This window comes from Tripterygium wilfordii, chromosome 15, assembly GCF_013401445.1.
Source record: "Tripterygium wilfordii isolate XIE 37 chromosome 15, ASM1340144v1, whole genome shotgun sequence".
Classification (NCBI taxonomy): Eukaryota; Viridiplantae; Streptophyta; class Magnoliopsida; order Celastrales; family Celastraceae; genus Tripterygium; species Tripterygium wilfordii.
This window is the reverse complement of record NC_052246.1, coordinates 6,537,369-6,592,981: the sequence shown is the minus strand read 5'-3', so window position 1 is coordinate 6,592,981 and position 55,613 is coordinate 6,537,369. Positions and strand designations below refer to the sequence as shown.

Here is a 55,613-nt window from a genome sequence, read left to right as displayed (position 1 = left end):
AATTCAAAGTGCGTAATATATATTTTTTTAAAGATTCAATAGCTTTTTTTTGAAATATTGTTGAAAAATATGTTTTTCATTGGAATCGAACTTTGGACACACATTTGTCTAACCCAACTGATTAACAACTGAGCCACCTCTCGTTGGTAAAGATTCAATAATTTTTTTTTAAGATTCAATAGTTAAATACATAATTTAATAGTCAAAATCTTACATATTTTCTTCTTCTTTTTTTTAAGTTTTTAAAAAATATTTTATACCTTAAAAATAAGGAAGGGGAGGGGCGGCCTACTCCAAACTAGCCACTACCATTATGGTGTCATTAAGAAAATTGAAAAAAATAATTCAGCTTTTGCTATCATGTGGGTGACCCTCAATAACTTCTTTTGTTCATAAAGAAAACAAATTCTTTTTTTTTATAAGCAAGAAACAAATTTTTTATTGGGTGAAAATAACGATATAGCACATTTCTAACATGTTTGATCATAAATAAATTAATATTTATATTTTTTTCGAAATGTAAAAAAGATATTTGGTCAACTACCCCAAACTTTCGAATCTAGGGAGACTAGTGCACTGAAAAAATAGATTTTAATAATTAGATTTTAATTTCATCTTAAAAATAAATAAAAATTATTGGGTTTCTCAAACCTGAACGAGTCAAATAATTAAGATAGTTGTCCAATAAAATTGTCAACCCTAATTTCGAGTTCCGATCACCCATATCTTTCAAAATGGGTGGCAATGTGATCAAGGTTTTGAAAACCGGATTGGACCGGCCGGTTGGACCGGTTCAACCGGTGACCAGCCACTTGTCCGATCCGGTTGAGGTGCCAAAACCGATAATCTATGAACCGGGATATTTTTAGTTGAACCGGCCGGTTCTTCAGTTGAACCAGCCAAAACCGGGCCGGTTTTGACCGGTTCGGTTCATTTATTAAAGTTAATAAAATGTTTTTGAATTTTGTTATTTGTATGGTTTGAACTAATGACATTTTGTTCATTAGAAAAGGTTTTAACCACTAGGCTATGAGATTTTATTTATTTAAAATGATATTTTATTTGAATATATTGTATTTTTATGAAGTTTTCTTATATATTATATGCATATAATATAAATATATATAAATAATTCATTACATTAAAACCGGTTTGAACCCGGTTGAACCTTTGAACCATAAACCAAAGACTTTTCCTGTTTGATAACCGGTCCAGTTTTAAAAACCTTGAATGTGATGACATCATAAATAAGGCACCAATCCGAGAAAGACAGGTGTCATAATAAAAGTTAATAAAAACAAATAAGTCATTGATATACATAAAATTGCTCATTTTAAATAAATAACAAGATGGAGATAAGCTCATCTTGGTCTCCCAGATGAGTATTTCCTCGCTAAAACCAGTCTTAACCTATCTATAATACCACTCGAATTAGAGTTCCAAATTAAACCAGTAGTATGCAAAACATATGACTCTTAAGTATAAAGCAAATCTGACTCCTACTCCAAGAGGACTTATGATAACTCAAACACTATAAAAAGGGGCTCGAATCAACTTTAGGGACACACAACATCCCCTACTTCTAGACTAAAGAGCTATTACTTCTGAAGAGCTCTTAGTCTTTGCTTTCACCAGAAAACCCTTCAAACACCACCGCATTCAGCCTAGTTTGAATCACACCTGAGACGTAAATAAATCAAGCTAGATTTACTCGTCAACACAATGAATGACCTACTAGTACTAGATGATATATGACTAGTAATTCTCTCAAATATCACCAATGAAGATGACATATTACTTGTGAGAGTTCTCTCAAAAGATATTTACACCACATTGTTAGATTGGGATGATGTAACTTCTCATTACTGAAAGAGTCCACGAGTTTCAACTCAGTTATTAAATGTTCAAGCGTTCTAAATTGGTATCAATTTTTAACTTTAGATTATCACTTGGAATATTTGAACATTTGGTGGCTAAATTGGAAGTGATCAATTATTTCAGTGACCAAAAAGTACATTAACCCATGTTGAATTATTCTTAAAAAAATTATTTAACCCAATAGCTTTTTTTATTGGGTGAAAATAACATAGTATTACATTTTCTCACATCATTTTTTATCATTTCAACTATTTTCCCAAGGGTAGTATTATCTATATGCCATGTGTTCGGTGCAAGCGGAACCGTTGTACGATTTCACTACACCAAACAATCTACAGCCGAATTTGCTTAAAAAAAAACTCTAATTGGGAGTTTCTTTTGATATTGTTGGACGTGTTACTTATTTATTTTTAAAATGTGGGATCCACTCTAATAATTGTAAAATTTAATAATTTTTTAAAAAAATAAATGGGGCCCCATTTGTATAATATTTTATTATTAAATCATTTCTACAAAATAAAATATTTTTATTAATAAATCATTTATACAAAACATGGGTCCCACTTTTATGAATTAATATTTTTCATTAATATAAAATTCACAATAAAATAATAATAAAATATTTATAATAAATTAAGTAACATAAAAAATTATAAAATATATTATTATTAATGTTAAGATAATTATTTTAATTTTGATACAAAAATATTTATTAATTTATACTTAAAATTAATTTTGATAAAAATTATATTTATTAAATTAAATTAATATAAAAATCATAAAATCAAATATTTTAATTCAACAACTTCTTCCCTACCATTAATTTTTAGTTGACAAAAAACGTCATAACATATTAGCATTGACTTGTGTGATGGGGTTCCTGAATTTGAGAAGAGGGTTTTCGGTGTTATTCACAAACATGTTTCTCAGTTTAGCCCCACAATGTTCCTGAAGCCCATCAATTCCGTCGCAATCACGATAATGGTGTTGTTAGCATTCTTGATCCTCATTTTCTCTGGCTTCTTTGAATTTCCATCTGTGTCCAACTCAATTATCCCACCAGCCAATGATTCGAAATTGTCCATCGAATCCTGACCAAACCCTTTCACCGATTTGATCTTCGCCTCTAGGAGATGGGATTCCGAGGTGGGTTGTGCAAAGTTCAAAGAGAAGCACAAGAATTTGATCCCACGTGGGTCTAACGGGTCTGGTGCTCTGCAACGATATGGCGGCGATGCTGCTTGTGGAGAGTTAAAGATGGACCATGTCAGTGTATTGGTTAAAGGGTGGACTTGGATACCTGATAATTTGGACAATCTGTATTCGTGTCGATGTGGGTTGAGCTGCCTGTGGACTAAATCTGCGGTTCTTGCTGATAAACCGGATGCATTGTTTTTTGAGACAACTACACCACCGCTGCGGGTATTTTTGCTTTTTGTTCTTTTGTACTCTACTATCTTCAATTTGTTCATCTATATTGACATTGAATTATGCCACAATGATTAAACAATGGTAATGTTTGTTGGAAGCTGGTAGAGTTTTTTAAGGATCATTTTGTTTAGGCAGTATAAGGAATGTGGCATTGCTGAAATAGGAAGTTTGTAGTCTATTTTTAGCTTATGTAATTTGCTTTAACTGATATCAGTTTTTGAATAAGACGTAGGGGATATAGCATTTGCCGGTGTTGATTTATATCTGGATAGTTTTTCACATTTCTATGTTGTTTTGTTTTCTTAGTAAGTATAGATCTGGAGATCCAGGGGTTTTAGAGCTGGGTATGTGGTCATAGGATAGTAGTCTGAATTTACTTCGGTGTAACCGTAAACTCCTGTGTATATACTAGCTATCCTGTATGTATAAGTATATGGTGCTTGACACAGTTCCCAATGCCAAGGGTTATGGAATGAAGTTGGGTTTAGGCGGCAACTGCGGATTGCGGAACCACCACTGTATTAGAATGGGAGATTATAAATTCCATTTAGGCATTGGGTGGAAGCATTGAAGTCGTTGCTTGGACTCAGTGATACATGCTATAAATCGACTAAACCAACCAAAGCATGAGAACTTTTGAGGATAATTGGAATAGCCATTATATCCTAGGAGAAAAGAAGGAATAATAATTACAACTCTTCTTGGGCCTCATTAATAATCGAATAAACCCTATGGATGTCTTAGTTTTAACCAGTTTTGACGTGGTCTGGAAGCAAATTGCACTTTCAATCAGGAGTCCCTTGTTCTAGTAGCGCAAAAGAGAATTTGGGTCCATTGGTCCAAGAATTGGATAGGGGTCATGATGCCATACCTTGTTTGTCCTATGAAATCACAAACAGTTTGGAACAACCTTTCCCTGAATATCATGGAGTATATAGTGAAATTCTTTCCTTGGTTCGTCCAAAATAAGTGACTTTGCTGGACTTTGAAATTGGCATATAGGTTAGGTCCTTCATTTTAACTTGGCCAAGTTCTTTCGCTCGATTTGCACAGACAATTGTTTATCTGAAAATTTGGGCCTGAGCTACAAAAGCCGATTCGCATTACAGACATGCAAGAAGACTATTGGACTTGATTATTTGTTGAAGTCTATATTGCTCAGACTTGACAAGTATGGATAGAATAATCCTATTTGCTCAATAAGACGGGCATAATTTATGTGTTGCAAATCTCAAATTCACAACTCTTCCAAAGAAAAGCATGAAGGTAGAGTTTGATTTTGTAAAGGAGGAGAAATAGAGTTAGGGCAAGAAAATTGTTTTAGAATAGACGTACTCTTTTCATTTTAGCTACTGCCAATGATCAATCTTTGTGTTGACTTTGGTGAAAATGCTATGGGCTATGGCTTTTGATTAAGGCCAATAGTCTGGCCATTCATAATTGTTCTATGATCTTCCGATTTTCCTCTGTGATTTCGGTTTTCTCATGATAAGTTTAGATTTTGAGGTTAAATTATTCCGGATAGGCATGATTATCAATGTTAAGTATTAACTCCTCTTAGGATTGTCCATTTAGAACAATATATATTTACTTTCGCTTTCAGGTTAGGGTTGTCCGGGCTATGGCTGTAAGTATCCCTTTATGTACTGGTTTTCCATCGGTATATTTTTTCTAATTTACTTAATGGATATGAGAATACGTATTATTATGAAATTTTATTATTGGATTTATAGTTGTTCACACCCCATGTCTAACTATTCTTTGTTTAATGTTCACTATTCAAAAAGTTTAAATTCTCTGATTTTCTCCCTTTATTCCATCACCAATTTTTTTTGAACATTAAACCATTGTTTTCCTTAAAACGCCAAATCAAACCCTGAAACCACCATTTTTAAGAAAATAGATTGCTAATGCTTTTCTACGCCAGTTGGTATCGTTGCTAAAGTATCACTTTTTTTAACTAGACCAAAACGATGAAAGAATATAATGCTCACAAGGTTCAAATTGATGATAGAAGGATGCAAGTTAATGAAGGCTGATTTAGTATTGACACCAAATCAAATATCTCTTCTCAGCTGTATTCTCTCTTGTTAAATATATAATATATGTAAATAGTGTTATACCCAAATGTTTAACGCATCCCTATTATAAAAAATATTACCAAAACCCTTTCAAAAAGCTGTATATATGATGCTGTTTTGGCTTCCTCATTAGCATTCATTTCATTCGCATGCTGTTCTACTCTGTTTTTTCTTGGCTGTTTTTCGTTTTTGGCCTATTTTTAAGTAGAAATTTCTTCTATTTGCTAGAGACGCAATGGGGACCCTCTTCGTGTATACATGGATCTCGAGGCTGGGAGGAAGCGCTCAGGTGATGAAGACATATTTATTAGTTATCATGCCCAAGACGATGTTCAGTCAACTTATGCTGGTGGGTTCTTTCATAATGGTCGAAATTATCACTTGTCTTCTTATAAAAAAAAGTGTAAGTCATTGGTTTCGGGTGTTGTGTTTGTGTTCTTTGTTTTACAATGATATTTTACTGTCATGTATATTTGCAGTAAACAAAACTTGAGTATGATCATAATTTAATTTTTGCAGGAAACTCTAGTTTACTGGTCTTCATCGCGTTGTCTTCCAGAACAAGACCGGCTTGCCAAGAGTCTTCTCAACTTGCTACCTCACCATTCATTTGGCAAGTGCTTGAACAGTGTTGGTGGCTGGGACGTGGCACTGTCGATGTATCCCAAGTGTGCCACTGATGCCAATGTTGTCCCAAAATGGTGGGACCATCTCCATTGTGCAATGTCCCACTACAAGTTTGTCCTTGCAATTGAAAATACAAAAACCGAGAGCAACGTGACAGAGAAATTATTCTATGCCTTAGACTCTGGTGCAATTCCTATCTATTTTGGTGCCCCTAACGTTGGGGACTTTGTCCCTCCTCATTCAATAATAGATGGCACTAAATTTAGCTCCATGGAGGAGTTGGTGTCTTATGTGAAGGCCCTAGCAAATGACCCTGTAGCCTATGCAGAATATCATGCATGGAGAAGATGTGGTGTATTAGGCAACTATGTGAACACCCGTGCAGTGAGCCTCGACACATTGCCATGCCGGTTGTGCGAGGCTGTGAGTAGAAGAGGAGGAAGAGATGCAAGAGCTTCTTGAGTTTTTGCTGTTCATGGATTTCGTTTTGGTAATATCTGTTGGGTACGATATTGATATTGAAACAGGTGATGTATCGTTTGGCGACTGGTAGGTGCACATGGATGAATCAGATATTATATAAAGAAAAAGGTTACAAATTGATTACAGAATTGAGAAATGCTAAAATCATCAAAAACCTGATAACGTTGACAGCTTGAATGAGCTTTTTGTTGTTTGTTATTTTTCAGTTTTGATGGCATGTGTTCCATTGCCCGAAGTCGCTCTCAAGTACAATGTCTGCATAAGGTAATGTTGGGGAGATGCTGCCAAATTGCCTTTGAACTCTTCACTGGATTTAGATTTTTGACAGAACCTTTTGGTCGAGTTTCAAATGGAGACGGGAAGCATTGGAGACTTCAATTTTTTTCTCTCTCTTTTGGTTTCCTCCTTTGAAAGACCAGAACCAAGCTGTTACTGTTTTTGATTTTTCAGGAAAGTTGAAGATATGGTTACTAAATACCAAGTACCATGCTCGCCAAGGGCTTCGGGTTCTGGTAAAGAAGCCATCAACAAGGCAAAAAACTTCAAAGAACATCGTGGCTTCATGGTTTCAACTCCATTAATTTGATAGGAAGAGATTCATGGCAGAGAGAGAATGGATTGTTAATGACTTATGAATATACTAATTGTAATTGTATTTCATTGCATTGATTGGATGTTGATAAGTCGATATTATATATATATATATATATCCATATGTATGTATGTATATTTGTGTTTTTATATAAGCTTTTGCATGTTAATTTGGATGTTTCCTTATCAACTCCGTCTATTTTGTACTTATGTAGGTGTAATAACAAATAAACTCAATATGGGCTCAAAAACATGTTATGTGACGTGCTGCCATTTGAATGCCCAGAATTTTCACTATAGAGCTTCAATTCCGGTGGTTTCAACGACGTTGGAAAGTAGACTTCTCAAGCTTCACATTGATGTCAAGTTTGCTTGATTCGGATTACAGATGATGAAGTTATGGAATTGCAAAGTTGAGGCAGAAAGCTGAAATTGTCCAGATAGAAGTCACCTCAACTCCATTTCGTTTCATTTAAAGCCCCAACAAGGCGCAATCCGCCCAGCCCATTACAAGGGCACAATGGGCATTTACTTACCCAAGGAGACCTGACCTAAAAGCTGGGAGAGACAAATTAGAAGAGGGAGCCGAGAGAATTTGAAAGAGGAAAATGAAGAGGAGACAAAAACATGGGAGCCGAGTAAGACAAAAGTAGTTTTGGACTTTTGGTTGAGTTTAAGAAAGTGGGCCCAAGGGCTTTGAGAAAAGCCCATGAAGACAATACACGACGATGTAGGGTCTTTGTATATTGTCACGTGTACAGTTAAGATCGTATTGCAGATTGTAATATTGTATATGGAGCTACAATAATCTTTGTGATTAGGCAATTTACGAAATGTTACGAAATGAAGAAGCTTTCTTTAACCTATGTTCCCTTTGCTATTTCTGTAATCCCTTCTTCTTCTTCTTCTTCACTTGACCATTTCCATTACCTGTGTTTAGGTTAAGGTAGAAAGGAGTCTATCAATTGGTATTAGAGGTTTGATCATTACTGTTCCCTTCTTTTGTTAGGTTAACTTTTGAAAGAAGGTTTCCATTTGATATTGATTTCGTTTGATAAACCTATTGTTCCCTTCCTTTGCATCCACAATCTGACATGGAAAATCAATCCATCCTTGAAGCTAATCTTGATAATCGTATGTCTATTCTTGAAGCAAAAATTGAAAAACTTTATGTTACTATTGAGAAGTTTAGTGTTGATTTTAAAGCCAAGCTTCACAATCTTCTCATAAATCTCACTATTTCTCTGGAATCAAAGATCAAAGCGAAATTCACTACTGGAATTGCGAAGCTTCACCGTGATTTAGGTCTTTCCGATGTCATGGAAGAAGATGTAAATTCTGATAACTCAAAATCTCCTACAAAAACTTCAACTTCTGACATCAAAGTTTCAAGATTTGGCAACGATCGCTCAGTTAATCATGAAATTGCAACCATCATCTCTTTCGCAACATTTGGTCTCAAATGGTCAAAAGAAGACTCAACTCCAGAAGAGAATTTCAACTAGCAAATGGGCATAGACGTTGCAAAACAGTAAGTAGTTGAAGAAGATGTCTTTGAATTTCATAATCATATCGGTGGAATAAGATTGAATGGTAGCAAAGGGAGCCCCGTGTGTGCTAAACTGTTAGACGAATTGTGAAAAAGATTACAAAAAATTTGTGCACACAAGTGTTTGTTGAAATTTCTCAATTAGGTATGGCACCTTGCAATCTCCTTTATCAATTCTGTGCAAGAAAAGGAAAAAAGTGGATTTGTATTCCTCATTTTTTTTATCTTAGTGGTTACAAGTTTTTGGCAAGAATTTTAATTTTGTGCATAAAAAGAAATCTAGAAGGGATTGTACTACTTGCTTTGATTTGGTTGATAAGTATGAGATTAGAAGTCAAAATGTTTGTTGTTGATGATGTGTTTTCTTTGGGAAGTAGAAGAATTAGAATTGAATTTGTTGTTGGATTTAAAATTCACTGGTATGTCTTTGGAGATGGCTATGGTGATGTTCGAGCTGCTAGGTACAATAGATTATTTTCAAATTGTTTAAAGCAGAGGGTAAGATTGTTGGTCCTAACAAACTGGAGTTAACACACCTAGATGACACTAAATTGAGTTTCTCAATAAGCTTGGAAAATTTACCCAAGCGTGTTGTGGTGTTTGGTGGAGAATATATTGATGTTGATTACTAAATGAAATGGTTTAAGCCATCATTTGGGATTCTTGCTCATTTAAACTCTAAGAAGTTAAGTCTACTAGTGTGGTTCGTATTCGTTTGGCTTGCCGGAGGATTCATAATGAGTATGGTTTGGAGTTACATCATAGCTCAGAAGTTGATGGCCTCATTAGTTTCAGTTGGGTACATAGTTGAAATCAGCCTTCTATACCTGGCTAGTTGGCTTGAAAATCCTTGCTTGGGGAAACTCACCCGGAGACTTGGTGACTAATTCAACAATGGCTATGCATGATGACTATGTACTTACAAATGTTGTAACTATTAGTACAAAGAAATGAGAGATATCCTTCACGTTCAAGTTGGACAGTGCGGTAACCAAATTGGCTCTAAGTTTTGGGAGGTTGTTTGCGATGAGTATAGTATAGATCCAATTAAAAGGTACATCGGTACTTCAGACCTACAACTTGAGCATGGAATGTCTACTACGATGAAGCTCATGGTGGGAGGTTTGTTGCTCGTGTCATGTAGATAAACTTGGAGCTTGGCACCATGGACAATATCCACACCAATCCATATGGGCATATATTTACCTCACCAAAGGTTTTAGATACAGTGGTTGAGTCACATAATCCACCATTTATGTCCATCAATTGGTAGAGAATACAAATGAGTGCATGAGATTTCAATGAAGAGACTTTGGCAACTCTTGTATTGAACAAACTTAGAGGGGTTTTTATAGATTGTTGTTGAAGTGGAAAAGATTGAGAATGGAGAAGATGTGACTATGACTAAGAAGATAGGGATGATTGTTTCCTTAGTTCCTAACAAGATCGATGAGCTCATGCTTAGTATTGGAAAATAATTACAATATGCACTAGCAAAAAATTAGGCCTTGGTGGAACCATCTTTCTAAATTCAACAGTGATGGATTTCAATTTTATATCCTTGAGGACAAGGATGATCTTAAGGAGGGAGGATTGATATGATCTTAGTTAAATCATGTATAATTTGGTTTAATTGATTAGTTGTGCGAATAGTCTGTTAATTAGGTTTTGTTTAGTGATTAGTTAGTTTGTTATATCTCAATGGCTCATACGCTATCACGTGTATAACTATGATCATATTGCAGATTATATAAGTAGTTACAGTAGTCTTTGTGATTAAGCAGTTTATGAAATGTTACGAAATGAAGAAGTTTTCTTCAACTTGTGTTCCTTTGTTGTCTATGTAATTTCTTCTTCATCTTCACTTGATCATTTTCATTACCTATGCTTAGGTTAAGGTAGAAAGGAGTCTATCAATGGCCCTTACTTTCTCCTTATTTCTTTCCTTTTTTTACTTTGACTTTTGCGGCTCCCTCTTGTGTCCCATACTCTCATTCCTATATCTTCTTCTTTTGTATCTTTTATTCCCTTCAAATTTAGGTCAAAAATCACCTTTTTATTAAATGATAATTTTGTCTGTACAATAGGGCTGGACTAATTGGGCCTTAAATGGGTTCTAAGGGAATCAAAAAAGGGGCTAAGATATTTTTTGGCTTAACTTTACAACCCCGAAATTTCATCAGTTGTGAATCGAATCAAGCAAACTTGATGTTCATGCGAAACTTGAGAAGTCTAATTTCCAATGTTGTTAAAATTACTAGATTTTGATCTACGTAGAAAAAGTTCTTAGCATCCCAATAACAACACATCATATGACCTGTTTTAAGATTATTGAGTTTATTTGTACATGCATCTACAAAATCACAAAATAGACCAAATGATAGGAAAATATCCAAATAAATATGTAAAATCCCGTATAAAAACACACATACATATAGATAACATCGACCTATTAAATACTCTCACACCGACTTATTTGTCTTATATATAAGACAAATAAGCCATGAACCAAAAATTAAATTTTAACATCTAACTCACTTTCACAAGAATCGTGGTTGTATTTTGCATATGCAACAAACTTTTAAACTCTTTGGTGTTCTTAGTGGATGAGTTATAATCTCGTGAGGGTTTACCCAATGGTGGAGCTAGGAATTTACGAAAGGGGGGGGGGGGGGGGCGAAAATGTGGACGGGGGTTCGGGGGTAGCACCTTTGAAATTTTTCTTAAAGACAATTTATTGAAAAGTGACCGAAAACACTCAGATATCTATATAGTCATTAAATTAAAAGTCACAAATTAAAACATAAATATCCAAGGTAACAAAAACAATCATTTAAGTTGTGCTCGACGATCTTTCATTGAATAGAAATCATCTATAATCGAGTCTGAACTAAAAGTGTCAACAATCTCCCTTTCAATATGAAGAACCATGCAATCTGCAAGAAACTCATCCCCCATTTTGTTCTGAAGTCGCGTTTTGATAAGTTTCATAGCAGAAAATGCCCTTTTTGTAGTAGCAGTAAAAACTAGAAGATCTAACACAAGACGAATCAATCTATCAATCAAGTAGTAAACCTCATATTTTCCCGTCTTTGCTAATCTCCTGCGTAATGCAGAAATAGTGGACAATTGACAGAAGTCGGGATGTTTGGCTACATCAAGATGATAATGCTGCAACTGAAACTTTAAAAGAAGTATATCTTGTTCCGTAAAATCCTCAGGATAATATTTCTCAACAAGAGTGTAAATATTGCATTAAAAGATCTATAAGCATCCTTAGGATCCAAAGCAGAGCTAAGAGTCAAGAGTTCCATTGTTTGATCACTAAATCTGTTATTCAACTATACCATCTGAGTGTCTATTGTGTTCATGTAGAAATGAAAATGAAAATGAAAATGATGCTCCATAGTAATATTAATATCTCGTGGCTGATGAATTGACTTCCATCGACCCAATTTATAACGACCATTCAAATCAGGCATCTCAATATCCTTGCTTTCACAAAATGATTTAACATTCTTTAGAAAATCATCCCATCATGGGCTCTAAATTATGGAAGGAGTTTTTTGTTGTTGAGACTAAATGCATAACATTTAAGATCTCTTCGGACCTTTGTTGCAAGGCCTGACAAAGGGAGATTTGAGAGACTGAGAGAGGGTCATGAGGGAGAAGCGTGTTGATAGGTATGATAATACCTATTGTTTTTGGTAGAAATATCCCCCTCTTAAGCTTTCTTTTGATAAATAATGAGTGTATTTATGTGTTGATTTGTATTTTGATAGGTTGATTGCGGTTTGGATGAAAAGCGACGGAAAAAGGGCTGAATTGAAGAAAATGTCCACCGACCTTCGTGTGTTCAAATAGTCATACCTTTCTGTCACGTTATTGGAATTGAGCGCAACAAAAGGCATTGGAAACTAGACAGCTCAAGCTTTCCGTAGAATCTAAAATCATGCAAATCGGAGGTCATATGGAGAAGTTATGGTCATTTGAATCATGTGCCTAGGGGTAACGCGCCTAGGCGCGCGCCTAGGCGTGGCGCGCCTAGGCGCACAAATTGTGCACGCCCAGTCCAGAGAGTTGGACTTGGATTTTAAGTTGTGCACGCCTAGGATTGCGCCTAGGCGTGTGCCTAGGCGTGGTGCGCCTAGGCGTGAAAACAACGCGCCTAGGCGTGAAAAGCAATTTTCTGGGGTGTTTTAAGTCGCGATTTGTCCGAGCTGCGGGAGTTTTTAAACCTAGAACAGATTTCTGGAGAGCGAAAACAGAGGGGGAAGGTGATTCTTGGAGCTAGGAGGAGAGATTCGTCAACTCCACTTGGATCTACTCAACTCATTGGGTTTATTCATGCCTTTCTCATCTATTCTTTTGTGTTTTTCTCTCATTATGTGTAACTAAATCACTTGTGCCAAGGCTAGGATGAAGCCTTGGGTTTGATGACTTTGTTTATGACTTGATTTACATATATATGAGTTGATTTGGGTATAAATCTTGTGTTTCTATGTTTGATTGCAATTTCTTCATGCTTGTGGTGTTTGGCCAACACCTAGGTTTTTTGGATGAAATTGTTTGGAGAATTTGCTTAGACAATAATATGTTAAGTAGATTATGCTTCTTGAAACACTTGATTATGAATGTGTCTCCCTTTAATTAGGTGACAATTTGTATGAATCCTAATCTCCATAGAACTCCATGAATTCCTATGCATGTTTAGACCAATAAGATGGCTAGAATGTATTTAGGAATATCCAACCTAGACCAATAAGATGGCTAGTAATCGATTTTAGGGAGATTTGGCTTAGGTGCGCTAAAACCGACTTAGGTACGGATTCGTTATGCCCGAATTAGCAAATGTGTGTGTGAATTTGTGTCATCGCAAGTTATTTCCCAAGGGGGATTCCAAAGCCTTGGTGTTTATCTCATTTGCATTAGTTACATCCTTATTCAAAGAAAATACCAAAAATACTTTACTATTTGCTTGTTTTAGTTTAATTACCCAACCCAAACAATCTTGAGTTGAACTTTACTTTTGTTTGCATTGTCCATATATACATACAAATATACATTTGGATTAAACATAACACCGTCCCTGTGGATTCGACCCTTGCTTATCATTGTGCTGTAGTCGCCGACTAGTACACTTGCTAGTAAGGTTAATTTAGACCCAACAAGTTTATGGCGCCGTTGCCGGGGATGGTAGCTTACGTTTGATCCATTTTTGTTATTTGTCCATAATTTTTTTTTTCTCTTTTCCTTTGTTTGTACATAATATTTGTTAACTAATTTTTCTTTTGTTGGCATATGCTTTGAGATGGGATATCCTCCACCATGTGCTTATCAGGGAGCAGGTTTTTATGGGTCGAGCTTATATTTGCAAGGATATAATGCAAGTACAACTCCTCCAGACCATGCCCCATATCCACCATGCAACTCCTTCTCCAACACTTATAACTCTGGATGGTGTGAACGACCTCAATTCCTATGGAACAACTACCAGCATCAATTTGTTCCTACACAAGCAGCACCACCACCATTGCTTGAGCAAGCACAAGACTCATCTCTACAAGACATACTAAATGCATTGGTTACGAGTACCGACAAGTTGAAAGCAAACACTCAAGCTTGTAGAGAGGAGATGTGTCAATGGGCTTCACCACCACCGCTTGAGAAAAGACATGAGTCATCTTTGGATGACATACTCGATTCCTTAAATGCGAGTACCCAAAATTTAGCAGAGGCAACGCATAGGATGGTATCAAACAAAAATCAGCTTTGCCAACCTATGATGAAAACAAGTGAGGGGAAAGATATATGTGAGACAACTCAAGTAGTTACATTAAGCAATGACAAAGAGTTGGAGCTTAGAGGAAAAATTGAGTATAATTATGTGGATGAAGAGGAGTATGAGATAATGCTTCTCACTTCACTTTCGGAGATGGATCCACCAATGAAGGAGGGCATGGATTTAGAAGAATCAGAGAAGTCTCCATTAGCTGCAGAATGTGAGATAGTTTCAATCGAACAAGAAATTAGTGGACCTACATAGGTTGAGCAAGATATAGAAGAGAAAGCTCTTGTCGATTCTGAAAAAAATTTGAAAGCTGAAGATTTGGAGAACAAGTATGATGATAAGGTGGAGGAAGAATGTGATAACTTTGTAGAGAGGCATAAGGATAACACACTCCACAATCAGGTGCTATCACCATTTGAAGCACTATTCATTGACTTTATTGGAGTTGAGGAGCCTAATGTAAATCTCAGTGCTTCCATAATGCAAATCCTGGAGGAAATTTTGCTAACAAAGAAAAAATGGAAGCTTCAACAAAGCATGGAGAGCTACATTGCAAGATCATTGAAGAAGCTTCCCCTCTACTCAAAATATCTCTTCCATTGGCATGGAAAACTACAATTTCAACCGAGAGGGCCAAAGGAATTTAGAGATAGAATCTTTTTGATGGGCACATCAAAGAAGGAAGTTTGTGCCCTATTTATTGAGCCACTGCAAAGTGGTGGATCTCGTCTAGCTGAAGACAAGAGGAGGGTGCATATAGACATTGAAGAATTGTGGCCAGGCCAGCACCCCAATCCACTCGATGCATGACTCCAACCCCAGGTTGTATTGTTTCAACTTGTCCTCTTTTTAGTGCATTATTACATTGTTATGTTTTGCATTGAGGACAATGCATTCTTTAAAGTGTGGGGTGGTGGACTGCATATGGATTATCTTGTGCAAAATTTCACATGATTTTTGTAATAGCTGAATTTAAAAAAAAATAATAATAAATTTTGAAAATTTTTTTTAAAAAAATAAAAAAAAAATAATAATAATAATTTAGTGCTTGAATCTTGCATATTTATGGGAATTTTCTATTGAATTGAGTGCTATATTGAAATGCAGCTAATCTTGGTTTGTGGAACCCATCATATCCTTCTATATGCTTGACGTCTACTCTATTGCACAATCACTGTAATTCACCTGCACGAGAATGTGTGCTTGTGGGGTATGACTTGGGTGAATAGATGTTGGATGTGGACTTTCTCTAAGATGATCTAGAACACCGTGTTAGTTATATTCTTGGCACTAGTTAATTACATGCATGTTAAAAAAATGAAAAAAAATAAATAAATTTGATGATGATTAAAAGCATGTTCCGCTCTTGTGATCTTGCCGAGTAACCGGGGCTCTTGTCTAACCAACTCGAGTTTCGCGTAAAAAGGTAAGACAATCTTGATGAACATACTAGGCTAGCTTAACTTCGAAGCCTTTTCAACTCGAGTGATTGATCCGAGGTGTGCTTTATCACATAATGCCCTAAACCAACTGGTTGGGAGTCATTGGTTGAGAACTCGTTACATGGGTTGACTAGAAAGCTTAAAGGAGTGAGCATTGCACGGGCCTAGTAAGATGAAAATAAAAAAATAAAAAAAAAAAGAGAAGAAGAAGAAGAAGAGAAGTATGTATGTAAATAAAAGTGCCTTGGTATTACTACCTGACTGTTCTTGGAATTCTTGGAATGTGATTATGTTTGGCGCCTATGAACTCTTGGAAGCCAAATAATTATACATTTCTTCTTTGCACGCACTTAATGTAGACGAAGTGATTGAGTAGACGGATAATCTTCATTGAGTATATGTTTGGATGAAGTGTGGGGTCTCCACATCTTTTTGATTGCATGGCATTGATGTATATTGTTTCGATTCTAGTGATTTCCCTCCCATATGTTTGATTTGAGTTATCTTGAAACGTTTGTGGGTGTCGTTCTTGTGAGCCCTCAGGAGACAAAACTCCTCCACTAGGGACACCTAGGGGTTTAACGGCTTGTTGCATATGCTAAATGCAATCGCGATTCCTGCGTTAGTGAGTTAGGATGTTAGTTGGTAGATGTACTTTGTTTAGTTTTACTTGAGGACAAGTAAGGTTTAAGTGTGGGGTGTTTGATAGGTATGATAATACCTATTGTTTTTGGTAGAAATATCCCCCTCTTAAGCTTTCTTTTGATAAATAATGAGTGTATTTATGTGTTGATTTGTATTTTGATAGGTTGATTGCGGTTTGGATGAAAAGCGACGGAAAAAGGGCTGAATTGAAGAAAATGTCCACCGACCTTCGTGTGTTCAAATAGTCATACCTTTCTGTCACGTTATTGGAATTGAGCGCAACAAAAGGCATTGGAAACTAGACAGCTCAAGCTTTCCGTAGAATCTAAAATCATGCAAATCGGAGGTCATATGGAGAAGTTATGGTCATTTGAATCATGTGCCTAGGGGTAACGCGCCTAGGCGCACAAATTGTGCACGCCCAGTCCAGAGAGTTGGACTTGAATTTTAAGTTGTGCACGCCTAGGATTGCGCCTAGGCGTGTGCCTAGGCGTGGTGCGCCTAGGCGTGAAAACAACGCGCCTAGGCGTGAAAAGCAATTTTCTGGGGTGTTTTAAGTCGCGATTTGTCCGAGCTGCGGGAGTTTTTAAACCTAGAACAGATTTCTGGAGAGCGAAAACAGAGGGGGAAGGTGATTCTTGGAGCTAGGAGGAGAGATTCTTCAACTCCACTTGGATCTACTCAACTCATTGGGTTTATTCATGCCTTTCTCATCTATTCTTTTGTGTTTTTCTCTCATTATGTGTAACTAAATCACTTGTGCCAAGGCTAGGATGAAGCCTTGGGTTTGATGACTTTGTTTATGACTTGATTTACATATATATGAGTTGATTTGGGTATAAATCTTGTGTTTCTATTTTTGATTGCAATTTCTTCATGCTTGTGGTGTTTGGCCAACACCTAGGTTTTTTGGATGAAATTGTTTGGAGAATTTGCTTAGACAATAATATGTTAAGTAGATTATGCTTCTTGAAACACTTGATTATGAATGTGTCTCCCTTTAATTAGGTGACAATTTGTATGAATCCTAATCTCCATAGAACTCCATGAATTCCTATGCATGTTTAGACCAATAAGATGGCTAGAATGTATTTAGGAATATCCGACCTAGACCAATAAGATGGCTAGTAATCGATTTTAGGGAGATTTGGCTTAGGTGCGCTAAAACCGACTTAGGTACGGATTCGTTATGCCCGAATTAGCAAATGTGTGTGTGAATTTGTGTCATCGCAAGTTACTTCCCAAGGGGGATTCCAAAGCCTTGGTGTTTATCTCATTTGCATTAGTTACATCCTTATTCAAAGAAAATACCAAAAATACTTTACTATTTGCTTGTTTTAGTTTAATTACCCAACCCAAACAATCTTGAGTTGAACTTTACTTTTGTTTGCATTGTCCATATATACATACAAATATACATTTGGATTAAACATAACACCGTCCCTGTGGATTCGACCCTTGCTTATCATTGTGCTGTAGTCGCCGACTAGTACACTTGCTAGTAAGGTTAATTTAGACCCAACACGTGTGCGGGGAGCAGTAGCCAAGCAATGCTCAATGATCATTCAAGCAATTTTCAATTTGGGGATTTACGTTTACCGAAGCTAATTTGTTAAAGAGAGGAAGCCAACAAAGAAACTATATTAAAGAGAATTGGGCCTAAATTGGTTAAAAAAGAATATAGCCCATGATATTGATTGAGTTTTCACATTATTTATAAGCCTATAACATTGAAAGCCCATATTATTATAATAAAAATGAATTATAGTTATATATTTACTACTATTATACTAAAAAATTTCAAATTTTTTGGGGGGCATGGCCCCCTAGCCTCTTCATTGTTTTGCCACTAGGTTTACCAAAACAACACCCACAAATATTGAAAACAAAAGAAAAATTACACCTAATCCTTCCAATCATACTCAAGCACAAAATAGGTCTTATAAACGAGCTATTAGCTAAAATTTTTCACAAAGAATCATGCCAAAATGTATATGTTTTGAATTAGGTCAATGTCAACACAACACATCTCAATCAAAATGAAACACATTCAAACTCATTCTCAACTTCTCACAACGAATACTCTCATGATTTTCACTCAATATAGTCATATCATATGCTTGCTTGTTTACCCATTCTACACTATCAAGAACATATAACTTCATGAATCAAGAGATCTTTATCTAAGGTTGTAATGAGGGCAAGAGGTGAAGGTAAAAACAAAATGGTATGGAAATAACAAAAATTCTAGAGAACTAGTAGAGCACACAAATTCTTAAGGCATGTCACATTGTTGGCCCAATCATCATTCTTAATATTTAGTACTCTACCAATGCTTCATAGGTTTATAATTTATTATATTATGCACATAAATTTTTTTTTCATCATCCAAGGCAATGTCGAAACATATAAAAATTTGTGTCACAATTCAATTTTTTCTTTTTTTTGAGATTTTTTAAATATATTTATTTTTCTTTTGACACATTATATATTCAACATCACCTATTCTCCAAAAAAAAAATCCCAAAAACAAACAACAATTCTTTTCTTACTACACCAACTCCATTAAGGGTCTTGTATAACACCAAAGCCTATATAATATACATTGATTTTTTTAATTCTACTTGTAACACCCAAAAAGTTTATCAAGTACGTTATCGGAATCTTATATATGTATAAGTTATTAAATATTATTAATAACCAGAAATTAATGCAGGCCTGTAACATAATAAGCATAAATTAACTAGTGTAAGAATATTATCATACTAATGAATGTTAATATTCGATAAATTACCACATGAAAGGTCTATTTTTGTAAGGATAACTTTGTTGATAAGTACCAAAAGTAATCATGTGAGTGACTATTATCATGATAGTATGTGAGGTAAGTAGAGGGGTTAGTGGTAAGAGAGGTGACAAGTGTGTGAAATGGTTTTGGCATGTGAATGAATTGGGTAAAAATGTGTATGGCTAGGAGGAGTTAAGGGGGCATGTGACAATCAAAGACAAAACAAAAGAAAAATATCTCCACCCACATGGAAGAGAAATTGTCATGTGTCCCTATGACTTTAGAGCTAATCATGGGTACTTTGCACACACTTGTCGATCAATGGACGTTTAGTAGGTAATGAGTTGATACCTAGGTAAAGTCTCTATAAATATTTGGAAAAAAAAAGGTTAAGTAAAAAGTAAGGGAATTGACATAAAAATCATGAAATATAAGGTGATAAGTTATTTTTGATAGGGTAAGAACTCCAAGACCCAAGGCTAATACTTAGAGTAGAAAGGGCATATATATATATATAATTCCTACATTTTGTGTACATGTTCAAAATTAAAAGAAAAGAAATTGACTAAGAATCGAGGACATGGGATCAAGACTTGTTTAAGATAAATGGAAAGGAAAAGCCCTCGATCAAGACTAAACGTATCGATAAAAATGATGGTTGCCATTGTTACAATATTAAAATATTTTTAAATAAATTTTATACTATGTGATGTGTTTATGTGAAGGTTACTATTTCATGCTAAAGTATGTGTTCTATAAACTTTGTTACGTGGTATACATGTTTGAATGATAACAAAATTCTTTCTTAAAGGAGAATTAATTGAATAAAATATTATTTCTATAATGGAATTTACACATAACATGTATTATTAGTTTTGATCAAAAGTATTACCTTTCTAGATATATGTATTGCTTATGATGTATGATTTCAAATTATTAATAATAAATGATGAGTTTGAAGCTCGTTTTGTGAAATAGGACAAAGTGGTGATTCCTGTACAATAATTTTCGAAAAGGAGTCAGACTAAATCAGTGTTGTTTTATGTATTATATTAATTTCAAACTTCCTGAGCTGACTTCCTCTAAATTATTAGAATTGGTGATGATGAATTTATGCATGCCTGTGCACATGGCTACCCCAACCTTGGCCCGGTTGTGAGTTTTGCAAACTAGTCCCAAAGTGTGACTAGATGGTGTGTGGTCGAAGCGATTATACTCTCATACACTTGTTTCGATTAAATACCATGATCCATCTAACGAGGAGGTGTACGGGTGATTATCCCCCTTTCTGCTAACCGGATTGACGAACACGGGGAAAAATATATGTTGGGGATTTTAAGATCCGGCCCACGGATCGTGAATGGAATTGTCAGATAGGGAAATTGTTTATTTTAAAAGATAATTTATCTTTCAATCAGTAAGTTTTGTTGGTTATTTCTATTTCAAATGTTAAAAGTTTATATACTTGTTTGTGCATTTTATTTTTTAGCTTGGCTAACCCTCCTACATGTTCTCCATACATATAGATAATTAAAAGTGTAAAAATGAAACATCAAGCTCGAACAAGGTTCAATGATTATCTGTAACGACCCGTCCCGGAGGGGGGTTTACGGAATTGCCAAGTTGTCCCAAAACATAAACTATCTATGCAAATCCTCAAAAAAATCATTTAATACAATCCTAAAATGAATAAAATGTATTCATAAATCTATTAAGACGTAATTAATAAGTTTTTATAATTTATACAAAGCGAAAGTCGTTATAATATCAACCCTACACTATCCATAACCTCAATTGTATCCATGGGGAAACTACTCACACCTCAAGAAGCTAACCACCATCTATGTACTCACCTGAAAGGGAAAGAAGAAAATAGAGATAGACCTAAATAGCCCAGTAGGGGTATAGTACCCGATTATCTATGATACAAACGATAATCAACTCAAGAGTAATGCAAGAATAGGCAGGAACAATAGGAACGTACTTGTCACGCCCCGTCCCAGGAACGTGACTTATTGGCAACACGTGTGTGCACCCACGTGCCGCCACCTAAAATACCAAGACTCAAATACCATAATACCAACACAAATTTAAACAAAAATCCGGCAGCACCTCCCCGTATATCGGAGAACGCCTCCTGCACAACATATAACAATTTAAACCAACAATTCCCATACCACCAACTAAATATCCAGGGCCTCAGGCCATATCATCCCAAACATAAATCATCATACACACATACATACCAAGACATCAAGCCTAACCATCCAAAATCTTCATTTATCCCACACATTACATACTTGTATATATCCTAATATACCATTAAGCCATAGACTAACCAACACCACACAAAATAAAACAACAAACCACCACAAGTCCAGGCCATCCGCGTCACGCTCCTCCCTGCTGATCCGTAGTCGGAGCACTAGCGCTAGTACCTATATCACCTGAGGAGGGGGGAAAATAGACGGTGAGCAGGAGACTCAGTAGGGATAACGAATAGGAGTATAAAATAAGTAATAAGGCCAGAATATTATAAAAAAAAATAAAGCTATGCAACAATATGCCATGTTGTCATACAAAATGCAATCCGTACGTCCAACCGAGCCATGTTGCTAGAGCCAATTAACCGGAACCACTAGCACATGCTCTCACAAATACTCCATGCCATGCCACTAGAGCCAATTAACCGGAACCACTAGTGCATGTTCATACGAGTATCATCAACCGTGTCACTAGAGCCAAATAACCGGAACCACTAGTACACGTTGACGTACATACCATAATCCAATCCTCCATTTCTACCATGCAACCAATGCAATGTCACACATTACTATTATGCAACTAAATTCAATTTGCGCGCAATTTCATTAAAACATATGCACAAGAGTATCGACTACTCAATAGATGACCAAGTGTCCATGGGTAATGCATTCAACATTAAACACACAACATAGCAGCTTGAGTTCACAAAAGCACACAATCCAAGGTTTGTTTCCCCTTGAACAAAAAGGCGGAAACGAATGAAATTAACCACAATTCGGGTAGCCAAAAGTGTTCGAAATTGAGGGTTAAGGAAATCCCTACCTCTTTTTGGCCAAGCACCACAACTCTTCCAAGCCCAATCAACCTAAACCATTCACGCATTTGCAATTCAATTGACATCCCAAAATTATTATTTTCCAAACCAACTACTCACATTTATTTCAAAATTTCAAGGTAAACTACTCACCTTGCCCAAATCTTCAAACCCTAGGACAACCACCTCTCCTCCTAGCGTTAATATACATAAACTTTGATTACTCAACAATCTTTTACCCCAAAACTTCTAATTTCACGAAATCCCACAAAACCCATAAACCCTAGCTTGAAATCCATGGAAATCTTACCTCAATCTTGAAGAAATCTTGAAAACCAAGCTTTAGAAAGTCCAAAATCTTCAAGTCAAGCTTCTTCCTCCTTGATTCACACCAAAATCCTTCTTCTCTCTAGTTCTCTCTCTCTCTCGACGTTCTCTCTGTCAAATGTGTGAGAAATAGTAACCCAAAACTGTCTAAATGTGTTTTAAAACGAAATTTATCGTCGAGTGTCCGGACGGCTCATAAAGTGTCCGGACACTTTGTGAAGAAAATGAGACAGATTGCATATCTGCTCAAAAACTGCTCTAGGTGTCCGGACACTTGTTTGGGTGTCCGGACACTTCATTTTATTTTTTATTTTATTTTATTTTATTTTAACATTTTTAATTTGGGTTTTCACGGTACTCATGCCACAATCACAACCCAATATACAAATATATATAAGCATACAAATTATATGTCCAAAACACACATCTCCTCCCAATGCGCGTAGCACCACAAATCATCCACATCCAGCCATCGGCACACGACAGTCCGGATTCCCCCTCGGAGGTCGCGACAACCAAATACCCCGTACTATCAAATGTGTAATATATGAGGGGATAAATCCTAGATAGTGATCAAATACCCCGTACAATCAAATAGGTAACTGATAAGGGATAAATCCTAGACAGTGATCACGTCTCCTGATGGTGTGTCGTGAGCACAACCATCGCACAAAACCAACCATTCACGTCAAAACTATCACATCCACAATACAACTTATAGTCATAATCCAATCCATCCAAACACACAGTTAAGCATATTTCATGATGCATGCATATGACGACTCAATGAATAGGAATCAAGAAACAATCCAATGAAGCGAGTATTTAACGCACCAAGAACATAACACAAGATCAAAACTCACAACATCACCATCAAGCTCTAGACGATTCCAAATAGAGACATCAGAATGTTAATAATACCCAATGTAAATGACATTAAGGAATTTAACGAAGAAGTAAATAACGAGGGGAGTAGTATTTCAGAATTTATAATAAGATGAAAGATCGGGTATAAGAGGCCAAAGAGATTAGAACCCCTACCTCGATAGCAATGCACAAAAATCTAAACATCTACAGTGTCTCAACGACCACTATGGTGGTGCTTTGTGGTTGGGATCTACTGGAATCACCGGTACACTATTACAACCATGGAACCTAAGCTTGTAGAGAGCAAACTAGAGAAAGAATTTACCAAACGAGTTTCTCTTTTCCCGTGCTTCATCCTCTCCAATGAATGTCTCCGGTGATTTCCTCCGTCGCAAAGAATTCAAGCCTGCTATTTCTCCTCCGTCGACTACGATGGTGATCTCCAATATCTAAGGATCATGGCGATCGAACTAGTAGTGTTAGTCTTCCTTCCTTGGCAATGACTTCTAAGATTTGTTTAGGTTTAGTATAGAGAGTGTTTGAGGTAGTGCGGCTCCCAATATTGTAAATTTAGGTTGCGTATAGAACAACAGATGAGATGTATTTGTATCGTATACTAGGTATTAGGCATTTCTCCAATATTTAAAATTTACCCCCTCTAATTTCCTTACTTTAGTCTTTTCCCCCAGAAGTTTTTGTTTGGTTTCAATTAGCCCCCTATGGAAAGTTTGGGGTTTTACATTATTTACTAGCTCTAGCACCTTTATGGATGAATTATATTAAAGTTATGTTATATTATTTCCAAAACAATTGATATACTCCACAAGAACGCTTACGGTAACTACTTACGCAGACTTAGGTAGTTGGATATGTATAAATAATTATCATGTCGTGTAATTACCCAGGTAAGGAATTTAGGGTATTACACTATTACTCTTGAAATGTCAAATGTTATATACATTATGTAATGTAATGGTGTCTATTGAATAAAAGGATTATGTGAAAGACTGATTTTGATGACAAAATTGACGATTAACAAAGATTGCAAACAAAACATAAAATTTAGAGATTCTAATTTAGAAAAAGAATATTAACTTGTTAACAGAGAAACTGCAAATCTCGCAACTATGCAATTGGTTATTGTTCCAATTATATGCGCTTCAAAGGAATCTACTTAATTACCGCTTAATATTTTCTCAACAAACTAACATGATACATCCGAGCCACTAATTGGAGTGGTAAGGATGATGTGTATCCCAGTGACCAGGGTTCGAGTACCTCTCCCCATTTCAAAAAAAAAACGAACATGGTGCTTTAAAATAACTAAATAATTTGGGAAATGACATATTAGTGCTCACTTTATGAAAGTTTGACACTTAGGTCAAAGAAAAAAATAGTTTGTCATGTAAGTACATCTTTCCACATAAATACCTATTTTAAAAATTACATAATCCCACATTTGACCTTTCTTCTTCAATAAGCATGGATCAAAAAAATACCTAGATCTAAGACACCTACTTTCCATCTCCACCATTGCCATGTTTGCCTCCATCTCCACCATTGTCACTGTCCGCATCCATCTCCACCACCGCCACCGCCACCGCCACTGTCACTCCTCCACCAGCAATCATCTTCTTCATTTTCTTATTATTATTATTCTCCTTCTTATTTTTATTAGTGTTCACTTTCATCTTGTTAGATCTGAGATGTAAGCTGAGATATAAGATTGTAATCTGAGTTCAGATTTAAGATTGTGTGCTACTATTTCAATGTCAAACAGTAACATGACGGAAAATGACATATTAGTGCCCACTTTATGAAAGTTGGACACTTAGGTCAACGAAAAAAACACTTTGCCATATAAGAACCTCTTTTTTGTGTAAGTACCTATTTTAAAAATTAATAATTACATAATCCCACATTTACCATTATTCTTCAATAAGCATGGATCTAAAAATACATAGATCTAAGACATCTACTCTTTATCTCCACCATTGCTTCGTTTGTCTCCATCTCAACCATTGCCATTGTCTGCCTCCACCATATGCCACCATCGCTCCTCCACTACCATCGCAACTCGACAATCATCTTCTTCATTTTCATTTTCATTTTCTTCTTCTTATTTTTATTAGTGTTCATCTTCATGTTGTTAGATCAGAGATGTAATATGAGATCTGAGATCATAATCAAAGTTTAGATCGGAGATAATACAGATATGAGATCATGTTACTATTTCAATGTTAATACAAATATGAGATCGTATGTTAATGTTTCAAACAATAACATTATGCGAGCAAAACGGGCCAATTTCGTGTCTCCCTTTTCGATGGCCATTTTGGATAGACTATGGCTTGGCTTTGTGCCTCTCGATAAGGGGAGTCTAACAGCGGTGATGATGTAGCGAACCGTTGTCGGAATCGTCTGGATTTGAGACTTTTTCTTTCATGTTACTATTTCTATGTTACTATTTGAAACAGTAACATCATCATGTTATTGTTGCAAAAATTAATATTAAACTAATATTTACCTACATTATCAGATGTAGGACTATGTACTATAGATCGGGTATTTTTTACGATCATTTGCTCCAATAAGAAATATGGTAAGGGTATTGTTTAATATGTCATAAGACTCAAGAAATTCTGAACGAAAATCATGTGAAAAATGAAAAATAGAAACATCTACACCTAAATGAAAGTAATGAAAAATAGAAACAACATATCTAAAGCTTTTTAAGCTTTAAATTGTGAAAAACATATCTAGAGAGATAGGAGGGAGAGAATCACTTATGCATATATTTTTTAAATCCAACATGCATCAAACTTCAAGAGTTTATAACGAAAATCCAATATTTCTAGATCTAGACTTGAACAGAAGAACATATCTAGAGATAGAAGGAAGAGAAGAAGAGAAACAATAGACGAAGAAGAGAAGAAATAGATGAAGAAGAAAGAGCAGAGTTGGAGAAATAGATAAATAATAGACGAAGAAGAAAGAGAATAAGAAGAAAGGAGGAAGAAAAAGAGATTTGTGGGAGAAAGAATGATAGAGGGATAGAGAGGTAATTGAGCATTCAATGAGTACTTTTATGTCCAACTTTTTTTTTTTATTGAACTTAGATATCCAAAATTAGTAAAGTGGGTGCCGGCTTGACATTTTCCCTTTCCCTTTATCAATATCAATCAAAACCCATGGCCATGAGAAAAGCCCATAATTATCAGGATGGGCTTGGACTTCATCAAAAGGACTAGGGCCCATGGATATACTAGCCAGCCCATTAGTGCAGCCCCGGGTGCGGGTCTGGTTTCAGGCTTTAAGTCGTGTGACCTTGAAAGGGCGGTTATTTAGAATCATGATACCACTTTTAAACCACGCAATTAAACTCCAATTACGGCCCCTTCATCTTCTCTTCCGTTCTGCAGCTCCATATCCTCGGTGCTCTGTTAGGTTTCCAAACGCTTGGTCTCCACTGACCAGGTCGAAAACCTCAAGTTTTACGTGTTGGAGTTGCAGACTAATGGCGGCGTCTTCAGGGACAGTCCAAGTGAAGGAGAAAATCGATTTGACTGAGACTGAGAAGCAGATTTTTGATCGTCTCCTCGGTACTCTGCGTCACTTTGATCTCCAAACTGAGCTTCGTGTAGCTGGTGGCTGGGTCCGAGACAAGGTAAGGGCCTCTGTGTATATTTGCACGACGTTGTAGGTATTGAATAGATAGTCAAGGGTTCAATTCTGCTAGTGGAAATGGTGTGGCATTCACATAGGGTTTATGCATGGACTTCTTTTAGGAGACGAAGTGGTGTATTGATATTTGGCTTTGCGGACAATGTGTCAGGGCTTGATTTTTTTTCTTTTTTTCTTTCCCTGTTTTGTTCTTTTTAAGCACAAGGGGTCCGTTTGGTTTGTTGGAGCTTATACCTTACATGCTCCACGCGCATACCCAACAAAACGCCTAAAATATGCTAGCTTGTAAGCTCTTATACGCTAGCTTAGAATAGGAAACTTATTTGACAACTTGTAAGCTAACTTTTTTGTGACGGATTATAAACTAGCTTATTTTTCCCAAAAATAAGATCTATCAAAAGGAGCCAAGGTTTTGCTAGACCTTTACAGGCTCTCTAGTTTTAGTTCTGGTAGTAAAATAGGGCGTTGAATGGAAGGTATATTAGCGGCATACTGGCATGTTAAGCATACCCAACAAAACGCCTAAAATTAGCTTATAAGCTCTTATACGCAAGCTTAAAATAGGACCTTATTGGAGCCTATAGGGCATTGAATGGAAGGTATATTAGTGGGATACTGGCATGTTAAGTTACAGGAAGAGTGGTAGAAGATTAAGATGAATTCTCCTTGTTTGGGTGTCATTCTAAAAATAACTGAGATGATATGTTAGGAAATAATATTTTCTTGTTGTGTTATGGAGTGTAGTTAGGATTTAGGAAAGTTACTAGAAATAATTGAAAAGATGGATTAAGGAGTTGACAAAGGAGGTATGGGTGAAAATTTTGGCTGGCAATACTCTCAAGAACACTTTGAATCATGGGAACTGAAGATTGTTCTTTTGGATGTATTGCTGTTGCATTACATATTATTATAATATTATGCCTACCATCAAACTGATTGAGGAAATGACATTTATGCCTGCATTATTTTCTTTGTGTTTAATTCTGAATGACTGAATGACTAGTTGTATTGGTCAGATGACCCTTTGTGAATTTTTCATTTTGCTTACAGCTTCTAGGGAAAGAATGTTATGACATTGATATTGCTCTTGACAATATGCTGGGTAGTGAATTTGTTGATAAGGTTAAGGATTATTTGTCATTAGTTGGAGAAGAAGCACAAGGACTTGCAGTTATCCCATGGTATATACTTTATTTGCTACTCGTTTTTAGTTGATGCATGAGCTTTATCTGGAAATCTAATTAGAATATTGAATAAATGTAACTTTTGAATCTTGATAAATTGTGACCCTAAATTATGGATGAACTTTCTGTGTATAGTTGTATAATGTATTTTGCATGCTGTAGTTTCACCTTTTTTCCCTAAGCAGTTTCACCTTTTCTTTACTAGTGTTTGGACTCAGTTCAGAGAGTTTAGGTCCTGTTCCCTTTTTCAGTTTCCCACTATTTTCGGTTTGGCCTGTAACAAAAGAGCTTTGATTGATGAACTCTCTGATGGTCTATCTTGGTCCCTTTACTTCACTAGGGATGCTCAAGATTGGGAGTTAGATCTCTTCACGTCCTTTTGGAAGATTATTTATGATCATTCGCCCAGTTGTTCTCAGGAGGATGATTTTATGTGTTGGTCTCTCACCCCTGACTCTATCTTTTCAGTAAAATCCCTCTACTTACACCTCTTGATGGTTAATCGAAGGGTTGATTCCCCTGGTTTGAGATGGGATCGCGTTTGGCGCACCCCCTACCCTCCCTAGGTTTCCTTCTTGTTTTGGGAAGCTCTATGGGGGAGGATTCTAAGCATTGATAATCTTAGGAAGAGAGGTTTCTCATTACCTAACAGATGTGTGCTTTGTAAGTCTAACGAGGAGACTATTTCTCACCTCCAGCTGCATTGCTCCTGGTCTGCACAAGTCTCGGGTACTGTTTGGAATTTGATGAGGGTTGATTGGGTTCCTTGTGGTAACTTGACCTCAGAAGTTGAATCATGGAATTTTCTTGCTTCCAACAAGGCCAAGCAAAAATTGTTCACAATTCTTCAGATCACATGCTGGTTAATTTGGAAAGAGCGTAACTCTAGGTTTTTTCAGGACAAAGAGTGCCTGCTTGGTTTTTTTTGGATAGCTGGCACTCAAATCTTAAGCTTTGTTTGACAGTTTGACTGGAACTTGCTCCAATATTTTTGAGAGGCTTAGGCCTTGATTTGTTTTGCTGTATTGTTTGGGTTGCACCCCCTCGGTGCCGTTAATAAAATTTTTTCCTTTTCAAAAAAAATATGTTATCTTATGTGAATGCTACTTTTCTTTTTGCATGACCATGCATATAGTTATTGTTTGTTTGTAACTGTACTGCCATCCATGCCTATTACATTTCTTTTACGTTTTGTGGAGTCCTTTTTAAATATAAAAAGAGTAATGTCCATGAACGATGGTACTTTTTCTTTTGAGTTTCTGTGTGCTATTAAAATGGTTATTCCAATTTTAACTTTTGCAGCAACCCTGACCAATCCAAGCACTTGGAAACTGCTAGGATTCGCCTTTGTGGTTTATGGATTGATTTTGTAAACTTGAGGTGCGAAGACTATACAGAAGAGAGCAGGATTCCTACTATGGTATAAAAATATTTTGCCGTTAATTTTTAGTTTCTTGTACCATCAGTACATATGCCTTGTGCCCAGATGTGTTTATAGTCTTAAGAAGTTCTTGACAATATTATGCTTATCTAAATCTTGATCACATGAGATTTTGGATTGCCTAGTCAGGGCTGCACTAAGAGTGAAATAATTAATATGTTTTATTCTTTTAATCTTTGTAGTGTAAGATCATACAGAAACTGAAGATGATTGTCTTTCTTTTAATGTATGCAACTGGTATAATGGTTATAGATGGCTTGATAGTAATGTATTTTCATAGTATTGTTATTGTTTATCATATATTTTTTGGAAGAAAAAGGTAAAAAACACTCACAAGGCTCCTACAGTGGGCGGGGTTGGGAACAAACAAAATAAACGCAGATCTTACTCTCACATAATATGTGGAGAGGCTATTTCTAGGAATTGAACTTGTGATATCTAGGTTGCACTCCGACAAACCACTGGGCCATGTGTTCACCTGTAAAATGGTAATCAACTCCCGGGCACAAGGCTACCGTTGTGGGTAGGTTCGGGGACAGACAAGATGTACGCAAAACTTAGCCCCATATTTATATGGAGAGGATGTTTTCAGGGATTGAACCTATTTGACCTATAGGTTGCATCCCTGCAACTCTACCACTGGACACACATGTTCACCTGTTGCTAAAGAATTCCCATACACAAGGCTCCCGTAGTGTGCAAGGTCTGTTACATGCATGATTGTACGTAGACCTTACCCCAACATAATATGTGGCGAGACTATTTAACCAATGACCTTTAGGTTGCACCCTTGCAACTCTTACCACTGGATCATGTGTTCAGCTGTATAAATAAAACAAAACAAGTACACGGAGAGAACTATACGTGCCTCGATTTTTATTTTTCATTGTCTACAGAGTACAGACTACTACATCTCTTCTCATCTATCTCATTTCTCTAAATAGTTGAAGATTGAAATTATTAAGGACGCTGAATACATTTTGGCATTTTCTTGTAGCATCTGAGTTACTCATGTCTTATCACAGAAATTTGGTACAGCAGAAGAGGATGCATATAGAAGGGATTTGACCATTAACAGGTATGGATCAAGTCATGTGAATAATTGTGCTGAATATCATCTGCATTCGTAGGGTGTGGATTTCAGTTTTGGCACATAGAATCATAATGGCTAAATTGGAGGGATGCTCGGGTGGATGATATAAGGAATGATTAGACTGTTGCAATTTGCTTATTGTTTCGTAGTTAATGCAAGTCGTTTACAATTTTACATGATATGTTCTAAATCCTCTCAACTTCATATTTTCTTTTTTACTTATGAATAGCCTTGTTGTGTATCTTGCATACCATTTATGATGACTTCACTGTATTACTTTCAACTGAATTCTTATTTTTTTTCTTGCGTTTGCCAGCTTGTTCTACAACATCAACACTGGCTCAGTTGAAGATCTTACTGGAAGAGGTTAGTACATGTTTCCATCTGCTACCGTATTCTTTTTTAGAATCTTTACATTTATTTCTATAAATATGCTGTTTTCAGTCAGTCCTTGCCTTATCTGTCTTTCATTACAGGTGTTGCCGATCTGAGATCTGGAAATATAGTGACTCCTTTACCTCCAAAAGCTACATTTTTAGATGATCCACTTCGAGTTCTTCGCGCTATTCGTTTTGGTATGGATTATTTTTTTCCTTCACTTCTTCTGTATTACGTAAGGAAAGCTTTTACTGATTTATTTATAAAGAAATTTTGAAATCAATCATGTCCTGTAATTTTAAGAACTAGACTAGTCAATTCAACAAAGCTTGATGTCCAAACTGTTATATAGACATCTTTTAGCCTTTTCCACCAATTCAGCTTGCTTTGGATCCTCCTTGTATACTTCCAGTGCCTTTTGTTTTAAAGCAGATTACTGTTATCTGGTGTAATAGAAAGCCTGCGTTTTCTGTCAGTCATATTAAGGCCATCTCGGACAATTTTCATCATGCACGAAGCACATTGATTGGATTGATAACCATTACTGTTAATAAAAGCTGTTATATTAATGGGAAATACTTAAGAGGACAATTTTCCTCATGAATTTGTCTTTGTAAACCTTACCGACTCTAGTGGAGTATCTTAAACCATATTTGTATGTCTTGCTCATGAAACGTTTAGTTCCCAAAGAGTTTTGTGCTGTTTTAATAGCAAATTGATTTGCAAACTTTTCATTATAAAGTAAACAAGACAATCCATAACTTTTTTTAAAAACCAATTCAGTCCAATTAACCTTGTTAGCTCATTAAAGAATAGCTCAAGCTAAAATTAACATTTGATATTGTGGACTTATGTTTGTTGGCTCTTATAAGGCCTATGAAGAAGGGCGTGAACCAGTGTTGTATAAATATAATCTATTATCATAGGGGTTCTTGGTAAGGGTTGAGTTGAGCCCCATATTTTGTGGCCATATCCCTATAGTGATGCAAAATTGGATGCTCATTGTGAAAATTAGCATCCAATGAAATTGCAGCTGATTAGGAATAACTTAAATGCCAGTTTACCAAATCTTTATGACTCAGATAGTTCTAGTTGATGCATCCTTCAACATTGATTGAATACCTGAAAAATTCACCATGGCACTTCTTGTGTAGCCTTAGACAATAGCCAAATCTTCGTGTTCTTTATAGTTTTATTTGTCTGTCCACTTTTGGCTACATAACTCTGAAATCCGAATGTCTATGCTTTCTCACTTTTTTGTGTAAGTAATCTCAATTGTTTGTGGCTTATTCGGGATCATTTTAGGTTCGAGGTTTGGATTCACACTAGATGAAGAACTAAAGGAAGCTGCTGCCTGTGATGAGGTGAAAAAGGCTCTTGGAGTTAAAATTAGCAGAGAACGCATTGGTTCTGAAGTAAGGCAGTCTTGCATGCTCAAATTTGGGCTATTCTTAACATTCATTGATAGAGGAATTACCACTCTCTTGTTCATGTGGAACATTTCCCATGCTTTGAATTATATGAATTTATCTTTTGTTTAAAAATTCTTCCTTATGTAACATATGCAGATTGATCTTATGATGTCTGGCCCCGATCCAGTTCAAGCAATGACTTGCATTTCTGATTTAACATTATTTTGGGTAGTGTTCAGTCTTCCTCTTGAGCAAGAGACTTCACTTTGCGAAGAATGTGACAGGTATGCTTAACAACGTCAAGGATAGCAGATAGTTGGTGCATAGATAAATCCCTTTTCTTTGTTTGCACTGTAGCTGAATTTCTCCATGGATCCAACTCACTTCTCTCTCGTTGTTTCATGCGTGACTAACAATTTACTCTTTAGGTTCTGTCGTTCTAGCTTATATTTCCATTGTAGCTTTTAAATTTTAAATTTTGGTCTTTATTTTGACATATGGACATCTCTTGTGTACTTACCTTCTGCTGGGATAGTGTTTATTTTTGGCATTTTTTGTTAATTTATTTACCTATGGAAAAGGAAAAGAAAAGAAAAACAAATAACTCAATTGTACTAAGAGTTATAATATCATCTCCAGTTATGCATTCAGAGATCAAAAAGGGAAAGAAAATGATTCAGATTTTTTCTTTGTTGATATTAATATGGCAAATGAGTTTACTATATTCACAATGTCTACTGCGATCCATCAAATCTTTCTTTATTGGTAAAGATCAGCTTATAGTTGTTGAGAACTAATTCTGGGCTTCTAGCCCTGTCAATTGTTTATTAGGTCAGCGTATAGTTGTAGAGAATTATATTTCTAGGGTTTTAGCTTTGCCACATTTTTATTAATTGGTTTCAGATTCTTACACTCACATCGATTAAGATTGTTTTCCTCTTTGAAAAACCAACTTTGTGAACTTCTGCATGGTAAAAGTTATTGGCATTTAGTTCATGAGATGCAAGTGAAGAAATTGCTTGTGCACCAAGCAAGAAATGTTCCATTTACCTGCGCCTTTACTTGAGCAGCTCTTTGGTTTTGCTAGAACCTTTCCTTTGTCTCTTTCTCTCTCATACATTTTTCATGGGTGTCCATTGCCCAATCTTTCGTTTGTTTTATGGTGACAAAATTGAAGAATTTGTTTTACTATCTTTTCCAGCATTTCAATATGGTCTGCTGCATGCATCCTACTCTGCCAAGGCCTATGATGTCCTGTCTGTAATTTTTACAGACTTAATACTTGATTTTGCTCATAAAGTGTACTTGTTATGTTCATTCCAATTCCAAAATCTGGAAAGAAGTTCTGTTTTATGCTTACAAGCTACTGCTTGAATCTTTTTAGGCTTTGTGTTTCTTACTTGGCAGCTGTGTGGAACCTCATTCAAGCTGTTGGACCTTCTACATTCAGTGTAAGTGACAATGCTATCAATAAGGAAAGTTTCTTAGTCGTCTCTTGACCTCATTTTGTTGACTGTTACATAGTAAGTGCTGTTTAAATTCATCAATTTTCTTAAGGAGTACTTTCTGTTTTTTATTTTTTCATTATTTTGTTGGGATTTGACAATTCTTTTACATGTGAATTCAGGATGAACAGAGAAGGCTCTCATTGTATGCTGCACTTTTTCTCCCACTTAGAAAGGCTACTTACAAGGACAAGAAAGCTAAAAAGGTACCAACATTACCTTTTCTGTTACTGATTTTTATGCATGCTAATAAATTTTATTAGTCCAAATAAGTAGCTATATGGTTGAGATTAGCATCATAATCATCAACCCTTGTTCCAAGACAATTTGGAGTTAGCCATATGCTTGAGATGCGATCATAAATTCATTTTCCTACAGTTTCTTGGACGATTTAGGCGTTGCTGTAATGTTGGGATTGACTGTTGTACGTCCAATCTAATGGTTGTGTTATTGTTATCTGTTGTGTCAAACTTTAATTGGGTTTCCTGCTCTGCAGATTCCTGTTATCAACCACATCTTTAGAGTGTCTCTTAAGCGGAAAGCCAGTGATGCTGAAACTGTAAGTTAATTTTTTCATCTATTTTACTGACTACCCTTTAATGCATGCTAGATTCTTGCAAGAAATCAATCATTAACTTATATATTTACGGTTAATCACAAATTTCAAATTTTTGTAGGTCATCAACATGAACAATGTGTTAGAGAAATTCTTGTCTTTGATACCTTGTTTTACATTAGAGAAATCAATCAGCAACTTATATATTTACAGTTAATCACAAATTTCAATATTTTGTAGGTTATCAACTTGAACAAGGCATTAGAGAAATTCTTGTCCTTGATACCTTGTTTTACATCAGATGACAACATCAAACTTGCTGAAGTTTATAGGGAAAGCGATTTTGTCGATGTCCCTGTTAATTTAAAAGTACGTATACCGACAGGTAAGAAACTCTTGCTAGTCTACCTTAGGATGGAATTTATTTGACAGCAGTTGTGAACCTTCACTATAGCAGATCCAAAATTTTGATTAATTTTTTTGACAAATTAATGTCACTAGCTTGTCCAATGTTTTTACAATGTTAAAGTCATCTCTGCCAAAACAAATCTGGGACTTTGAGTCATCTAAACAGTATAGCATATTCTATGATAAAATGTCCAGTATTGGCAAATTGAGACTATTTCTTACATAATCTTTGCAAATCATTGCGAACCTGGGATTGTGTTGTTTGATGACTCGGAAAGGAGGTCTGTGATGTTATTGTAATCTGATGGGAAGTATAATGACAGTTTCACTCAGCTGGTAATAGAGACATTTAGTGATACTGGATTGCTGCAATTTTGCAGTGCAGCCTGGTATGTTTTCTTTAGAATTTTCCATGTTGGATAAACCTAAGGCTTCTCCATCTCTTTGATGGTATTTTTCCGATTCATCGATCGAGATTCTAATGAAATTCTCGAGCACTGTGAAAACTCTCTTTTTGATTAAAAAATGTAAATACTCTCTCGGATCTGTTATTGTTGAAGACTTCCGAGAGATTGTTTAAATTTCTTTCTATACTGATGAATGGTGATTTGTGCAGTCATCATCTTGATTTCACTGACAAACATGTTCTCAGTTATTTATGGTTCAGTTGCATAGCTTTCTTTCGGCTAATATATCTATGTCACTATTTTAGGATTTCTGCTGAGAGAAATCAAAGATTTTTGGCGGCCTGCCTTGATGATGTCTACATTGTTGTATCCCGCCGACATTGATTGTACTCAAGGTCTCTTAAACAAGCAATATGAAATTGACAAGAGAAAGGATCTATTCAAGACAGTTGAGAATGCCATTGTTAATCTAGGTGCGTAGACTGAGTGCTTTATTTCTCTATTTTATTGACTTAGTTATTGTAGTACTGACTGAATCCATCTCAGAATAGTTTGCCAAATTCATGAAACTAGTATTTTTTTTTTAACAGAAAGTGATGCCACGATAGGTCTTATTTTTAACAAAGTTGCGCTCCGAATCAGGGTGGTTTGTTTTAAGTTGCAACTAACGTAGAATTCATTCTATAAAAAAAAAGTAGAATTTTGTTAAAACTCGTCAGCACGAACTGTAAAGTAAGATGAGCTATGCATTCCCTCTAGCAATGGTCCTGCATTGGTCTGGGGTTTGAAAAAGGGATAAGGGTTACTTAGAATTTTGTTGTCTCCCATCAACACAAACTATGAAGCAAGATGGCTGTGCATTAGATTGTCCTGTGCGGTGAAGAGTAGGTGAGGGTTGGCTAGAGCATACCCATACCATATAAGTAGCACCTCGGTGCCAAGGTGTATATCTTATTAATTTTATCATATTTCAATATCTTATATTATCTCCCAATATGAACATTTGAGTTTATGGTGTTACAGAATATGTGCTACGTAAATATAGCAGCAGTAAGAAAAAAAAGAAGATAAATTGGTCAAGAAATGGGTGGGCAAGAGATATATATAAGAGACATATTAAGGAATGTTTGGACAATACTAGAAAACGACTTTGGGATTTGAGATGCGTTACTCATAGAATTAGGAAGTTGGATGAGGGGGAGAGTTTTTTTTGAACGATACCATAGAGGTAATGGTAGATTAATTTGTTTGTCATTTGCGTCTGCAATACTGTTACAGCATCTGCGCATCAGTTGTGATTTTTTTTCCCTTTTTATTGGGAATGCAGGTCTCGAGAAGGTTTGGGAAGTAAAACCATTGATCAATGGGAAAGATATTATGAGTGTTTTGCAACTTAAATCTGGAGGACCCCTTGTTAGTGAATGGGTGAGTCATACACAATATTGCTTTTATAGCCTTATACACAATATTGCTTTATAGCCTCAAACTCTAACCCTCTTCATTGGCAGCAACGAAAACTGCTTGCATGGCAGCTTGCACATCCCTCTGGAACTGCAGAGGAATGCCTGGACTGGATGAAGGAAAACCATTTGAAGCGTGCAAAGATGATGTAGCCAGTCATTCCTATCAGCCTAATTATACCTGAGGTCCCATCGGAGCGGCATTGTCATTGGCTTTCCAGTCTTTTGCATGCTATAGTCAAACTCCCAAAACCAGGGTTGGAGTATACGAGAGAAGCCAGATATTTACACTTCCAGGAGTCTCTTATGGTAGGATAAAAATTCTTACAGAAATTTTAGCTAATTCACTCAAAAATCTTTGTATAAATCCTACCAAATTCTTCTTAACATATTCACATGGATTCGTAAGCAGTTTGTAATAACTGAACTTTCGATGTAACATCAAGTATTATCATAAATCAATTGATCGTCATCAGTATTTTTCTGGTGAATAGCCGTAGCAGTTATTGATGATGCACAAGTTTGCATATCCATATTGCTCCCAATAGAATTGAGGGAGTCAATGATGATACCATGTTGATGGTGGTTGCAACTATCTTATTTTCCTTAGCAGCGCTTTTGTTATATCCAGAATGCCCTAGAAAGAAATTTAGTTGAATGTTAAGGGCATATATATCCCTTGAGTCAGTGAGTACCAATATATATGAAATATATGTGGTCTTAACAAACTTCAAATTTTATATATAAAAATGTTTTGTGATTATATTATTACTGAAAATAAATTTAACAATTTATAAAATAATAAATATTTTGTCAGACCAAGGATTCCTAATCAATTCAATATGGACTCTAATTGACTTTTTGCCTGCGTCCTTCCTAAGTGTCAATGTCTTATCCTGTTATTGGTTGTAGTGGAAAAGAAATAATTATTTCATGTTGAAGGAAACACGAGAAGCAGCAGCCAAACTGGTAAAGAGAGGGAAAAACAATTAATTTCCAAACAAAGAGACATTGGAGTTGGAGTTCGCACAAGCCTAGGCCGTCACTGATTCACTGGCCATCGCTGATTCGCTGATGATGGTGGTTAAGTACGATTCAAAGTCCAAGATGCGGCATTTACTGGTGGTTGTATCGATCTTGTGTCTGCAAACAACAGTGTTTTCCGAGCGGCAGTTCTCGATTGATGGAAAGGTGTTGGAGCTTGACGATTCCAACTTCGATTCAGTCATCTCTTCCTTTGACTTTGTCTTCGTCGACTTCTACGCTCCCTGGTGTGGCCACTGCAAGCGTCTTTCTCCCGAGGTCAAATCAATTTCCTTACGGTCTCTTTCTGCCTTTATATAGACATACGCTCATGTACTTGTTTATGTTGTATGTGCGAGGTTGGAGAATCAGCTTTTGACTTCTCATGTTCTCTTACTTTATTTTGTTTCGTATAGTTGATGATGGATTAAGATGGAGTTTAGTTGTCTCGTGCAATCGAGATCTATAACTTCTTCGCATCTTGGCATTTTGAATTGTACAGCATTTTTAAAATGAATGTAATGAATATCAACAGGCGAGTCTGGATTCTAATACAGATTCATTGTAGTACTATCATTGTCACTCGGTTTCTGTATCTACATGCGTAGAGAGAAGCAACAAATCACCGAGTAAACTATGGCCCCTTCTTCCTATTTTCAGTCTTTACTTCCATAAAATGCCCTATGTTTCAGTCTTTACTTCCATCAAATGCCCTGTGTTTCAACTTGCAATTACTAACCCATTTAGGAATGGTTTTCTACTTTCATTCGTCTTTCTATGATTTTAAACCTTCAAGAGTTCTTACTTCGATCACACAGTTTCTATATATTGTTTAAGTATTTTTTTTTTGAATGGAGTATGTAATGGATTCTTAAAATGCTATGGAAGGAAATGGATATCAAGTACTTGGCTACTTGCATCACCACCAATTAGTATGTTTCCCTGTCCAAAAGGAATTCCCTTTACTCTGCGTCTTGCTATTTCGTTGCTTTTCTTTTTTGTCTCTTTGTAATTTTAAGAGCCTCTTTAATACAACTGTTCTGGTGAAGTACTTTCTTTTAACTGGCTTTAACAAGAGAGTTGTGCAAAGATATTGAATGGCCTAGATTGCCTACAATAAACTATACTCCCCTTCTTGCAAAAATTAGCTAAAACTATTTCACCCAAGAAAACTCTTTACCACTTCTAAGTTTTGTAAGTCATAACTCATTAGGAAACACATAATACCTCACTTCCATGATAAAGATGTGTTTTTGACCCATTGGACCGCAGTATTGAAGAAGGCTGGACTTTCCTGAAATCATGTTTTGTTTCTTCCCTCTTTATTTGGTCAATCGCTTTTTGACTGTAAATGATCTGGAAATCTTCGTGAGGTTTCCTTGTAATTATTGGGTATCTGTTGAGGTTATAGCCGAGAATTTGGAGATCAATTAAATCTTGGTTATTTTTTCACACCAACAACAGATTGATGAATGTTGTCTTGATAGTTTTTAGTAACTATTGGTGAATTAGGATGGAGAGAAGAAAAAGCTTTCTGGAGATCACCTTGAGAAAAATCCTGGACACATGGTCTCACCCTCTTAGATTTTGGTGTAGGGGAATTCAGTTATGATGTTTGTTCAGTTTTGAGAGCATCAATCTATTTCAGTTATCTTAATTGTCTTTTGTGCTTGGCTGGGACTTCTCGGCTCTGCAATAGTTATTTTTTGATTCAAAAGAAAAAAATAAAGAAAACTTCTTCAATTTTCTGATTGATACTTTTACATTGATGATTGGAATGCTTAATTTTTTTCTGGATTTTTTTTTCAGTACCCTATCTTTAGATGCGAGTAGTATTTTTAAATAAAAAGCCACTGGCATTATATTGGAGCTCTTAAATAATTTAAATTTACTTTAATGTTTGAGTTGCAGTTGGATGCGGCTGCCCCTATTCTTGCTGGATTGAAGCAGCCTGTGGTAATAGCAAAAGTAAATGCTGACAAGTTTACCCGTCTTGCTAGTACATATGATATTGAGTATGTATTCTACAGCCTTTGCTCTCAACTGCTTTAATGTTTTTTTTTTCAGAGGGAGTGGGGGGAAGGGGTGAATCTTTGTTCAATGGACATATTAATCAAACTTTGATTTTGACTAATGTTGTGGTGCTCTGTGCTTGACAAAGATAATAAAAAATAATAATAATAATCGTCGCAGCAGATTTTTCTGGAAGATATCATACATTTTAGCAGATATTTTGGAAGAGTAATCACTTTCATTCAGTAATCATTAAATGGGCAGTGGCTTTCTGTTTATCAAGTTTGTGGGTTTTGTAATTTTGAGTTCCAACATTAAACTTATGATGAAAAGGTCACTCAAAAGAGTAACTTAAATCCGGGTTTCCTGTTTTGTTTAGCCAGATGCTTGGAGGTGCATGGGTACTTGAAAACAGCATTTAACATTGTGAATTTGGCCAGGGGTGAAATCTCGAAAGATTGATAATTTTTATAGGGTTGGCTCTTAATGCATGCCAAAACTAGTCTATGACCATATGACACCAAGCAATAAATGTTTCTATTATGCAGTGGGTTCCCTACCCTCAAGATCTTTATGCATGGCATTCCAGTAGACTATTATGGCCCAAGGAAAGCTGATTTACTTGTACGTTATCTCAAGAAGTTTATTGCTGCTGATGTTGCAATCCTCGGTTCAGACTCTGCTATTATTGACTTTGTTGAAGAGGCTGGTACTTACTTTCCTATTTATATAGGTTTCGGCTTAAACGAGACACTAATATCAAAGTTAGCCATTAAGTATAAGAAAAGGGCATGGTTCTCCGTGGCCAATGATTTTTCAGAGGATGTCATGGTACGATATGATTTTGACAAGGTTCCTGCATTGGTTTCACTTCGCCCAAGTTACAATGAGCGGAGTGTTTTTTATGGTCCCTTTGAAGGTGAGCTTTAATCAGTTTATCAAGGCTAGTCAAGTTGATTTGTTTGTGCTTTATTTTAAATAATACTGCTAGATAAGTGAATGCTCGATGTCTTGTGAATCGATGTTTTGATTGTTTTCTGTTTTTTTCTCTTCCCTTTATTTGAAGTATGAATATTTGAATATGGTGTAAAAATTGAATCTTTGATCTGTTTCTTTATGTGCATTTGGTTTTAATTCTTTCTATAATGTTCACTTCTAGTTGATCTATATCATACTTCTCTGGTCATTGCACAAGTTGAATGTGATGCAGGCTGCTGACCATACCTTTTGTGAAGAATCTTGTCAAACGAAATGAAAGTAAAGCACACGCATAAGATGAAATTGGCTCGTAAGTAGTCATAGACAAATAGGGTCACATTTGTTGCTCAGGAAAAAAGGAAAATAATCAAGAATTTGTCTGATTGTGGTAATTTTCAGATATCTATTTGCGATCTATGTAGTGATTTATCCTTCTATACACTGGAGTCTTTCTATCAAGGAAATAGGTAATCTTCCACAACTAATAGCATAAGATTTCGTAGGAGTTAAGGGTTGACATAGTAGCTCCAATATTAGTCATGGTGGTATCATATTATTGAAGCAGGAAATAAATGAAATATATTCTTTCTTTTGATAATGCAAATAGGCAAAAAGTTTTGAACTTAGTCCTCAACTACTTTACATTTCAAAGATAGGTGAGAAAAGGTTTGATTTCTTTCACCTTTTTGTTTTTCCCTGAAGTCAATCAACAACTAAGGAAGCTTCTTGCATGTTTTTCTAACATATAGACTACAAAAAAGTAATATTTATTTGAAGTGCAAAATTTTCATCAGCCACATAAATTTAATTTGGGAGCTTCTTGCAGGTCTATCTAATATACAGACTGCAAAAAAGTAATATTTATTTTAACTTTTAAGTGCAAAATTTTCAACCGCCATATAAATTTAAATTGGATTTTGAGCAGTAGCCTAAAATTTGTCTCTGTCCACATATTTATCAGCCTGTTGTCATCTTCACCATTGTTCCTATCTGAGTAGCTGGTAGCTGAGTTTCTTTCAATTGCAATAGCCTTTGTGTCAGCATTCACTCCCACTTTATCACAGACTACTGTGAGGCACCCAATAAACTACTGTGATGTTGATATTTAAATGAACATTATCTTTATTGCCAACGGAAACTCTTTTTCCTGATTTTGAGTCAAATTTATATTTCTTCTTTAATTTTGTAGTTTTAATCCATTGACCTCGTATTGCATTTTTTAAAAAAGAGCAATGTTGGTGAGGTGGACAGTGATTTTGACTAACAAATATTCATTTCATCCTTTTGCTGTGATAACCGTGTGCCTTAGGATCTGATTCGCATATAGCAACATTGATAATAAAGCACGAGGATGAAAAGTGTCTTGTATGGTGATGATAAATCATACTGTATCAAGAACCGACTAGTATTCAAATGACTTGCTGGGTCAAGTAAATATGCATTAGGGCCAAGTTTGCGAATGATTTTGGCCAGTGCATGCAATTTCTGGAGGAATACTTTGCTAGTTGTTTAGGATGAAGATTGTCTATGACACTATCGCCTTCATTAAATACTCAACTCTATGATGCATTTTATCAATAAGTTTATTACCCATATTGCTTATTGCACATGTAGATTAAATCTCTTCAAAGTAATCGTAGCGGTAAATACGTATCTTTGATGTTACTTTTCAAGCCATTTGTAGCCTATACCTTTTTTAAATGAAATAATCCGTGGTCATTAGTCACCAGTCCATTTAAATTTTGAGTTGAGACAGAAATTGTTGTGTATTAGACAAGCTTTTATGGAGCTTGAACCTTATATTTTCTTGGACTAAACAGAACACCTCTAAGCTGAATTGCTCAACTGAGCTGAAACATCTGTGTATTCAACAGTGGCTCCAGCTTTGTCTTTGATCAGCATAACAACGGAAGTCTTGTTTATGTCCTTACAGTCTGTGTATGTGCATTTTTTAGGTATAAATAGATGTTTCATCAAGATTTGACTCCTCAAATGCTCGTATGTTTTATGATCTGAGTAAATGCTTGAAATATTATAAACAAGTCTTACTGTTCTAATGTGCAGAGGAGTTTCTGGAAGAGTTTATAAAACAAAACTTACTCCCTCTTGCTGTGCCTATAAATCATGAGACACTGAAGATGTTGAAAGATGATGAGAGGAAAATTGTACTAACAATTATTGAGGATGAGGTGGAAGAGAAATCACATAAATTGATCAAGTTGCTGAAAGCTGCTGCATCTGCAAATCGTGGCTTAGTTTTTGGTTATGTTGGGGTTAAACAATGGGAAGATTTTACTTACACATTCGGGGTCAGCAAGAAGACAAAACTGCCTAAAATGATAGTTTGGGATGGAAATGAGGAATACATCTTGGTATGACTACTAGTGACTTGAGCTCACCATGTTAAATTGAACTATCTTTTTGTCTTTTGTCCTTTGGGGGTTAGAATCCCTTCCGATGCACAGGGGCGGTGCGGATCAGACCATCTAAACTAGGTTATATTTATTTGGTTGTTTGTTTATTTGTTTATATTAAGCTAAAATTCACAATTGGCACATTGGCAAGGAGAACAACCACACTTATAGCCAAACTATCTTCTGTGGTGGTCATCTGTAGAAAAAGAGGTTCTTATAGTAGTTACACCGTTACACCACTTATTAGTTTGCTTGCTAAAGTTGTTGATCATTAATGTGTAAATAATTCATTGCTAGAAAAAATTGTAAACATCTTTTTGATCTTGCAAGTTAGATATGTTTGGAATCAACAGAATATGCTAAGCATCGAAGATTTTATTAGTAGCTCATATTGGAGCTTAGAAGTAGTGTAGTGATGAATTTACCCACCATAACAATGTACTTCTTTCATCTATTGAGAATGAAGTAAAATGGATATTGAAATCTTGATTAGTCACTCAATGAGCTTTGCCTGGGCGTCTTGTGTGTTCAGCTGATAACAGTTTTTTTATTCTCTATACTAGTAGATGATTTTGTTTTACAATTGTTGCGCTTTTTTTTTTTCTTTCTTTTCCCTACCCTTGTTTTTTTGGTGAAAGAAGAAAGACAATACACATACTTATTTGCTGTTCTTTATTTTTTGGCTGAAGGTTATTGGGTCAGAAAGCATTGATGAAGAGGATCAGGGTTCTCAAATCTCACGATTCCTCGAAGGATACAGAGAAGGAAGAACAGAAGTTAAAAGTGTCAGTGGTCCATCACTGATGGGCTACATCAATTCACTTATCGGCATCGGAACAGTGTACATAATTGTTTTTCTGGTTGCAATATTGATGCTGATTAGAAGTATTAAAGATGGTGATGATGAAGGTGTGAGGGTTGGTTCTGGAGAGAAGGTTGATGATCATGCAGAGAGTTCTGCGGCTGAAAGAAATGAGTATAGATCTGGAGACAAAGAAGACTAGGTTCAAGATTCTGCTCTGATACTGCCTGCCAGTGCAAGGTTAGAGTGGAAGAAAAAAAAATTCTGAGTTACCAGTTAGCTTTGATTTACCTGCAAAAATTATTTCATTTCCATGTTTTTTTTTAAAAAAATTTTATATGGTTTGAGCATATTAGTATGCCTTAATGTAAAATTATTGGCAACTCTTGTGTTTAGGCATCAAAAAGGATTGTATTATTGCTTCCGGTCATCTCACGGCCAAAAGAACTCATAATTTGACCACTCAGTAGGCACAAAATCTGTATCTGCTCTGAGATCAAATACTGGTAGAGAAGTTCAAGGTTGACACAAAGCCCGATTGCAAATGAAGCCTTAAAAGAGTACCAGAAGATAATCTTTGGTAGTTAGCCAATTCATAAGCTACAATGGTGAATCTATGAAACTAGGGTGCTCATAGTACAGTCTATATATTTTTGCTCCCGGTGAAGCTTCAAGCATCGATGGAATTCACTGAAATGTGAATTTGTGGATTTTAGAGCCAGAAAGGCCTTAGTGTAGGTTCATTTGATCTCCCTTGACAATCCGTTTTAGTTGCCAAGTCTTTGCTTTTGGGTATGGTCGGCCTTTTATAGCTCTAGTTAATAACTTTGAACCCCAAGCATTCCGTTGCATCAATTTTACATTTTAACATAAACAAGTACACAAGACAATGAAAATGAGTAACACAACACCCAGAGGGATACTGCAAATCATTACCATGTCCATCTGCGCCTGCAAACTCTACAAAACTCAAGTTAGCTTCTCAGTGGTCAACATATTCATCATTGTCGAAAAGAAACTCCAGTAATGATGATTTGAGAAACATCAACCTGTAAGCATAATTATCACTCAATAGTGTTAACACACACAAACAGCACAAACTTATGCTACAATGTGCAAACACGGGCGGCTGCACATGATGTTCCAGCCTTGGCATAAGAGAGCAACCAAGCAAATCAATGAAAACAAATAATCAAGCAATGCCAGTAATGCGAGAACTATAGGTCAGAAAGGTTTGACAAATGCCAGCTCACTTTTCCTATAGCTTTGTAGCATTTACCAGTATTATCATATGGTAAACTTCCAATCAGGATTCTGGAAGCGAATGAGCAGAAGCAAAAGGAGAGAAGCTTGCAGCTGACTCACTACAGCGAAGTGGCTTCAGCTGATAATCTGATGAAGTGATTAAACTTGGTGAGGCATAGCTTGGGCTTCTAATATAGGGAGACATGTATCTGGAACTTGTTGGCATTAAAGACGGATAACCTGAAGAGTGTGGTGAAATTAAATGGAATAGTGGGATCTTTGAGAAGAAGCATTTCTAAGATCAACTGAGCTTCGGCTCACGCTCATGGAAAGAGACTGATGGCAGGATCTTAGAGACTGTTGAGCATACGAAGAGCTAGCATACGAATGAGTACGAGGAACTGAAAGAGACTCAGACGATGCTGGCAGTATTTGAATGGCTGATGATGATGCTAAAGATGATCTAAACGACAACAGTGCTGATGAAGCCTCAGAAGCTGACAGCAATGGCGTGGATTCAGATGCTGATGGATCACCCGTGGTAGTCCTCGCATCACGCTTGCATACTGGGCAAAATGTTCTCCATGCCGTAAGCCAAGAATCCACACAGAAAGCATGAAATTCTGTTACAATGCCACGAAAGTAACACATCAATATATATATAAGCAAGGAAGGTGCTGCTATTGCAGAAAGATGCTTGCAATGCAATCTGTTGTTATCATTGTTTGTGTTTCAGGATCCTTCATTTCTATTCACAAATAATGTATTTATTCTTTAACTTCTCCAATAAAAGCAACATTATGACTAGTTTCAATTTTCAAACTTATAATGCAGTATTTACTACAATGCATTTCCTATCATCAGTGTATCTCATGAATACCAGTGTTGTCGGAGGCTTGCCTAGGTGCTTGGGCAATGTGAGGCCCACTCAGGCAGTAGGCATGTGGGTCAGTGCAATGCGCATCACCTCCAAATGTGCGCAAGGGCGGTTCTTTGGCTTATGAACCTGTTTGGGCCATTTTTCAAACGGACTAAGTTGTTTTCTAAAGATCGCAGTTGCACTAGCCACTAGGCCCATGTAATAGATTTACATTACTTATTTAGTTTCCCTAGTCCCAAATTAATTCAAAACACAGCTTATTTACATCTTCCATCCTTTTCATCTTTATTCTAAAACAGAATGTGTACAAACCCAATAGAATAAACGAGGGAAAAGAAAAGTTAAGGGTGAGAAACCATAGAGCTTTGCTGTTCTACTGGGGTGCCGTTGGGACCAATGTCATGCAATACAAAAGAACAAGAAAGGAAGAAGGAAGAACAAGATCATTGTGTTGGCCTTTAACAGCCTATTATAAACCATCTCCAAGATCACCCTACTTGCGTACTTCTATCATAATTTTTTATCACTTAGCAGCTTGCTTCATCTTGTGCGTGGATAAAGTGCGCCTTGCACTTTTGACAACACAAAATCCATGCCAGTAGCTATGACCACTCGGCACAGTGAATCCCTTACTTGATGTTTCAGAATCCTAACTGTCAGTTTATTCATATGATGGTATGATTCAAGCTGACTAGTTACACAGCAATGCATGTTTGTCTAACCAAGTCACAACCTTGAGCAACTGTGTCATGTTTTGTTAAAGAGAATAGAGAAAAGGGAGTAGTCAATGGGGTTAACACATATGCTGATATGCATATATGTAAAATAAACGTGTATTCAGATACTTGTGTTCAAATTTCTAACACTAAGATAACCACTGGAACTTGATTCCCACAGTTTTAGGTTCATTAAATGCACAACATATTCTTGAGAAATGATAAGGATCCCACAAGTTGAATCAGCAGCTACAAGAGTTTTCAAATCAGAACCAAGATGGTCAACATTTGAACAAGTGCAAATATAATGTCATGGCCTAATAAGCACTGCCCCATCTTATCCATGCAAAAATTATGGCACACACCTCTTTTTTCCTCAAAATGCATGCCGAGAAGCCAATCCGCCAAAAACATATAGTTATTAATATCAGTCGGGCAAAGAGAACTTACTGTGACAGCATGGCAAAATCCGCAGCTTTTCACCCACATTATAATCCTCAAGGCATATGGCACATGTCATTGAAGTGCAGTTGTCTTCTACAGCAGAAGTAAATATCTGACTTGGCATTGCTTTCACTAAACGCCTGCTCATTCCACGGAATTCCCGGACGCGAGAAGCTCGAGGCCTTTCTCGTCTTATCTGATGTCTGCGCACAAAGAAACACGTAGCCAGCACAGCAAACATCGCAAGGAGAGAAATAAAGGAGATTGCCATGATTGACCATGCTGAACTTTCAAAGCTCGGGATTATCCACAGCTCCAGATCAGGTAAGCCAGCATAATTCTTGAGTACTTGGCCAGAAGCTCTGGAAACAAACACAGCATGTATTTTTACACCAGCTGAATTTCCTGCCACTGCATTTGTTTCACAGTTCCGGATAAAAGATTCTAAAATCAGTATGATATAAAGTTGACCATCTTCTAATCAGAGAAAAGCGAATGTAACAAGAATTAAACCAATTCAAAGCATTCGAAACCTCTCGCCAAGACTTTGGCGCCACCCCCTTGGTAAAAATGTCAGCAAAGTATGTTGATCCCGTGTAGGGAAACTTCCGTCCGGGGTTTACTCTGCTGGGGTGGGCCCAAAGGGTCCTTCCATGGAGAGGTTCCCATTAGACACACATACACACACACACACAAAAAAAAAAAAAACAAAAGAAAACAACTACTACCAAATCAAAGCACTCGTAACACAAAAAATGCATACTTGTATTACTTGTATAGAAGAGGGAATTGAAACAAAAATTTTAACATCTCATGTTAACGATGCTCTTCATGAAGAAACATGATATCATTCTTGTAGCTTGAATTCCAATTACATAGTTACCGTGCAGCATTATTATTAACTTAAATAAAGAGTCATCATCTACCAATGGAGGTGCAATTTACCAAGCAATGAACCTACATATATGAGAGGAGTTTTGGAACAACAACAGGTATCTTTATTATACTGAGTAGAACATATTTGTTCTTGTTCATTTCTTAACATAAATGGTGCGTCGCCAGCGTCGGATATGCTAAATCAACCATAGGTTAGCAAAACAAGTACAAAGTAACATGTCGTGTAAAATATGCATTGCCAGTAATGTGAAAAGACAATTGAAGATCCCAGCAATTCAATTGTACGATTTCCAAATCAGTTAAGTTGTTCTAGCGCTTTATACAGAGGAAGCAAATGGATTCTTTCTAAGACGAAAAACATTAAAAGCATGTTTCCACTCTTCCTCAAAACTAATTAGGTTATGGCAAGAAGAAATGGCCTACCTATATAACAGATATAACGACACCTAAAGAAATCGAATCACTTTGAACCTCATTCACTAGAAATGTTTTATTCACTGTCAACATAACTGCATCTCCAAACGCTTTAAGCTACTAAATAAATATCAACAACTGAACAAAGTAAACTTTCTCCAGACTATTATTGTCTACCTCTTGACAACATCACACAAATAGTTCGTGGGAGTTAAGGTAGCATTTTTCATAAGCATTTTACTTACTTAAAATTTAAGCATTAAGTTTGAAAAATATGTTAAATTCTAGAATTGAATTACACCATGAAAACCACAGGCTACCTACAGGACGAGTAGCAAGATATCAGTACACAAACCTCGGGGTCATTTGACATTTTCTGCATCATCACCAATTGATCATTCATTTATCTTCCCAATGAGCTACATTGATTGAATTATAGAAAAAAGATGAAAAGAACATATATTTAGATCATTCCCCCATTTTGGTGAATCTAAATTACACATCTATCTATTAGAAGTATATATAGAGTAAATAGTCTTTTTGAATAGGATATTGATCATATATGATAACATATCTATAGAAATTTAGAGGAGACAGATAATGTATAATGTAAATTTGTAAATAAAGGCAAAATTATGTTGAATTCCTTCTTTCATTGTTGTATACCAAAAGAAAAAACAAAAAACACTTGTTATGTAATAATAATATATACATATTTTCTTTCTGCACCATGTTGGTTCTTTTTTCCATTCAATATAAATAGTAATATAAACATATTTTAACAACAAGGGAAATATATTTTCAGCTTTGTGATGTATGTAAGATAGATATACATAAGTCTATCTTCTAAATCTGTCTTACGAGTTAAGAGTAACATGGGAATTTTAGTTGTATGAAGCCTACAGAATTTCAAGTCATAATTTAGTCTCACGAAAAATGTGTCTTCGACCCATGCTAAGATATTATTGTAGTTATTACAAATGAGATAGATTTTATTCAGACAGAAATTTGAAAATATAGACCTAAGGATACTGAACTCACTACTATGATCAACCATATTTTTGTCAGACCAAGAATTTCAAGTTGGAGCTTTTATAAGCTAGATTTTGAGGATGGAAATACCACTAATCCTCATGTCTAATAAATACTTAAAGGTAGGATATAGATGGCCATGAATCGAAAAACTTTCAATATCGCCATAAATGATAAGAAGGAATTCAAGGATGATTTGCACAAGAAAACAGAACTACCGAAAAGCATTAATGGATTTCGATGTTCCTGAATGTCTATAAAATGGTTTTTCTAAGAGCAAGAATTCTGGAAAGGAGAGGACAGATGTGGGTTCTCACTGAAGTTAATCTTGGCAACACTAGATTTACTATAATGACAGGGAAGAGCATGAGGTTGGTTTCAGGAGAGAAGAACAACAGAGGATGTTCAATATAATATCCTTCTGGCAGTAGAACTTATAGAAGGAATTGACGCATGTAAGCTACGGAGAGTTTTTGCTCTAATTGTGGTTTTGGACTTATGGATCAAAACTAAAGAAACAAATGGTCAACACTTGCAGCCAGAAACTGAGGCTCAAAGGATTGAACATCAGAGTTGGAAAGTGTTATGAGGAAGAAGATGCATGGAAATAACCACTAACAAAATATCTCATGAAATAATGTGCATGACTAATGCATCGTTAGAAAATTCGAAGAAGTTCTGAATCTTCTCCAAAACTAAGGAGAAGCTGTCGTTCAAATTAAGAGTTGCTAAACTGTCACACTGAAATATTCACCTCTCACATGTCATATAATTAACATGAATTAACTAATTCAGCTCATTTTTCATACTAAAATTTCTCTTCTGAATGTGAGAAGAGATGACTAGCAGCAACTCCAGAGCTATATAATTTTACCTTAGCATAAATCAAGCCATCTGTAGGAAGTTTGTTAGCTAACTAGTAAGATCTCATTCAATTAGCCACCATACATAGTATGAGAAAAAGATCAGTGGGTTAGCAGGAAAAAGATTCATATACAAACAGCAATACACAGACACTTGCATTACATATAGACCAAAGAGTGCAAGAAAAAGGTAATTACTTGAAACCAATACTCCATCATCTTCATTGTTATAGACAATAGCAGCTTTGAAACCAGCTTTCTGTGCTTTTCTAACTTTGTCTTCAAAGCTACATCCTCCTCTAACAATCAACACAAATGGTAAGCTAGTATTCGGAACTCGCTCAACTTTATTTGTCAACTCTAAGCATGCATCAAGTGGCTCTGCCAAGTGCAATACTCCACATTCACCTGAACCTTGAACAGGTGGAGCTGAGAAGAAAAACATGTTTAACAGTACACCCACATAAATACACAAAGAGACTTTCTAACTTCATGATATGATTTAATTCATGCTGGCATAGATATACAGAGCAATTCAATACACGATCACTCAATAACAGATTTCAGTCCTACAAAAACCCTCAATTCTAAATTGAGTTTAATAAGTGCAAATAACTAATCCTCCAAGTTCCCACAATACTAACAATAAACAAGTACAATTTCTTATCCACTTCCACCATATAACGTGCAATCAAACAGGACCTCAATAAATTACGCATACTAGACTTTGTGAACTTTCTCAGTAACCAACCATAATACCAAAAGAAAAAAAAAAATTAAAGCAAAGCAAAAGGCAGCCAAGTAAACTTACAGAAAATAGCTTCGATGTCATCGAAAGACAAAGTAACATTGTTGCCAATCAAAACCACGTTCCCTGAAACCATCCAAAGCGTAAGAGCCAATAGAAATACCACGAACACGAAACTCACACTCCTCATCTCCACTTCCTCCACCAACCACCACCACCGACAAAAACAACAGCGACCCGAAGTTCTCGATCTCTCAGAAAATGAAGAAATCGCAAAAAAAAAACAAAAAAACTTAGTTTTCTAGATAGAAAGAAATGAGAGAAACGTCAGATTCCATTCGAGATGGAGAGAATCGGAGGAAATATGTGAATCTTCTGTAAGTAATTATTTCCTGGAATTGGTTTTGGGTATTGACAGATGAACAGAGCCGTGAAAAGAGAAAGTTTAGTCGGGTTTTAATTTTGAGGAATATTTAAGTGCTATATAAATAAAAAAGATAATTATTGCATGGATTACATATTTTGTTTTTGTTTTTATTTTTGTCTGTACAAAGAACAATTACGGACAAGTCGAGCCGAATATCTACATGGTCGAGCCCGGCTCAATGGATTATAGCGTGGTTCTTTAAGCTTGTCAAAATTGAGATAAAATATCCATCCAAATGTCAAACTAAAAGAAACATGAATAGCATCATAGAATGATATTAAGGCACATGGGCGGAGTTAGGATTTTATGTGAGGGGGCCCAAAGGGTTATGGTGGTGTGAAAAAAAATTTCGACTATTTATTTTTGTTGTTAAAATTTAGTACGGTAAATAAAACTTTGTTTGCAAGGTTATAGTCATTTTAATTAATGTTGTGGTCAATTGGATTTGTTTCATGATGCATAATAGATCAAATATTAGAAATAGTTGAAATTAAATAAAATAAACTTTAGATGAATAAATTGAAAACAATCATACTTCGTTTAAAATAGGCAGAATAAGAACATAAAATGAATAAGCTAAGAACAGAAAATGAATAAGCTAAAAAAATAAATGATGGATTGCAGCACTCTAGGAGTCCGAACTCGGGATTATCGAAAAGCCCAACAACTAGCACACCATCAAGACTAGTAATTTCAAACGCCATCAAGGCCCCCCGGCCCCTCTGTAGCTCTGCCCTAAGACATATCATGAAGACTAGTAATTTCAAACAAAACAAACTAGTAATTCCAAGCAAAAATTAATATAATAAAATATTCCATTACTCATATGTGTCTTATCAAAAAACCAAGTAAATAGAATATCAAAAAAGATGGTTTGGATCCGTTTCCATGTCCACCTTAACAACACCTTATCCTTAAGATTGTCATCATTTCCAACATTATCCTTTTCAGTATTTTCACCAAGGCATTTATCAACACTTTCATTAAGATCAACTTGATCAAAAGAGCAATCTCTGAAATCCAAATTTCTCAAGCCATATGGATACTTTCCACTCCCGCGAGCAATTTGATTAGTCAGATTAGCACTAGCATGAACAATCTCATTATCTTCTCTTCCAAAACTCTCAATCACTACAAGAAAATTATTGTTTTGAAACGAAATTTTCGGTTTAAAGGTTTAGGTATTTTTGGTTTTCGGTTCGGTTTAAGAATTATATTTTCGGTTTAAAACCGAAAACGAAATTTATGTTACTTATATGTAATATAACATATATAACTAGTGTTATATACTTTTAAAAAATTGTTTAGTGTATTAGTTTAGATGTTTAATGCAATATTACTTAATATTTATTTAGTTATTACTCATTAGAAAAATAGAAAATAGAAATTGTAGATAGGGTAATAATTTCTTATTAGTTATTATGGTGTTTTGTTTCAAGTTGATTCAATAATTTCAATATTTCATTACTTATTAGGGTGTTTGCACTTTGCAGTTTGACAGATTACTTATTATGGTGTTTTAAGTGGATTGAACAATTACAAAATTTTCGGTTTAAACAGAAAATCGAAACTGAAATATTCGATTTGATTTATTTCGGTTTATGTTAGTTAAACGGTTTTGTTCTTAAAAATGAAACCGAACATTTTTGGTTTCGTTAAAACCAAAACGAACCCGAATCGAACGACCAAACTTCCACCCCTAGTTTCTCAAAGAAGAGAGGAAACAGAGACTTACTGAAAAGAGTCCCAACATCTCTCAAGAAGCTATGGCCATGGCTTTCAAGACTTTCACAAATACATCCAACAATGTTCCCTTCAAAGCCTTACTACAACAGAAATAATCAAGGGAAACAGCTGCAATAACAATGGGAATGGGAGGTTCAACGCAAATCAAATAGCTACTAAAACAGCTGCATAAACTAAATCAAAGACCACTGTTGAATTCACACCTGAGCAGTGTCAACCATTCATGAGCTTTATGCAAGCTAGAACCACTCAAACTGACAACACACAAAACATGTAAGCTCAGACAAGCTCTGTTGCTTCGATTTCAGGTGCATCTTCTTCTAATACCAAGCAATTTATTCATAAATGGCTTATAGATAGTGGTGCATCAGACCATATAATATGTCATGCATCTCTATATGATAATTGCCATGAAATGCAACATTTATGTGTTCATTTACCTAATGGACAAAAGCATATCATTTCACATATAGGCATAGTTAAAGTCTCACCAGAAACAACACTTATAGATACTTTATGTGTCCCAACCTTTAATTTTAACCTAATTTCTGTGAGCAAATTAACTAAAAACAACAAGTATGCTATGATTTTTACACAAGGAAAATGTGAAATGCAAGGCATAGTCACTTTAGAGAAGATTGGCTTGGGAATGATGCTTAAAGACCTCTACATTCTAAATCTTGACCATCCTAGCCATCTAAAACATTTTGTTCATATTAATGTTGTAACTAGTCCTACTGTTTTACATAGAAGGCTTGGACACCCTTCCAGGAATGTTCTTAAATTGTTACATAACATTCCTAAGGATTCTACTCTGAATTGTCATGAATGTGTTATTGGAAAAATGAAAAGAATCCATTTTGCTTCTAGTGATTCAATAACAAATAACTGATTTGATTTAATACTTATAGACATTTGGGGACCTACCCCCACACCTTCCATAGAAGGTCATAGATATTTTTCAACCATAGTAGATGACCACTCAAGAATGACATGGATATTCTTGATGAATAACAAATCAGAAACTATACCATATCTTAAAGGTTTCGTAAAATTTGTAAAAACACAGTTTTCAAAGATAGTTAAGGTCATTAGATCAGATAGTGGATTGGAATTCCATATGCCAACTTGTTGTCCAGTTGTAGGAATACAACATCAGAAGAGTTGTTCTTACACTCCTCAATAAAATGAAATTGTTGAGAGAAAACATCAACACATATTGAATGTTTGCTAGAACTTTAAAACTGCTTAGTGGATTACCTAAAAATTACTGAACTTTTTGCATTCAAGCTATTGCACTTTTAATAAACAGGATGCCTAGCATGATTTTAGATAAAAAAAAAATCCCCATACTCTTTCTTATACAACAAAGAATTTGATTATCATTCACTAAGGGTTTTGGGCTGCTATTGTGTGGCCAAAGACAATAAACATCCTCAATCTAAGTTCCAACCTAGAGCCAAACCTTCTCTATTTCTAGGTTATCCCTTCGGTATCAAAGGTTATAAACTTTTGGACCTAGAAAACCAAAAAATATTCATCTCAAGAGATGTAACATTCTATGAGTCGGAATTTCCCTTCTTACAGAAAATATATTCACCTAGCACAACAACAAACACACATATATTCAACCAAAATGACAATAATTTGCAAAACACCAACATACAATCAACCTCTACCACACAGCTTGGTCGACATCACAGAATCCCAAAGACTCCTACTTACTTAGTAGATTACTACTGTGATAATGTTAGATCAAATGATCATACATCTCATACACATTTCTCAGCTTGCATTGCTTTACATAAAGAACCAAAACATTACAATGAAACCATTAAGGATACAAACTTGTGTGAAGCTATGA

The 55,613-nt window shown here is 35.7% G+C and overlaps 3 protein-coding genes and 1 pseudogene across 3 annotated transcripts; 3 read left to right on the top strand and 1 right to left on the bottom strand.

Annotated features, from left to right (window-relative positions):
- The first annotated feature begins 2,806 nt into the window (after nt 1–2,806).
- LOC119980115 lies at nt 2,807–6,776 on the top strand (annotated as a pseudogene).
- A 20,181-nt stretch (nt 6,777–26,957) lies between these two features.
- LOC120015954 (tRNA nucleotidyltransferase cca2-like) lies at nt 26,958–37,602 on the top strand. The gene is made up of 15 exons (XM_038868483.1): nt 26,958–27,246; nt 28,314–28,444; nt 29,750–29,867; nt 30,914–30,966; nt 31,298–31,347; nt 31,458–31,556; nt 32,665–32,774; nt 32,928–33,055; nt 34,156–34,222; nt 34,399–34,482; nt 34,773–34,835; nt 35,073–35,217; nt 35,953–36,120; nt 36,975–37,072; nt 37,156–37,602. Exons 1-15 carry the CDS (start codon nt 27,097–27,099, stop codon nt 37,258–37,260), a joined length of 1,569 nt encoding a protein of 522 aa, XP_038724411.1. The 5' UTR covers nt 26,958–27,096; the 3' UTR covers nt 37,261–37,602.
- A 432-nt stretch (nt 37,603–38,034) lies between these two features.
- LOC120016525 (protein disulfide-isomerase 5-2-like) lies at nt 38,035–44,803 on the top strand. Its single transcript, XM_038869340.1, has 5 exons — nt 38,035–38,409; nt 40,042–40,145; nt 40,692–41,062; nt 43,186–43,493; nt 44,225–44,803. Exons 1-5 carry the CDS (start codon nt 38,182–38,184, stop codon nt 44,537–44,539), a joined length of 1,326 nt encoding a protein of 441 aa, XP_038725268.1. The 5' UTR covers nt 38,035–38,181; the 3' UTR covers nt 44,540–44,803.
- A 454-nt stretch (nt 44,804–45,257) lies between these two features.
- LOC120016524 (receptor homology region, transmembrane domain- and RING domain-containing protein 2-like) lies at nt 45,258–52,040 on the bottom strand. Its single transcript, XM_038869339.1, is given in 5 exon segments — nt 45,258–45,855; nt 45,858–46,205; nt 47,629–48,033; nt 51,027–51,257; nt 51,640–52,040. Coding segments are annotated over 5 exon segments (1,323 nt in total). The 5' UTR covers nt 51,767–52,040; the 3' UTR covers nt 45,258–45,643.
- Between the last annotated feature and the right edge of the window lie 3,573 nt (nt 52,041–55,613).

What these genes read in the sequence shown, in the direction of transcription:
- LOC120015954 (XM_038868483.1), top strand. Translation starts at nt 27,097, where the DNA reads ATGGCGGCGTCTTCAGGGACAGTCCAAGTGAAGGAGAAAATCGATTTG. An exon ending in AGAGCAGGATTCCTACTATG is followed by an intron (nt 29,868 to 30,913) that starts GTATAAAAATAT and finishes GTCTTATCACAG; the next exon opens with AAATTTGGTACAGCAGAAGA. An exon ending in GAATGCCATTGTTAATCTAG is followed by an intron (nt 36,121 to 36,974) that starts GTGCGTAGACTG and finishes TTGGGAATGCAG; the next exon opens with GTCTCGAGAAGGTTTGGGAA.
- LOC120016525 (XM_038869340.1), top strand. Translation starts at nt 38,182, where the DNA reads ATGATGGTGGTTAAGTACGATTCAAAGTCCAAGATGCGGCATTTACTG. An exon ending in TTTTTATGGTCCCTTTGAAG is followed by an intron (nt 41,063 to 43,185) that starts GTGAGCTTTAAT and finishes TCTAATGTGCAG; the next exon opens with AGGAGTTTCTGGAAGAGTTT. An exon ending in GAAATGAGGAATACATCTTG is followed by an intron (nt 43,494 to 44,224) that starts GTATGACTACTA and finishes TTTTGGCTGAAG; the next exon opens with GTTATTGGGTCAGAAAGCAT.